The 62,120-nt window shown below is 32.3% G+C and overlaps 3 protein-coding genes and 2 long non-coding RNA genes across 5 annotated transcripts; 3 read left to right on the forward strand and 2 right to left on the reverse strand.

The window, feature by feature from the left end:
• The first annotated feature begins 817 nt into the window (after positions 1-817).
• Positions 818-2,246, forward strand: LOC105770525 (hypothetical protein). The gene is made up of 3 exons (XM_012591760.2): positions 818-1,257; positions 1,336-1,418; positions 1,863-2,246. The coding sequence occupies exons 1-3, from the start codon at positions 915-917 to the stop codon at positions 2,154-2,156; spliced, it is 720 nt and encodes a 239-aa protein (XP_012447214.1). The 5' UTR covers positions 818-914; the 3' UTR covers positions 2,157-2,246.
• Positions 2,247-19,248: 17,002 nt separating this feature from the next.
• On the reverse strand, positions 19,249-23,142 carry LOC105788033 (uncharacterized). The gene is made up of 2 exons (XR_001131791.2): positions 21,829-23,142; positions 19,249-19,996 (listed from the first exon to the last, which is right to left on the reverse strand). It is a non-coding gene; the product is annotated as an uncharacterized LOC105788033 (long non-coding RNA).
• Positions 22,875-23,649, forward strand: LOC128042445 (uncharacterized). Its single transcript, XR_008197937.1, has 2 exons — positions 22,875-23,012; positions 23,136-23,649. It is a non-coding gene; the product is annotated as an uncharacterized LOC128042445 (long non-coding RNA).
• Positions 23,650-32,416: 8,767 nt separating this feature from the next.
• LOC128042572 (uncharacterized) lies at positions 32,417-34,116 on the forward strand. Its single transcript, XM_052633964.1, has 6 exons — positions 32,417-32,581; positions 32,667-32,911; positions 32,993-33,193; positions 33,275-33,367; positions 33,441-33,542; positions 33,700-34,116. The coding sequence occupies exons 1-6, from the start codon at positions 32,443-32,445 to the stop codon at positions 34,114-34,116; spliced, it is 1,197 nt and encodes a 398-aa protein (XP_052489924.1). The 5' UTR covers positions 32,417-32,442.
• A 21,599-nt stretch (positions 34,117-55,715) lies between these two features.
• On the reverse strand, positions 55,716-56,927 carry LOC105788023 (reticulon-like protein B9). Its single transcript, XM_012614697.2, has 5 exons — positions 56,787-56,927; positions 56,463-56,643; positions 56,244-56,385; positions 56,105-56,174; positions 55,716-56,019 (listed from the first exon to the last, which is right to left on the reverse strand). The coding sequence occupies exons 1-5, from the start codon at positions 56,890-56,892 to the stop codon at positions 55,850-55,852; spliced, it is 669 nt and encodes a 222-aa protein (XP_012470151.1). The 5' UTR covers positions 56,893-56,927; the 3' UTR covers positions 55,716-55,849.
• Between the last annotated feature and the right edge of the window lie 5,193 nt (positions 56,928-62,120).

A 62,120-nucleotide genomic window follows, 5' to 3' on the forward strand; every position in this document is an offset into this window, starting at 1 on the left:
ATCCAAAACTGATTTGAACCGAATAAATCCTTAATGATCACCTTTGTCAAATTGAGATACCACATTCAAAAAACTTAAATATCAAATTAATAAAAAGCATTAAAGTAATATATTATATTGTTTTATAAATATTAGTTTAAGCTTTTAATAACATGGAGCAGCGAGGTAGCTTATGCTTGATCTGATTTGAGCTTTAAAATAGTTTTAGATACCCATTCCACTCTCACTAGTTTTATATAACTTTTATATATATTTTCATAAATCATATAATTTGTTTTATCATGCATATGATAACTAAAAATATGGGAAGGAATTTTATTTTATGTCGGATATTGGCCAAGTGGCAATCCATATATACCAAAAACCATTTTTTTTACAAATTAAATTGCTAACAATCAACATTGACATTCCACTTTGAAAATGGATGGCGAGAGACTAGTAAGTAAAGATTTGACATGTGCTACAAAGTACAAACATAGCAGTTGATGTTGTGATTAAGGTGAGAAGGAGCTGTAGGACGATATTTCATTTTTTTTTTCACCCGCCTTCGATAGTGCAAAATATTATGCTATGTAATCAATGTCAGACAACTTAATTTTTTTGTTTATTAGTTGAGTTTTTAAATTTCTAACTTAAAAAGACCAAAGATCAAAATATCACAAACTCTTGCAAACGTGTGAAATTAATTAAATTAATATATAGTTGGCATTTACCCTTAATTTAAGGTCTTATTATCTCCTCGACAATTATATAAATCCAAAATAATTCGCATATTATCTTCCTTCTTCATGTCTTGCACGTCCCAGGAAAATGCCCCCACCCTACTCATACTGCAGATTATTATATATGTTTATATATTTATTATAACACAGATCAGTTTTGCAACCAAAATTTAATTCAAAGAAAGGAGAACAATGGGTCGATCACATTCAACATCACCAACAATGAGTCTTGGCCGGTCAGTGGCTCGAGTTCGTGTCAACTCACCGTCTCTCAGGCGAAAATCAGCCTCTAATTTTATAGAAAACGATCAGGAAGTCGAGTTCTTAGGTAATAAATCAGAGGCTACCAACTTTATGATCAACATCGAGGCTTCCGGAACTGATTACGACGGTGGCGATGGCGGTGGCAATAAAGTCATGGTGGTGGTTGAGTCAACCCTGGAAGCTAAGGGAGCTCTTGACTGGGCATTATCTCACACTATTCAAGCCGAGGACACCATTGTTCTTCTGCATGTCGCCAAACCCAGAAAAAGAGGTCAGTCAGTCATTCATTCGTATATATCTATATATATTCGTTATATTAGGTGCTTGAAATTGAAGTTTTGATTTGCAGAGTCGTCTAAAAGGAAGCGAAATCCAAGAGTTGATGTACTGCTTCACTCAATGAAAAATATGTGTCAAATGAAAAAGCCAGGAGTAAGAACTGCAACTTCGTGTGAAATTAGTTAGGTTTCTATATTTTGAGTTAGATTGTATGTTACAATAAGGTAAATAAGTCTCTATGCATTAAATCTAAGAGAAAATTAGTTTTTTATGTTAAATTTTATCTATTTGTATAATTAAAAACTAGCATGAATGATGAAATAATCAGACAATAACACGTGACGTGCTACGTGTACGTCATGCTAATGTATAAACAATTTTTTAACAGATGGACCAATTTATTCTTTGATTTAACTATAATGACTAATTTGTTATTTTTTAAGTAAAAAGATAAAAATAAAATTTAATTCGGTAAAATTCTTATTGCAACTTCATTTGTTTTTATTGTTTATGGGGACAGCTAAGTTTAATAATTTTTAAAGTATAGGAAATGGTTTTAATACATGGTGATGGTTTGAAATGAATTATTAATTGCAGGTCCAAGTTGAGGTGGCCAAGGTTGAAGGAAAGGGGAAAGGTGCAATAATAGTGGAGGCAGCCAAAGGACATCAAGTGTCGCTTTTGGTGTTGGGACAGAGGAAGAAATCAATAATCTGGCAGTTAATGAGGAGGTTGGTGGCAAAGAGAGGTGGCGCTAACGGCGGTGGGGTTGTGGATTACTGTATTCAAAATGCTTCGTGCATGACAATCGCCGTGAGGAGGAAGAGCAACCAGCTTGGTGGCTACTTGATTACCACAAAGCGTCACAAAAATTTTTGGCTTTTGGCTTGACAATATATTTAACCGTTGTATATTAACCTTTAATTATTTTGGTGTCATGAGTTAACTATATATTAATTCAATTGGATAATGATTAAAATATTATTGTTTTACAAAATAAATTATATTATTTTAAGATTTTTTCTTTTACATTTTTAATATGTTCGATATAAAAATAAAAGACTAAAATCTACCATAGATCTCTACCGTCTTCATAAATTTGATATTCAATTATTATGCTTTTACTTTTAGGAATTTAGTAATTTTACTTTTTAATTTTAAAATTTAGGTTCAATTGTTAATATTATTAAAATTTTCTTTGTTAAATTTGTTGGGGCGACATTTTGAAATTAAAAAAAAATACTCACTTGGTAGCAATGTAACTAAAAAAAATGTGGGAGAAGCCTATGGCGTCCAATCCGTAGAGTGAATTTTGTAATGAACAAGTGATGAGATGTTAGTTTGTCTTGCGTGAGATCTAGGTATGTCTGTGAGTCATCTTCTGATAGAATTTTTGATAGAGTAACCAACTGTTGAATCCGCCTTAGTGATCTGCCATGGCAAAGAACTTGGGACATTCGAAATGTTGGTGGTGAATGTGTTCGACAAGCCTGGAATTTTCATAGGTCCTGCATTAATGTTATCTAGAATTCTATTGCGTGTATTGAAATGTTGTGTTCTTCTAAGCAAGTATGACTATTTGGACTTATTTGAAGATACGATGTAACTGGTGTCCTAGCAATTGGTGAGTCTTTAAGGGAATTTGCCAAGAGTAGTATTTGTTGGGTATCGTTCTAAGAAGCGTATCTAAATACAAACATCAAAGAAATCATGTAACGAGATTCAAAATATGGTGTAAAGCCTAAGATCTGCCAGTTGGGTGAAAGAAGTATGAGATAGTTAAGCGCAGAGATTGACTTATGGTTATCCGCCAACCAAAAATCAAAAACGTATCCGCCAATGTCTGAGAGGGAACTCAAACCCTTAAGTTGAAATAATCTACGTCTCCGTAAAAAAGTAAATATGAGTGAGACTCTCTAAGTTCCTTGGAAACTTATAAGCGTGTTTTGGTTTACAGGTCTGTGAGTTGAACCTATACACTAGGAGGGACCAAGCCAGGAATGCGCCATGGCGGTAAACCAAAGGTAATATTATGCATACAGAGGGACATTATGGAAACATGTTTTTCAAATGATAAATAATAGTCACTACAAATATGTATGCCTATTTAAACAATTTGTTGTAAGGTTTTATTTTACATTTGAAAGTTTTGTCGTAAAATTTAGCTAAGTAAGTAAGTATTGTGACGTCTTATACTTGGATCTGGTAAATCGAGCTAGGTATAGGGCATTACAAGTTAATTGGTATTTGAGATTTCGGTTTAGCCAATCCTCTAGAAGTTAAGTGAGAGTCAGTCATGTATACATAATACGTCGAACATGGCTTAGTCCCTCAATTAAGTTAAAGACACTACACCAGAAAAGGCTTTTAGCGGCATATTTTGTGGCGTTTTGATAACAAACGTCGCTAAAAATCGACCATTAGCGGCGCAAAGAAAAAAACGCCACTAAAGATCTAGCATTAGCGGCGATTCTAACAAAACGCCGCTAAAGAACATCATTAGCGGCGTTTACCACGCAGCACCGCAAAATATCAAGACCAACACGCAACGTTCTGGTCTTGATGTATATTGGCATTAGTGGCGCTTATGAACAAACGCCGGTAATGTATAGTATTAGCGGCGCTTAGCGGAAGCGCCGCAAAAGATGTTAACCAAAACGCAGAGTTTAGTCTTGATGTATATTGCAATTAGTGGCGCTTATAAAGAAAACGCCGCTAATGTATAGTATTAGCGGCGCAGAGCGTTAAACGCCGCAAGATATCTTAATCAAAACGCACCATTTTGGTCTTGATGTATACTATAATTAGTGGCGTTTATGGAAAACGCCAGTAAAGGATAGTTATAGCAGTGTTTTGTGGTAAGCGCCTCCAAATATCTTAACCAAAACGCAGAGTTTGGTCTTGAGGAGTATTAGAATTAGTGGCGCTTGATGAAAAACGCCGCTAAAGTATATCATTAGCGGAGTTTGTGTAACGCGCCGCAAAGTATCTTAACCAAAACACAGCGTTTAGTTCTTGATGTATACTGGAATTAGTGGCGCACATGGGAAAACGCCGCTGAAGCATAGTATTAGCGGCGCTTTTACCGAAACGCCACAAAAAACCAAAGCCAGACGTCATCGTTTCGGAACTTTTTAGTGCTTTAGTGGCGTTTTTCCTTAAAGTGCCACAAAATCATTTTATATGTTTTTTATATTTAATTTGTTTATTTATATTAATTAAAATTCAATTTATTTTTAATTGAATATTTGTTAAAAATGAAAATATTGAAATAGTATTATTTAAAATAATTTTAAAAAATTTTAGGTACATGACTGATTGATTTGTAATTTATATATATTAAATAATTTCATATATAATTAGAAAAGATACGATAGTATTAATTTTAAAATATTTAATTATGTATCATTATAGTTTAGAGTTTAATATATATGCAGTTTAGGGTATACGGTTAATTTAGGATTTAAGGTCGGTTTAAGAGTTACAAATTTAACGTTTATATAGATTATGGAATTATGGATTCTGGTTAATTTAAGGGTTGTAATTTAGGGGTTATAGATTAAGAAGTTAGGGATTTAAGGTTTATGGATTCGGTGTCAGGTTAGGCTTTAGGGTTTAGATTAATTAGTGTGTTTTAATTTTTATAAAATATGGTTTAAGGGTTAGGGGTTAGGGATTCGGGTTACGATTTAGGGTTTTGATTAATTAATATTTTTTAATTTATGTATTAAACAAGGTTTAGGATTAGTACAAGTTAGGGCCAGGGTTTAGGGTTTAAGGGTTAGAAGATAAGAGTTAGTGATTTAGGGTTTAAAAATTCGGGGTCAGGTTAGGCCTATTGGGTTTGCGTTATAGAATATATGATTTAATGTCCATGGTTTAGAGTTTTAGGGATTACAGCCATCGTTTATTATTTTGGGTTAATAGTTTATATGTTACGTTTGTGTTTAGGGTTTAACGATCTTGTTTAAAATTGAAGAACATTTAGATTTTACTAAAGATTCATACAGTTTAATATATGAATATAAAATATATGTTTTGTACAGTAACATTGGCCATGCAATTACCCTAAAATATGGTTTAGGAAAATTACGGTTTGGGACTTTTGGTTTTGACTTTTACTGTTCGGGGTTTTAGGGTTTGGGGTTTGGGGTTTAGGGTTTGGGGTTTGAGGTTTAAGGATTACAAATTATAATTTAAGCAGGTTTAAAACGCGAATTTATTTTTTTTAAATGTATTACTCTCTCATTTTTTATTATTAATTTTTCCATTTTATAACTTTGGTTTTAATTTTGGATCAATTTAACTTCAATCTTGGATGACACTATTTTGACAACTCACGTGCTAGTATATTTGTATTCTATTCTTAGCGTATATATAATTTAAAATAAATTATAAATATTTTTAAATTTTGTAGAAATTTTAAAAAAATTTTTTTGCAATGAAAGCCGCTAGAGGCGTTTATCTCAAAATGCCGGAAAGAGTATTTAACCTTAAGTAAAACTGCGTCATTTCCTGTCACTAGGAAGGGGAACGGTGCCGTTTTGTTCATCTGTATTAGCGGCGCTTTGAAAAACGCCGGCAAGTTGGATTAGGAGTTACTGAAACTGCGCCGTTTTACGTTGCTATTAGTGGCGCTTTCAATGAAACGCCGCAAAATTATAATTATGTTTATTGAAATGTTGTCGTTTTTGTTTATTGTATTAGTGGCGTTTTTCAGAAACGCCACAACATTGGGTAAACTGTTGGGGAAACGGGTTCGTTTTGAGTTATAGTTAGTGGCGCTTTACTTAAAACGCCGCAAAATTGTTCAAACATTTGTTGAAACGTTGCCATTTTGTTAATGTTATTAGTGGCATTTTATCGAAAATGCCACGGGTTTGAGGTAAGTGTTGATGAAGCGACCGCGTTTTGAGTTATAGTTAGTGGCGCTTAGTTTAAAACGCCGCAAATTTTTTACCTATATTTTGTGGCGCTTTGCTTAAAACGCCGCAAAAATGTATTTCAATGTTTGATACGATGCCGTTTATCTATTTTATTAGTGGCGTTTATTGGGAAACGCCACATGTTTCACCTGTTTGTTGATGAAACGACCACGTTTCAATTAAATTTAGTGGCGCTTTGCTCTAAACGCCGCAAATGGATATGTTTTTAGATGAGAACGGCGTCATATTTTCCATCAGTCTGACCAAATATTACACCCAAAATTTGGTAAATATTTTCCCCCCAAATACTCATTCTCCCCCAAATCCCTAAAATTTCCCCTAATCCCTAACAGCCCCCCAAACCCGACCACCTGCTACTCTGCCGTCTCCTGTGCTGCATCACTCCGTCCGTCTGTTTCCGGCGCCGCAACCATCGGTAAGTTCGAGTACTTACCCTTCCTGCGTTAATGTCTCTCTGTTGCTTCTTCTCTGCGCCGCAACCGTCTTTTTCTTCATGCGTTAATGTCTCTCTGTTGCTTCTTCATTGCTGTTGTTTTGACTCCTTCCTCGTAGCAACCCACGCTTTCAATCTTCCAACTTCCCCAGAAGCTCCAAGGCTGAAACCGAGGAGAAGACGCCGCAATTAGTAATTTCGGATTCCATCTGCAGTTTTGGGCAATACCCTTTCCAAGGTATAAAGCTCTCGGTATTAATTTAATTTTTTAAAATTAGTGGCTTTGGGTCCTTAGTTCTGATATGGTTACTTTTATTGGACTCCTTGATGCTCAAAAATCGGTCCTTTATACACGAAATTGGTCGATGCTTCTGATTAGTTCGATAGTGGGTTTAGGGTACGACGTGTTTCTTTTATGTGAAATGCCTTTAGTCTGCTACTCAGAGAGTTATGGCGTGGAAAAGTTATTGGCATTTTACGTTTTATCTAATGAATTTGTTTTAAAAACTTTTCAATGGGAAACTCTTTTGTTAAAGAAAAACCATTCTTCTGTTTGATTATATTGAATATATATAGGCTTCGTTTTATCTTTTCTGATTTGGTTTGATTTTGTTGTAACATGTTATAACCAAACTGAAATCCGAATTGAATTGCTATAGGTGCCTAACTGTTATTTTGCAGTAATGGATTTAGAGTTAAAGTGTTTTATTTTTTTCTTGTTTATTTGGGTGTAATTTACATATGTTTTCCTTTTTTTTTTTGGCAGTATTTACTCCTAATTTAAAATTATTTTCCATGCATTCCAATTTTAGATGAAGTGGTTGTATGTTTGATATCGAAGTCAATATTTACTTTCATATTTCTTTCATGCCATTCCCATAAATCATTTCAGCACTAGGCATGAATTCAAAATTTTTCAGGTATCCTGCAAATGGCATTGTTGATAAGGATGCAAAATTTGTTTTCTGATGTTAATATAGCCTTGATTTTTCTCATGTATAGTTGTTAGTTGTTATGGGTAAATTTTAAATAATTTTATTTAATTTTATAATTATTCGAATATATATTCATAATTATACTGTATTTATAATTATCGATTTGCAATTTTATCGATTTACAATTTATCCGGTTAATTAATAAATGTTTAATAATCTAAGATGATTCAATAAATTGATCGATTAATTGATTGAATGTCAATGAATTATCAATTTTGGTTATCTAATTGATTGAATGTTTTATAAATTCATTATATAATGAATGCCGGTGAATTATCAATTTTGGTTAGTTAATTGATTGAATGTTTAATAAATTCATTATATAATGAATTCTCAACAAATTATTACTTGATTGCATATTTAATATAAATAACTTATTAATATATATATTTTAAAGTTAATATATAATTTCAATATTTAATATATTTTTACAATTTAATTTAACTTATTAATATATATATTTTAAAATTGATATCTTACATTACTTAAATATATATTTTAAGTATATTTTACATGACTTATTAATATATATATTTTAAAATTGATATCTTACATTACTTAAATATATATTTTAAGTATATTTTACATGACTTACATTACTTACTAAAACATATTTTTATGCAACATTAACTTGAATATATTACTTAAATAATTTACTTAAATACATTACTTACTAAAATGTGTTTAAATTTTAAATACATTAGTAAAATATATATTACTTACTAAAATTTAAGTATATATTACATTACTTACATAACTTGTTAAAATATATTATAATTTCAATATTTATTATAAATAAGATACATAAAAGTGACTAACTATTAATATTTACTTACATAATCAAATTTTGTATTTACAAGAACTTACATAACTTATTAATATTCAATAAACTTATATAACTATCACACATACACTTATAAAACTTACATAATACATAACTTACATGTTAACTTACATAATACATGACTTATATAAAATTCTCAAATAAACTTACATAATACCTTAGTTACATAATAACTTATATAAGCTTACATAATACACATTACTTACATAGCATACATAACTTACACAACTTAAATAATACAAAACTTACATAACTTACATAACCTACATAATACATAATAACTTACAACTTACATAACATACATTACTTTGATAACTTACATAACTTACATACTACACAACTTAAATACCTTACTTAATACATAACTTACATAACTTATACACGTACATAACTTACATAATTGACTTAATACATAAATATATATCATATGATATATATTTCAAAAACTCATTTGTAGTTACCATTGAACAACTTACCCTTGTAATTTCTGGTGAAAATCAGACATCAAGAAATAAGAAATGGACCAGTCTTGGATGAATTTGTCAAGGGTAAGCGACGGTTATCGAAATGGAGTACAGACTTTTCTAAATTTTGCATTTCAATATGCAAGCCAGGAGAACATGATTCTTTGCCCGTGTAAGAAGTGTGTCAACATAAACTAGCATTATCGTGAAGTTGTATACGAGCATCTAATTGTTGATGGGTTTGTTCGGGGTTATAAACAATGGTTTTTTCATGGAGAATGCCCGCCTAGTACTTCCTCTTCAAGGATGGATGTATCTTATGACAGTACTACTTACCACCAGTCTGATAGAGGGGATGACATGGAAGGTATGTTGCGAGATGCATTTAATATGCACAATCATGGTGTCCAGTCGTTCCCAGAGAATTTTGTGGCTTCTGATGATTGTAACATTGGGAGAAGTGCTTTTACCGAACCGGGAAGTACTGTACGTCATGAAGAGCCGAACGACGAAGCGGCGAAGTTCTACGCGCTACTTAATGACATGAACGACGAACTGTATGAGGGATCAAAATTTTCAAAAATGTCTTTCTGTGTTCGTCTTTTTCAATTAAAATGTTTGGGAGGGTGGACCAGAAACTCTTTGACAATGCTGTTAGAGTTCTTGAGAGAAATGTTTCCTTTTGCAAAAATCCCTCAGTCATGCAAAGATATGAAGAAATTGATAAAAGATTTAGGCATTGGGTACAACAAAATCCATAGTTGCCCAAATGACTGCATGTTGTATTGGGGCAATCGGAGAAATCAACAGTGCTGTCATGTATGTGGCCACTCCCGTTGGATAAGTAAAAACGCAGAAGGTAGGAACGACGATGAAAATGATGCACAGTCAAGAAAGAAGCCAGTCAAGATTTTACGGTATTTTTCACGATACCGAGGCTTCAAAGGCTTTTCATGTCGTCAAGATCTGCGGAGTGTATGACGTGGCACCATGATGGACGAACCGATGATGGATTATTAAGGCATCCGCAGATTCTTTAGCTTGGAAATCATTTGACAATAAATTTCCGTGCTTTGCAAGCGATCCTAGGAGTGTGAGGCTTGGGCTAGCATCGATTTGATTTAATCCTTTCAAGATCATGAGCACTGCGACAAGATTTGGCAAGAGTGCTTGTTCCTTACAATCTGCCTCCGTGGATTTGCATGAAACAATCTTCCCTTATCTTATCTATGATTATCCCTGGAGGGAAAGGGCCCGGGAATGATATCAACATTTATTTACAGCCACTTATTGAAGAGTTAAAACAATTGTGGGCTGGTGTCGAGACATACGATGTGCTGAGAAAGGAGAACTTTAATTTACGTGCAGCTTTGATGTGGACCGTTAATGACTTTCCCGCTTATGCCAATTTATCCGGTTGGAGTACCAAGGGTCGTTATGCGTGTCCTTGTTGTGCTGCACAAACATGTTCGCAATGGTTGTACAATGGGAAGAAGTTCTCTTACATGGGGCATCGTCGGTGGTTACTGGAAAATCATAGATTTAGATTTCAGAGTTCTGTATTTGATGGTACTGAAGAGTTTAGAGAAGCTCCTTCGCAGACCAGTGGCTCTGAAATCTTGTTCATGTTGGAAGATATGAATTTCATTTATGGGAAGATGAACCAACCGCCAAACACGCAAAGAAATAGAAGATCAAATGATGAAGCTGATGATGACTCTGATGAAGAGGACGATCCTAATGAGGCGGACTTGTGGAAAAAAAAGAAGTATTTTTTTTAGTTGCCTTATTGGGAGCATCACCTTTTACGACACAATCTTGATGTTATACACATTGAGAAAAATGTCTGCGAGAACATTGTGGGTACAATTTTGAATGTCGACGAAAAATCAAAAGACAATCTTCAGAGTCGACTTGATTTACTCCAAATGGGAATCCGACCTGATCTTCATCCCAACCCACTTCCGAATGGGAAATATCGGTTGCCGCATTCTATTTTTTCAATGTCGAAGACGGAAAAAGAAGTGTTCTGCACGATGTTGAAGGATATAAAGGTTCCAGATGCGTATGCATCAAATATATCTCGATGTGTTAGTGTTAAAGATCGAAGATTATATTCGCTAAAATCACATGACTATCACATCTTGATGCAAGATTTACTGTCAGTGGCTCTACGATGTTGTATGTCCAAGAAGGTTACGTCTTGTATAATTGAACTATCCAACATAATGAAAGCCATTTGTGGCAAAGTTTTGGATGTTCAAGAACTTCAGAAGGTACAAGATCGAGCCGCTTTGACTTTATGCAACATGGAGAAAATCTTCCCACCTTCCTTCTTCACCATTATGGTTCACTTGATAATCCATCTCCCGCACGAAGCAATTCTTGGCAGACTTGTTTTCTATCGATGGATGTATCCCATAGAAAGGTGTTAATTAAAATTTTTTAAATTTTCCTTCATTCACCTATATGCCTTTAGTTTCAATAATTAAGAAATGTTGTATATTGTGTTTAGGTTCCTATCCAAATTAAAGTCTTACTGCCGCAACAAGCGATATCCAGAAGGATCAATTGCTGAAGGCTACTTGGTAGAGGAATGTATGACCTTCTGCTCAAGATATTTGGAAGATGTTGAAACAAGATTAAACAGACCAAATAGGAATGCTGGACTCACGGACCATAACTTAGCCGATACTTATTTGTTCCAAAGTTTTGGAGAACCAATCGGCAAATTTGAAATTGCAGAATTAGATCATTTATCGTGGGTACAAGCACATCGATATGTTCTGTTTCACCACGAATCATTGGAACCTTTACGGAAGTAAGTTTTACAAATTTGATAAATATTTATCAAACTAATAACTATTTATCTTCTAACAAGGTGAGCATTTTTTAACATAGTGAGTACAAACAAATATTGAGATCTCGTTCGCGCTCCCGAAGAACACAACATCGAGATATCAATAAGATGTTTACAGAATCTTTTTATGAATGGTTAAGCCAAACGGTATGCAGTTGGAGCTTCCGCTTACAAATAATAATGTTTTCTCATAACATTTTTAATTACTTAGTTTACTTTCCATTCAATAGGTTTGGAGTGGGAAGAACGTAAACGACGAAGTTAAATGGCTCTCCCAAGGTCCAAATCGAGTGGTTAAAAGATATAGTGCGTTCCTCATCAACGGATTCAGAATTCATACAAAATATCGCGAGAGGTTGAGGAGAACGCAAAATTGTGGAATAGTTGTCAATTCTGCAATCACAAGTTATGCTAGTGCTAGGGACAATAATCCTGTCGAGGGAAATGTGGAATATTTCGGACATCTTACTGACATAATTGAGTTGGATTACTACGGCAAATGGAAAGTTGTCTTATTTCGAGGTGATTGGGCCGATGTTAATACAGCTCGTGGAATTAAGCAAGATCAATTTGGTTTTACAATGGTGAATTTTGACCGATTGATTCACACAGGACAACAACTGATAGATGAGCCGTATGTATTCTCATCTCAAGTCAAACAAGTTTTTTACTCAAAAGATCCAACTGATAAGGGTTGGTACTTTGTACTCCGTAACATCCCTAGAGACTTGTTTGACATGGGCAGTGGAAGTAGGTATAACATCGACGACAGATCAGAAACTTTGCCCTTTCCAGAACAAAACTTAAACGACAATATCCCTAGTACTAGTGCACAATTTCAATGGGTTCGTCAGGATACCGATGAAGATATTTACGAATAATGATGTAGTAAGATTTTACGATTCTTTATTTATATGTAATATATTATAATTTAAATCTTGGTCTTATTATATATTTCAACTGCTTTTATATGTCTTGATATTGTTGTAATTAGTTATTAAGTTGTCAACTATTTTATGTGTATTGCGATAAAATGCCTACAAGAAAAATTCTAAGGGGAAGCATTACGAGGAATGATCCTAACTCGACAGAGACAAATAGTCTTGAGCAAGACAGACAAGAATTGGATCTTGAATGTTCGATTACAATTGAGGATCCTCTGAAGTTCAAAGTAATTTTACGTTTAATTTACATGCGTGTTTCGTTATAGTTGATTTATTTTCAAATTCTTATATTATAATATACCATTTGCAATTGAAAATGGTGGGGACGCAGAGGTCGAGGACGACGCTACTTAGAGAGTTATACGAGTTAGATCCAGTCGAGCGTGTCAAAGTTGGACGAAACAGTTTTGGTCAGCCTGTTGGATCAGAAGCTCGACTTTTAGCAGGATACATGGGCATTTTAGCACGAAATGCGAATATGTTGCCTATCAACTACGAGTCATGGCATCAAATGCCCGAAAGTAACAAAAACCAAGCCCTCGATAATATTAAGGTAACAAAATGTTAATGCCATCTGTAATGCTTGGGAAATAGTTTCATTTATATTTACTTTATTAACTTGTGTTTTTTGTTTTTTGTAGGCGAGGTTTGCTTTAGAGGTCTCGGATGCTTACGTAAAGAAAGCATTGGGAAAAAGATGGAGAGACAATAAAAGTACTTTGAAGAAAAAATATTATAAAACAAAAACAACCCTAGATGAGAAATTGCAAAATGTCCCGCCGGGTATGTTGAGGTACCAATGGGAAGATGCGGTTAGATTTTGGCATTCGAAGAAAGGCGAGGCATGACGTACTTCCAAACTATTGTAATTATTTTGGTTTATAGAATTTTCTATTTACGTACTAAAAATTTCATAACGTAGGATCGTGAACAAGTTGGAAAAAAGTGAGTGAACAAAAATTCACCCACGACCAAAGTCGAGAAGTTTTGCATGTGTAGTGAGGCGGAGGTATTTTTAATTTTTTAATATTGTCGAATATGTATAACTTTCATTAAATAATATTGATACTACCATATTGTAGGAATCGTCGTCCGGTCAAAAGTTGGACGCCTTCAACTTTTGAAATTACACATAGGAAGAAAGATGGATCTCCCATGACTCCTAAAGCTGGTGAAATAATGGTACGTTTACTTAATAAGATTTGACTTATTTTAGTTATTTTTAGTGTTTATTTTCTAATTGTTTAATTCATTGCTTGTAATGCAACTATTGTTATGTTGCATATGTTTTTTAATATATAATATTGCGTTCCTAACTATGTGATTTATTTATTAGGAAAAACTAAAGGATAAAAAGGCGGAGTACGAAGCGATTGCTTCTAGTGATAGTTCTGTTCATCTTGAAGACATTGATAACCGGATTATTGCTGAAGTTTTGGGTCCTGAAAGGTATGGTCGGGTTCGATTTCAAGGATCTTTTGTTAGCCCAACCCAATATTTTGGATCCAGCTCCCACCAATACATGGCTTCGGGGAGTCAGGCTCAAGCTGAAGTTCAGAGGTTGAAAGACCAAATGGCTAAGATGCAAGCGACCACAGTTGAGGTTCAAAGGAAATATGAAGAACTCCAGCTACAACTTAAAGCAGAGGCGGCAGCGAGGGAAGTGGAAGCTGCAGCGAGAGAAGCAGAGCAGGCCAAAAAGTACGACGAACTCCAGCAACAGCTTCAGGCTGTGATGAAGATGTTTCAGTCGCAACTTCCGCCTTCATAGTGTATGACATAAATATTTTTATCATTTTAACATTTAACATTTTTGCAAAAATACTATGAATTCACTTTTATTTATTGATATTAATATTATTTTATTCGTTTAATTTGAAATATTATATAAATTTATTGCTTTTGGCTGGTTTAAATCTGGTTCCTTTTGATTTGTTGCTACAGAGGTGAAAAATGAAAATTTAATATAAAAAATCTCAAAAATAGTGGCGTTTTTGTATAAAAGCGCTAATTTTCATGTTCTTTAGCGGCTAGAATAAACGCCGCTAAAGAACATGATCTTTAGCGCGTTTTTTAAGTTACCGCTAAAGAACATGGTCTTTAGCGTTTTTTCTAAGCCGCTAAAGAACATGGTTTTTAGCGGCGTTTTTTCTAACCGCTAAAGAACATGGTCTTTAGCGGTTTTTTTAAGTTACCGCTAAAGAACATGGTCTTTAGCGGCGTTTTTTAGCGCCGCTAAAGAACATGTTCTTTAGCGGCGTTTTTTTCTAAGCGCTGCTAAAGAACATGGTCTTTAGTGGCGTTTTTGTTTGTAAACGCTGCAAACGTTTGCGACGTTTTCGTTAGCGGCCTTTTTTGCGGCGCTTCTGGAAGCGCCGCAAATACCTTTAGTGGCGTTAAAAAGCGCCGCTAAAGACCTGTTTTGGTGTAGTGAGACTTTTGTTGTAACACCCCTTACCCGAGACCGTTGCCGGAATCGAGCACGAGGCATTACTTAGCTTATCTTACTAATTCGGGGCATAAAAATTTGTTTTGAAAATTAATTTCACTGTTTACAGTAATCTGCCCAATTGCGCAGCAGTTACTAAATTGATTATAACTCGAGCTACGGGACTTGAAATTTAATTCCGTAAATTTTCCCTGAGACTAAACTCATATATATTTCTACCATAAAATTTTCAGAATTTTTGGTTTGGCCAATTAGTACGGTTTATTAGTTAAAGTCTCCCATGTTTCTTCACTCGACTGTCTTGACCCCTTGGTATTAAAAATAAATTTTTTCATTATAGGATTTTCATATGATATTACCACTTGTTTCTACAGAAAATAGACTCAATAAGGATTCTATAAATATAAACTACAACTCATAACTATTTTTGTACCATTTTTAGTGATTTTCTAAACTCAGAACAGGGGACTCCAGAAATAGATCTGACCCTGTCTCACTGAAATACACATATCTCAAAATATAAAATTCATTTTGCTAAACCGTTATTTTTCTATAAAAATAGACTCAACAAACTTTCATTTCATATATCATTCACCCTATAATTAATTTTATACTATCCTAGGTGATTTTTCAAAGTCACATTACTGTAGCTCCTTGAAATCTGTTTATTTGCAAACTTTTACTCTTTCATGATTTCCATGCATGATTTATCATCTAAATATACATATTACCAAACATTATCACATACTCACACATCTTCCTTTAGCAATATCATAGATACAAACATTCAAAATGACTAATCCCTATACATCACTTAGGTATATACATTACTTAGGTATGTACATTACTTAAGTACATGCCACATTATCAACAGAAAGGTACATCACTAAAATGTCTCTGAGGTCGGGATTACTTTGGATGCTGGATCGAACACTGGTTTTTTTACTAACCTGCGCACGGAAACAACCGTACGCTGAGTATGGGTATACTCAGTGGTATTACCATAATTCAAATTAATAACATTAATCGATAAATTATATATATATATTTCATTTATGTCTACAATTATTCATTAATTATCTCATACATTAAATCAACTTGATAATTAATAACAATAAGCAATAATTCAAATCTTATATTTAATTGTATTCATACCTTAATTCACTATCTCAATTCCATGGGATTTTTCTTTACATCTCATTCCAATAGTTCATTTCAATTCATATACAATTCATTTCATTTAATTTATATTCAATATCAATTTTATTGCAATTTGTACTCACAAATATCATATAACAAAATTTACTCTTTATCATATTATGAACTTTGGGTTCATATCTTTAAATCTCATATCTCGATTTCCAATTCACATATCAATTCACAATTTCACTTTCTCATTTCTTTCCATATCCCAATCAGTCACACTTATTCAAATTTTCTCATTTCAATTATTTACCCCTATTAACAAGACTCGGACCTTGGCGGATACACGGATCCAACCAAAACACACCAATACGGCACATTGTGCCTAAAACGGTACATATTACCTGATCAGTATACGACACATAAGTGCCTGAAACGACACACGAGGTGCCTGATACGACACGTAAAGTGCCTGAGATACGACACATAAAGTGCCTGGTCGGCAAAGCCGATAAATCCCGTACTCTTCCAAATCCTATGGCATGCCAACTATATCCGACTCAGCCCGACTAGTTAATAGGGTTTCCGAATCACATTTCAATTCAATCACTTTCTCATACTTTCAATTCAAATCATTCTAATTTAGTCACCATTTGTTTCAATACATTTTTCTATTTCAAATTCACTTCCCACTTTCAAATCAATATACAATTCAATACCAATACATATTTCACAAATCATACTTCGATTCTAATCAAACCACTTTTCAATCAGTACTCAATTCGCGTATTCACACTTATTCATAATTTAATTCACTTTTATTCAATTCATATTTTTAATTCATTCAATTAAATATCGATATTCTCCTTATTTTTATTTACTAACATATTAATCAAAATTCAATAATTACTATCAATAAATTCAATATCAATACGTATATATATATATATATATATTTCATTTGATTCAATCATGATACTCACCTCAATTTTCTTATCATGTATATTAATTTAAATTTTTAACAATTAATAATTAAATTCGAATTATGGTAATACTAACCGGAATTTCTCTCGAGTCACTCCTTGTCCACTTTCTCCTTTCCTTTCTCGGACAATGACTCGTACACGACATTAGCAATTGAGCTTGGAACCTTGAAACCTTAAATTTCCCTTTTTCTTTTTCTTTCTTTCCTTCCTTCCTTCTCTGCCCGTTTTGCTCTCTGTTTCTTTCTCTGTTTCTATTCTCTTTTTCTATCCTTTCTTTGTTATATACATATAATAATATAATAATATTTTTTTAACACATAAAAATCTCAGATTTTTATACTTATGCCGCCTCAACTTTGACAATTGGCATAATTGCCTATTTGGTCCTTTTAACTTTTCTTTATTCTATAATTAAACTTTTATCTCTATTGCAATTTAATGCTTTTTCATAATTAACCACAATTTAGACAAATTCACTTAATCAAAACCTAATTAACTACACAACTAGCTTCGTAAATATTTATAATAAATATTTACAATTCTAATTTACCGGAATGAAGTCCCGAGTTTACATTTCTTTTTTTTTTTAAATTCAATCCTTTTTAATCAATTAACCATCGAAACGTTAAAATTTCTTAACGAAACTTTAATACTACCCTATTAACACTTCGTAAATATTTATAAAAATATTTACGGCTCAGTTTATGATATCGAGGTCTCGATACCTCGTTTTTTACCCAATTTACCTAATAATTTCTTTTAAATCACAAAATTCACTCATTTAAAAATATTTCTAAAATCAAGCTGAACTTATAATTATTAATTAATAAATTTTTCTAACGTTTTCATCGGATTTAGTGATCTCAAATCACTATTCTGACACTACTGAAAATTGGGCTGTTACATTTGTATATGGCGAACACTTTGGTATACTATTAATATTGGGGTAAGCGAGACAGTGGAGAAGGAAAATAATAACTTCCTTAATGGGGTAAAAAAATTTGTACAAAAAGGAGTAAATAAATTTAAATACAAGGAAGGCAGAAAAATCCTTAGTGCCCTCCTTCGTCTAGTTGGTCAGTTGGTTCGGTAGGGGTTTCTTTTGTTTGGGGGCGTTCTCTAGGGGCTTCCTCCAAATCCATCGAACCTTCTAAGTCCTCCTCTTCATCCTCTACTTTAGGCTCAGTGAGAATGAATAAGTTGGCTGATTGCTTCCATTCCCTTTGGGATTTTTCCTAATCTTCTTGTAACACCCCTAACTCGTCTCCATTGTCGAATTAGGGTTATAGAGTATTACAAGGCAAAACATGACATTTCACTTCATTTCAAAACAATTAAACAAATAATTTATAAACATATAATAAACAAAATCAATTTATGGTATAAATACACTTACAGGCCTTAAATTGAGCTTACGAGACCCTCAAAATAGTTTGAGAACAATCCATGACTAATTTGAATCAAAACAAAAAAAAATATTCAAAAATTTGAAAATTTTGGAAATAGGGTCACACGGTCTTATGGAATAGTCCAGGCAGTGTGGCTTCCCCACACGTCCGTGTGGCTAGACCGTGTAATTAATTGTGACCGTATGAAAAATCTTGCACCTAAAAATTAATAAGACACATGGCTGTGTGGCCAGCCCGTGTGTGTTACACAGCCATGTGGAATAGCCTAGGTCGTGTGCACCTTAAAAAGCTTTTAAAACAAGGCAAACTTTCATCCAACACCTAGGTTTCAAGCCAAATCAAAACCAATCATTTCCCACCTTTAAAAACACATTTAAACAAGCCTAAAACATGGAAAAACAATAAACCTAAGTGCCTAACCAATGTGTCATCATTGACACCACAATTTAATTATCAACTTCAATTCACTTGACACATCAATTACTTTTCATTCAAATTCATAAGTTCATATATAAAACTCATGCTAAACTTACCATTTCTTCTTAATCATTCACATTCATTCATACCATGGTTCAAAGATTTAAATAAGGTTTATATCACATGACTAGAGGTGATCATGGGCCAGGCCGGGTTTAGGCTGGGCCCAGACAAAATTTTAGGCTGTTTTCTAGGCCCGGGTCAAAATATGGGCCTAAAAATTTGTCCAAGCCCGACTCGAAAGAAAATTGCTAAGCCCAGCCCGGTCCATATTAAATTTTACAACATCAAAATAGCATATTTTAAAAGAAAATAGCATATTAAATTTTAAAAAGTATATTTGATTAAAAATAAAAAATATATATTTAATATATAATTCGGGCCGGGCCCGAGCCAAAAACGTTTTACCCGAGGCCCAGCCCGTTTTCTAAACTAGCCTCATTTTTTTCCCAAACCCATATTTTGGGCCTATATTTTTACCCGAACCCTCCTATTTTTTGGGCAGGCCGTTAGGCTAGGCCAGGTAGTCCAACCCATGATCACCTTTACACATGACCAAAACAATTTTATATGAACATATTCACACCAAGATTAAAGACACACACACAAGTAAGCTTATATCAAGCTTAAAACATAACATTTGTAATAAGTATCTAAACATATACAAAAACACCTATTACATGCCATATAACCCAAAATAAACATAACAAAATCTACCAAAATGTATCTCGATAATGTGATCTTCAAGTTGATTCGATCGCCTGACTCTACAAAACGTTATCTACAAGGAACAAAAAAGAACATGAGTAAACTTCACTAGAGCTTAATAAGTTCAACGGTTAAAATGATAAAGCTTATTGAATTAAATATAACAATTTTAATAACAAGATTAAAAGTCAGAGTCTCCTGTCAACCACAATCCACAACCGGTGAGTTTATACATAAACAAGTACAAGATCATTCACTATCAAGACACAATACTATCAGGAGATTTATGAATAATCGTTCAACAATTCAATAACAAGACATTTAACACAAGAAACATTGCCCAATGAATGATATACGGACATGAGTATATAGTTATCCATCCAAAACACGCTAAATGCTCAAACAAGCCAATCCAACCGATAACACGCCTCAGCACCAAGTGGCTAGCCCGTAAGCTAACATCCCTCCTATAACACGTTCGGCACCAAGTATCAAGTCCGAAGGCTTACATCTGCCACCGGTAACATACTAGAAACACTGTAAATATAACACGATAGTTTGCAACAAATGCTAGTCTTAGGTATATTCAGTGAACAGGAAATAAACAGGAATCATCATCTCATCTCAAACAATTTCTAAACAGTACGCACTATAACCTTTTGGCATGCCAATCGTACCCTATCTTACGTTCATCCGACTTAGGAGTTATTTTTGTAAAACACAGATCTAAACAATTTATTACCTCAATTCATATTAAATTATCAGTAAAACATTCATTTCAACATTCAAAATTAAATACCTCACTCAATTTATATTGCAATTTATATCAAAATAAATCGAACAAACTTACCAAGGCTAAACTGCAGTAACGACAAAGATTCAGGGACTATTTAGCTACTTTTCCTTTTCCTCGGTTATCTACTTGTTCTTGATCTATGATATAATTTATTTCAGTTATTAGCCTCAAGTTCATATACTATTCAATTAATACATATAACTTTCTATTTACAATTTTACACAAGACCCCAAACATTTACATTTTATTCCATTTGGTCCTTAAGACCAAAACAAACTTATTTCACATAATTAAACTTTAAACACACCATTCTAAAACAGCCTTATAATTTTGAATTTATCAAGAAAAATCATGTCTATTTTAATTTATTTTCAATTTAATACCAAATCATGAAAATTACTAAAATAACCTAACAAATTAGATCAAAATTATTATCGGGCTTCATGCTCAAGAACAAACATCAAGAATACTTTAAGAACATCAATGGTAATTTTTCTAAATTTTAACAACTTCACAAATTAATCCCTAAACTAGATAGATATCAATACAACGATTACAAAAATATAAAAATTATAAAAAAACGAGTAGGAACTGAGCTTACATGCATTAAAAAAATAACAAACCAAGCTCCCAAGCCTAAGAGAAATGGTGTATCAGCCAACACTAAAAAAAATCAAGAAGATGACAATTCCCCCACTATTATTTAGCTTTTATTTTATTAATATTATTTTATTCTTATTTTAATTAAAATTATTTACCAAATTTACTTAATGCAGTCCACTACAAATATTAATGTTATATTTACCATTATGCTTCCCCCATTTAACTATTTAACCCTAGTAACTAATAATACTCAATATTAATTGATTTTTACAACATTTACAATTTAGTCCTTTTTTTTAATTAACTATCTAAACATTAAAATTATTGGACCAAAATTTAATACGATACTAATGACATCGCAAATATTACTAACACGTCGAAATTTGAGGTCCCGAAACCACTATTTCGACACTATTAAAAAACGAACTGTTACACTTTTCTTTCATGATTTTAAACATTAAAGTTCAGAGATTCTGTGAAGACTTTTGAAGATAGTTAAAGTTCACCTGACTCAGATTTAGAGGGCTCGTAGAAACTTGGGCATGGAGAACCAGTTTAGACCTCAGTTTGGGCAAGGCCTCTGTTAGATTTTTCCTTATGTCCTCCCGGTACTTTCTTTGAGCTTCCTTGTTTAGTACTGAGGAAGCACGATGTAATCTTTGCATTCCCTTGTGTATGCACCAGGTAGAAGATGTTCAAGCTTGGATGGACGAAAACTCAAGTATCTACTCTATTTATAGTGGCTACAAGTGCCTTATGCTAGGGAATTTACATCATAATAATAACCCAAATAATATCTCGCCCACAGAAAAATCCTTTTACAGAAAGCTATGGCTATTATCTATGCCCCAAAAAGTAAAAATCACAGTGTGGAAATTCTACAACAATTTTGTTCCTACACTTCATAATCTGTGCATAAAGAGGGTTACTACTTATATTACATTCCCAAGATGCAATTCCTATCCAGAAGATGCAGCCCATGCGGTCCATGATTGCCCCTCTATCAGCCTAGTCTGGGACCTGCTGGGTTTTCAAGTGACAGCAGCTCAAAACAACAATTCAATCACGAACTGGTTAGAAATAGAATTCAATAACAGGGGAATTTTAATAATCCAAATTTCAACGACATCGAAAAATTCAATTTTATGATCAATTTATTCAATTAAGTTAATCAAAATTTTGAAACGGATAATTACGTGTTGGACATGTAATGGTATGGTCAAATTGTTAAGTGGAATTAGTTTAGTTAAGTTGCTAATTATAGTATAGGACTAAATCGTCAAATGGGTTAAATAGAAGAAATTGAATGAAAACAATTAAAAGGGGCTTAACGTGTAATTTTATTAAGGACCATAGAGTAATTAAACACTTAATAATTCATACTAATAATAAGTGCAAATTATATATCATTTCCCACTATCTATTATTAAAGTAATTTAATAAAAATGGATTAGTTAGTCAACTAAGTTTAATTAAGTTAAAAAGAAAAAGAAAATTATGTTAATTATGCTTATATATATAAGAAAGAATTGACTGACCTTGCTGCTTAGGACTTTTCTTTTCTAAAGTCTAAAGAGATTTCCCGGTGATAACTCCTTTCTAGTAGCAATTCCGACAAGAGCGGAAATAACTACGGTTATTTCCATTCTTCTTTCTCCTGTTCTTCTTCTATCTACGGACAAGGCGGAAGGTAAGGCCTGTGCTTGCTTCTAGGCTTCTTTCTTCTATCTTCTAGTCGAGGTGAAAGCTTTTTCTCTATCGCATGCTGTCTTTCTTTGACACTCTTACCGGTCCCTCTTCTTCGATTGGTTAGGTTCGCTCTTCCTCTCTAGGATGGGTTCTCTCTCATTTTATGCTTTCTTCTCTCTGGCATGGTACCGTACCTCTTCTTCTTTTCACGGTCTCTCCGCAACGGGAAAGAAAGTGTGCCAAGTCTTGCTCTGGCTTGCCCAAAGCATTGAACATACATAATTAAGGCATTACATTACATACCCAGGCGGAAATGGTACACTATCGATCCAAGCCGGATAGGGTTTACGATACCGATAAGATGGACGAGACACGTGGTGATGGAAATCTTATATATATATATATATATATATATATATATATATATATATATGGGATAGTGGGATGAAAGAGAATGTCCATTTCTCTTCTTCCTCAATCAGTAGCAAAAACCAAAGATAAGAAGTCTTCTCTAAGCTTCACCATTGTCGTTACACCAAAGCATTGGTGAGTTTCTTCTTAGAATTTCATTAGAATTTTGTTAAGGGTAATAGATATTAAAGATCCATTAGTTAATTTAGTGAATTAGTAAGTTATTACATGAATTTCCATTGATGGAAGGCTTAAGAAAAATTAGGGTTAAAGACTCAAATTCATGCAAGTTGATTTTAGTTAATATTATAGTTTAATGTATTAAAGTTGTAGTAAAAAAACTAATCTTGAATCAAACTTAGACTTTATGGTTAAATTATGTGTAATTAAAGATTAACTTGTAAAAGATAAAAATTGTGAGAATTGATAGTGAATAATATTTTATTAAGGTCCCTATATTAAATTTATGAAATCAGATTTAAAATTGATTGGGTAAATCCTAAGTTTCAATCATCTCGAATATTAAGGCAGCTTGTGGAAACTAAAATGAATAAAATACATTCATCTTTATAATTTTGTTATTGGTGTTTGAATTGTGTGATTAATTTATTTTCGTATTTGGATTTAATTTCGTAGTTAAAAACGACCTAAGATCATCTCGAGTAAAAGGAAAATCTAAAATTGACGACAAATAAATACTTTAGTTTGTGCTCTCATAATTCAAGTTCATTAAATAATTATATGTATATGTTTGACTCATTAAATGTTTGAAAATGATAAACTATCAATGTGAAATGTGCGTATATACTTAACCATATGATTTGCGATCATTTGGTAAATTGATAAGTATATGCTTGCTTGAAGATATATGATCTTTAATAATGAAATTTCCCAATTAAAGTTGTCGAATAAAGTCATAGTTGGTATGCCATAGAATTTGATTTGATAAGTAGAAAACTGAGTGTTATGTATGTATTGTTATAGTTCTCTAATTCCCTGAGGTTTGAGAACGTATCACCGGCTCAAATCCCCTAAGGGTACGAGTGTATTCTGGTGTGGTTGGTGAGATTAGTGCGTTTATGCCTGATCAACACTTCGATGTGTATATTAGTGTAATGGTGGATTGATTCGAGTATCTGTCCTTGAGTTTGATTCTGTTAATAAAGATTAAAATATGAAATTATATGCCAAACAAATGTATTATTGAAATATGATAATAATGGCATTATGATATATGAAATTGATATGGTAAAGATAGATACAAATACCTTGAGAGTGCATCGAGGAAATAATAGGAATGGCAAAAGAAGATCGTATTCAAGTTATTCAACTAAAAAAAGAGATTTGGATCTAACTTAAAAATAAAGAATAAGGAGAAAAAAACTAAAATAAGAAATTTAAGAATAAAAAATCCAAAACAATAAATAAATAAATAAATAAGTGAAAGATTTATCGAATAAATCAATGGATATGATGTATAGATGGATAAGTGTCCAATAAACCTTTGAGATATAAACCTCCAACAAATTCAATTAATGACTCCAATCAACTCTCCAAGAAATAATCATTGATAAATTAAAGAATGAAGAATGAATTCTCACAACTTCTTTAAGAAAATCAAGAAGAAAATTGCTTCTAAAAATCACAAGAAAATAATCTTTGCACAAAAGAAACTAAGTCCTGTGGTTTTTATTAAATAAAAACTATTGTGTTTTTAATGAACAATGAAACTCTTAAGTATAATGAAACTCTAATTAATCTAAATAAAATGTACTCTTAAACTAAACTTTCCTATTGACTAAGAAATATAAAATTCCTAAATAAATTAAAATACTTAAAAAACCTTCTAAAATTCAGAATAAATAAATAATAAAATAACAAAACATAATAAATACAATATTATGCTCATATATAATAAAAATTAATCTAAAAATCAAACCCAATATGATTTGAACTCGAATTAAAACTCGAAACTTATAATTTTTCATAATAATCACGGCCGAAAATTTTATTCGCGTAGTCTTTACTAAAACGATCATAACTTGAGCTCTCAAACTCGAAATCAAGTGATTCAAAGTGCGTTTCAAAGATAATAGGTAGATCTTTAAATGTTATGAAAACATCTCAACCCAAAAATGTTTGGATCCTATTTAAAAAGCCATCACAAGTCAACTGATTTTCTAAACTAGAAAATTGACAACTTCGATGAATGGAATTTAATAAATTTCACATCATACGTACATATATCAGGAAATGTGACTTGTAAGCAAGCAAAAAAGTGAATATGAACATGCCCGAATAATAAATGATAATGAATCATCCAAAGGAATAATGATTTATAAGTATATACATATTAATGTTAATAATATTGAAATGGCTAATGCATAATATGTTTAATCTTGACACTTAGTTCGTTTAATTGATATAATGACGTTTATATTTGAATTTAAATTATGTTAGCAACATTAAGTATACATTACTCAGCATACGATAGATCTCGAACGAGAATCGTAATAGATTCGAAGTAAGAAAGCATCCAACTCGAAAACCAGCTACTTGCCTAGTTTGGCATGTCACTTAAGTTAATATTTGGTACTTTTGGATAAATAGAATATTACTTAAGTTAATATTTGGTATTTTTGATATTCTAACCTAAAATAATTTGAGTGATGAGTTTCTTCTTTTGATTTAAAGATTATTATGCATGTTTATAAGTATTTCGTTGCATAATTTGCTTGGCTATACTAGGATGAAATCACTACACTAAAACAGGCTTTTAGCATCGTTTTTCACGGCGTTTGGATAACAAACACCGCTAAAGATCAATCATTAGCGGCGCATTATAAAAAACGCCGCTGAAAATAATCATTCCCGACGTTTTTGAGAAAGCGCTGCAAAAAACCTAGCGCAACGACGCCGTTTCCCCAGCATTCGGTGATTTAGCGACGTTTTTCAGTAAGCGCCGCTAATGCTCAAGGCTTTAGCGGCGTTTCTAGGAAAGCGCCGCAAAAATAACTAAGCCCAACGATGTCGTTTCCCGAGCTTTCAGGGATTTAGCGGCGCTTTATAGAAAGCGTTTCTGGAAAAGCGCCGCTACTTAAAACTGGCGCAACGACGTCGTCTCCCGAGCTTTCAGGGATTTAGCGGCGCTTTTACAGAAAGCGCCGCTAATGCTGAAGTCTTTAGCGGCGTTTTTGTTAAAGCGCCGCAAAAAACCTAAGCCCAACGACGCCGTTTTCTGGCTTTCGGGGATTTTAGCGGCGTTTTTGTTAAAGCGCCGCTAATGTTCAGTCTTTAGCGGCGTTTTTTGAAAGCGCCGCAAAAAAAACTAAGCATAACGTAAATCGTTTTACGTGCTTTTGAGGGATTTAGCGGCGTTTTTAGAAAAGCGCCGCTAATGATCAGGGATTTAAAATAATTTAAAGTATTTCTTAAAAATTGAAAAATTAAAAAACTATTATTTAAAATATTTTTAAAGTTTTTTGGATACATTACTGATTTTTTTAGTTTATATATTAAATAATTTCTTATATAATCATAAAAGAGGTAGTATTAAATTTAAAATATTGAATTAATTATCATTATAGTATATGGTTTAGAGTTTAAGGAGTAGGTCGGGTATGGATTTAGGGTTTAGGGATTAGGTGTTATGCTTTTGGGGTTAGGGGAGTTAAGAGTTAAGATTTAGGGTTTAGGGTTTAGGATTGGGGTTTAGGATTTCGGTTTAGGGTTTGAGCAGTAAGGTTAGAGTTTAAGTTTAGATTAAATAGTTTTATTAATTTTATATCAAATATGTTATTTAAGTTAATAAGAAATTTGGATGAATTTAAATTATGAGTATATAGTTTATATTATTTAAGAGATATATAATAGATAGATGATCAATCACTTTATGCATGTAGATATTGATACATGTATCAAATACTTTTAAATATTACTTAATATTTTTAAATAATATTTATTTACGTAAAATATAAATAGTAAAATTATATAATAAAATTTTTAGGGTTATGGTTTAGGGTTAGAGGAGTTTAGGGTTTATGCTTTAAGGGTTAAAGGGATTTAGGGTTATATATGGGTTAGGAATATGGGAATTAGGGTTATTAATTAATTTTTATATTAAATACTTTTAAATATTACTTAAAATTTTAACAAGTATTTATGTAAAATTTAAATTAAATGTACAAGAGATAAATAAATAAATAACAAAATTTATTCAAATTTTAGCAAATATATCTCGATTGCATTTTTATTTGTATTTTAGAAAAGCGTAAATTATCTTTAAACTCAAAAAGCGTTGTTTCAGTTAATCATTTGTGGCGTTTTTATGAAAACATGGAAAGTTTACTTATGTTTTAATAAAAGCGGCACCGTCGATTACAGTACATGAAATTTTAGTGGCGTTTTCTACTAAAACGCCGCAAATATGAATAATATCCATAAATACTTATAAATAAATATAAATAATTTAGTGGCGTTTTTGTGAAAAACGCCGCAAATAATATTTGAAAAATTGAATAAAACGGAGCTGTTTCATTGACAAGTTCAGTTGACCCTCAAAATTTGTAAGATTTGTGGCGTTTTCTTTAAGCGCCGCTTCACGAAATGAATACTGGCATATCTCCATCAACCCAATTTAACTTAAAAATAGAGCATAAATTTTAAATTGTAATACATTATTTGAATAATATCAATAATTTATAAATTCGAATGTTGATAAAAATTTAATATTTATTCACGTAAAATTTAAATAGTAAAATTATATAATTGGAATGGTTTAGGGGTTATGCTTTAGGGGTTAGGGAGATTTAGGGGTTTATGGTTTATGCTTTAAGGGTTTAGGGGATTTAGGGGTTATGGGTTAGGAATTTGGGAATTAGGGGTTATTAATTTTTATATTAAATACTACTTAAAATTTTAACAATTATTTATGTAAAATTTAAATTAAATATACAAGAGATAAATAAATAAATAATAAAATTTATTCAAATTTTAGCAAATATTTATTGCATTTTTATTTGTGGCGTTTTTAAAACGCCGTAATTAAATTATCTTTAAACTTCAGTTAATCATTTGTATGCGTTTTTATGAAACGCATGAGAAAGTTTACTTATGTTTTAATAAAAGCGGCACCGTCGATTACGTACATGAAATTTTAGTGGCGTTTTCTACTAAAACGCCATAAATATGAATAATATCCATAAATTGAATAAAACGAGCCGTTTCATGAAATGAAATTTGTATGATTTATAAAATTTATTAAATTTTAACATTTAAAATTAATGTATTAAATATGTAACATATTTTTATATAATGTTATTGAAATAATATTAACAAAGTCATAACAATGTACCTGCTGAAAAATAATTTGAAAACTTATAAACTTATTAATATATTTTTAAAAGTGAATAATTAGTGGCGTTTTTGAAAAAGCGCCACACAATCTAAATATTAGTGTCGTTTTGCGAATAAACGCTGCATATCTTTAATATAAATTGAACGAAACAATACCGTTTCATTGTGAATTAAATATTAGTGGCGTTTATTCTCAAAACGCCGTAAATGTTGTAAAATTAGTGGCGTTTGATTGTAAGCTAGTAAAAGTTGGAATCGACAACGGTGTCGTTTTAAACATATTTCAGTTTTCAACTAAATCCCCAAAGACCAAATCCCCAATCTGTCAAATCCCTAATCCTTTTTTCTATCTGCGATTTCTTACATGCGATTCTTCAATTGAAAAGCTTCGGTGTTCCGTTGTTCGGTTTCTTGCAAATTTATAAGGATTATTTACCTTCATTGTTTCTGATTCTTGCTAACTCACATAACCCAGTCAAAGAAGACGGAGAAGGTGGGCGAACATTCGGATTCGTAAATGGGAAACAGTATTTAAGGTAAGATTTCCCGATTCTGCGCATTTAAACATTGGGTTTTCTTGTCTAGCTTAATTTTTTTGTTTGTTATTTGTTGATGACCCTGAAATGTCTTGAAATCGTCTTCTCTGTGTATAGGGTTTTCAATCGTTTCATTTTTCTTCATCGTTGCGAAGGTACACTATAGCTTTCACTTCTTTTATACTGGGAATGCTTTCATTGGTTTGGAGTAAAAGCTGATGAAAATGCAAGTTTAATATCCATTTCTCTCAACTTCTTAATACTTGCCTCAACCTGCTTCAAAACTGTCAATCTCTTTCTTAGTTGCTGAAGTTCCATTTCTAATGCCCGTTTTCCATCTAATTCTTTCTCCATCCGAATTATCCTATTATGGTATTTTTAGTTCAGCCTCTTAGAAAATGAAATAAACTCTAAATATCAACATAATTTTTGCGTTAAGACTAATTATAGAAACAAAATAAATAGAAACAAAATTGTAGCACTTCTCATGTTATCACCTGGGCTGGGAATTTTTTTGTTCAATAGATGTCGCCTCATGTCTTTACTACTTTATTTATGGAAATATCAACATTCTTTTCATAGTGAAAAAGTAATACGGTTTGAACTTTCATCAAAATTTTGTAAATAGTAATAACTGAATTTGTTAAATATTTTCTATTTAGGATTAAATTGATAGAATGTATAAATATTTGAGGGTTAAATTTATTATTAGACTAATAAAAAGTTGACATCAACTTATTGTCACTTATCTAACGCAACTAATGAGAGAATGATCGAAATATTTAATTTTGAAGAGATTAATGAATAAATTTAAAAGAAAGAAGAGAAGAAAATTTAATAATCAAAATAAAACGAAAACAATAGTTCAAGACAATGAGATTGCGTTGAGCGAGAAGAAGGCTAACTCCAAGCTTTAAGGTACAATAAGCTAGAAAACCATAAAATACTTGTCATGCTTTAAAAGGTACAATAAGCTACTGTATGGTTTAATAATTTTTATGTTTGTTTAAGTATACTTATATCGTAAATGGTTAATTTAAGCTCGTTTTAGATTTATCCATATTTTAAAAATATTTTATGGTATTTTAGTTTGATATTTAATAATTGTTTATATTTTTATTTCATTAAAGTTTTAAACATAGATAAATTAACATATTTTCTAACGCTTACATTATAATAAAAATATTATTCTAGTATTAAATTACAAGAAGATAAAATATTGTGATTTCATTAAGCAATATAATTGGAATGGTCAAACATTGTGATTTCATTAAGCAATGTAATTCCACTTTTGCTAGAAGCCTTTATTTAAATTTAAATGTAGGGACTAAATCTTGAATATTGTTGAACTACAGGGATTGATGGCCATATCAATGTAATAGGCAAAAGAATCTTGAGGAGACCTCTTTTTTGTTTGTTTGAAGTTGTCATGAATATTTAATATGATAGAAGAATAAGTATAATGTGATCTTACTATATTTGATCTCCATTTGAATTCTCATGTGTTCGGTTTTCTTTGTTGAAAATCAATTAACTTCGATTGGTAACATTCTTTTAGCTTAGAAAGGATTATGAACATAGAATTTTCCATTTATCATGTTTTTTTCTGCAGCACTTGCAAAAAACGCAATCATATAATTAATTGAAAAGAACTATGAGTTTTTAAAACATAGGACTATGACTTTTGATTTTTATTTCACATATGAAAAGAACTAATGTTATAAACAATGGGGTAATTTTTTGACATTTTGAAGGTTTTATTTCACCAATTGGGGTTATAAATAATTAATTTAATAAAGAGTATACCTTATAATTAATTTTTGTTATCATGTTATCATAAAAGATAAAATAAAATATAAAATATAAAATATATGTTTTCTATTAAAATTGACTATTAAAATAAAATGTTATTATTGGATTATCATACAAGTATGTTAAACTCATTTGAATATTGGCTATTTTGACTTAAGAGAACAAGTGAGATGCTAGATTGAAGCAAATGATATTAGGCAATGAAATATTCTTAATAATAAAATTATATTAAAATTATTATTAAATATTATTAATAATTATATTAGTAATGTTATTAAATTATATATTATTTTATTAAATATTCATCATTTAAAAATTGTTTATAGTCTAACAAACTGAACATTTTTTTAACATAGTGAGTACAAACAAATATTGAGATCTCGCTCGCGCTCCCGAAGAACACAACATCGAGATATCAATAAGTTTACAGAATCTTTTCATGAATGGTTAAGCCAAATGGTATGTAATTGGAGCTTTCACCGACAAATAATAATATTTGTTCAAAACATTTTTAATTACTCAGTTTACTTTCCATTCAATAGGTTTGGAGTGGGAAGAACGTCACCGACGAAGTTAAATGGCTTTCCCAAGGTCCAAATCGGGTGGTTAAAAGATATAGTGCGTCCCTCATAAACGGATTCAGATTTCATACAAAATATCGCGAGAGATTGAGGAGAACATAAAATTGTGGAATAGTTGTTAATTCCTCAATTACAAGTTATGCTAGTGCTAGGGACAATAATCCGTGGAGGAAATGTGGAATATTTTGGACTTCTTACTGACATAATTGAGTTGGATTACTACGGCAAATGGAAAGTTGTCTTATTTCGAGGTGATTGGGCAGATGTTAATACTGCACGTGGAATCAAGCAAGATCAATTTGGTTTCACAATGGTAAACTTCGCTCGATTGATTCACAGGACAACAATTGATTGATGAGCAGTATGTATTTCCTTCTCAAGTCAAACAAGTTTTTTACTCAAAAGATCCAACTGATGAGGGTTGGTACGTTGTACTCCGTAACATCCCTAGAGACTTGTTTGACATGGGCAGTGGAAGTAGAGATGACATTGACGACAGAACACAAACTTTACCATTTCGAGCGAACTTAAACGAAAACATCCCTAGTACTAGTACACAATTTGGATGGGTCCGCCAGGATACGAATGAAGATATTTACGAATTATAATGTAGTAAGCTTTTACGATTATGTATGTATATATTTACGAATGATGATATTTCAACTATTTTATATGTGATATTATTGTTGTAATTGTATACTATGTTTTCAACTAATTTATTTGTATTGCAGATAAAATGCCTAGAAGAAAAGTGCGATCGCACCGCATTGTTCAAGGTACTCCAAACTCGGCGGAAACAAACAGCACTGAACAACAGACTGCTATTGGATCTTCGAATGTTCCGGTTACACCTGAGGAACCTATAGAAGATCAAAGTAATTTAACATTTAATTTACATGTGTGTTGACTTCTTCTTTGTTTTTTTTAAATTTCGTATATTACAATACTTTTATTTTTCAGATGAAACTGGTGGGACTCGGAGAGTTCGCGGACGTACAGTACTGAGCGATTTATACGACCTAGATCCAGTCGAGCGTGTCCAAGTATCCAGTAATAGCTTTGGTCAGCCTGTTGGATCAGAAGCCCGCCTTTTAGCAGGATACATGGGCATTCTAGCACGGAATGCAAATATGTTGCCAATTAACTTCGAGTCATGGCATAAAGTGCTCGAGAGTAACAAGAACCAAGCTCTCGATAACATTAAGGTAACAAAACGTGTATGTCATTTATAATACTTGGGTTTAAGTTTCATTTACATTTACTTTCTTAAATTGTGTTTTTTGTAGGCGAGATTTGCTCTAGAGGTCTCCGATGCTTATGTAAAGAAGGCATTGGGAAAAAGATGGAGAGGCCATAAGAGCACTTTAAAGAAAGAATATTTTAAGACAAAAACAACACTCGACGAGAGATTACAAAATGTCCCGCCGGGAATGCTGAGGTACCAGTGGGAAGAGGTCGTTAGATTTTGGACTTCGAAGAAAGGAGAGGTATGTGTAACTTATAAAATTTTGTAATTATTTTGGTGTATAGTATTTCCTAATTAACGTACTAATAATTTCATAATGTAGGATCGTGAAAAAGTTGGAAAACAAAGTAGGCAGCAACAAAAATTCACTCACACAGCTGGGTCGAAAAGTTTTGCGTGTGTAGCTCATGCAGAGGTATTTTGAATTTTTAATATTGGCAGATATTTAATACTTTCTATCAATTAATATTTTTACTATTGTATTGTAGGAACTGTCGTCCGGTCAAAAAGTTGGACGACTTCAACTTTTTGACATTACACATAGGAAGAAAGATGGTAACCCTATGACTCCTGAAGCTGCAGAAATTATGGTACGTTTGCTTAATACAATTTCACTTGTTTTAATTATTTATAGTGTTTACTTTCTAATTATTTATTTCATTTATTGTAATGCAAATATTGTTAAGTTATGTTGCATTCGGTTTTTTAATATATATTGCGTTCCTAACTATGTGATTTATTTTTTAGGAAAAATTGAAGGATAAAAAGGCAGAGTACGAAGCGATTGCTTCCAGTGATAGTTCTGTTCATATTTACGACATTGATAACCGGATTATCACTGAAGTTTTGGGTCCTGAAAGGTATGGTCGGGTTCGATTTCAAGGATCTTTTGTTAACCAATCCCAATATTTTGGATCTAGCTCGCAACAATATATGCCTTCGGGGAGTCGAGCTGAAGCTGAAGTTCAGAGGTTAAGAGACCAGATGGCTCAGATGCAAGCGACAACAGCTGAGCAAATTACACAACTTAAAGCGGAGGCAACATCGAGAGAAGCTGATGTTCAAAGAAGATATGAAGAACTCCAGCTACAACTTAAAGTGATGCAAAGAATGAGAGAAGTCGAGGTTCAACGAAAGTATGAAGAAGCAATGGCAAGAGCTTAGAGCAGAATCTGGCAAAGAAGAGAAAGAGGCGGCAGCGAGAGAAGTACAGGCTGCTAAGAGGGAAGCAGAGGCTAAAGCGAAGGAAGTAGAGGCTACAGCGAGGGAAGCAGAGCAGCGTCAAAAGTTCGATGAACTCCAGCAGCAGCTCCAGAGTATGATGAAGATGTTTCAAGAATGCATGCAACCGCCATTGTCTTAGACTATCGTGTAAATATACTTCAATTTTACTTTGAATTATCATTTTAACTTTTAACATTTTGTACGAATAATCTGAATTTTATAATATTTATTGATATTTATTATATTATTTGTTTAATATATAGATTTATTACTTTTGGTGGTTTAGATATGATTTCTTGATTTGTTTTTTACTGGAGGGTGAAAATATATAAAATTTATTTTACAAATCGCCAAATTTAGTGGCGTTTAAAAAACGCCACTAAAGGTGTTAGTCTTTAGCGGCGTTTTTGGTATAAGCACCGCTATAGACTACGGTCTTTAGCACATTTTGGTAAGCCGCTATAGATCGTGGTCTTTAGTGGCGTTTGTGACCAAGCACCGCTATAGATCGTGGTCTATTGCGGCGTTTGTGGGAAAAGCGCCGCTAAAGACCCTAATCTATAGCGGCGTTTCGGTCACAAACGCCACTAAAGACCCTGATCTATAGCGGCGCTTTTACCAAAAACGCCGCTAAAGACCCTAGTCTATAGCAGCGCTTATACCAAAAACGCCGCTAAAGGTATTACTCTTCAGCGGCGCTTCTACTAAAGCGCCGCTATAGACTAGGGTCTTTAGCGGCTTTTTTTTTTAAAAACGCCGCTAAAGTTAGCGGCGCAATCTTTAGCGGCTTCTGTTGCGGCGGCCTAAAAAAGCGCCGCTAAAAGCCTGTTTTGGTGTAGTGAATGGATGCTAAGATTTGTTGGTGATTGAATGTGTTTTATATGTTGAATTGATTGTTTTTTATTTGTGTGAAGTTTATGTATAATTTGGTATAGTTTGACTGCTTGAAAATGTGCATCTCGGGTCAATTGTCGTTAAGTTTCAAAACAATAAGAACATGCCTTGAGACTATTAGAACAAAACTTATCATTTCATACGACCAATTGCTTAGTGTCTCGAGCTTGCCAAGCTAGTCTCAAGATACCCTCAATCAAGTTTCAAGACAAAGTGACCTTTTTCTTGAGACAAGAGCACATTGAATCTAAATAAGTTTTACCTTATTCTAGGTCTCGAGACAATAGCCTTTTGTCTTAAAACATTCAAACATTGAAGCTAAAATAAGAAAACAAGGAAATATTGTCTTGAGACCTAATCTCGAACCTTGAAGATCTTTATCTCGAGAGTTGTTGACATAAAAGCAAAAATTTCAAAGTAAAAACGATGTCTGTCTCGATACATGAGGTTCCCCGTCTTAAGATAACAAGTTAAAATTTGATACTTGATTTTGGATTTGGATACTAACTCTAAAATTTATTTATAACCCTGTAACTAGATGTAATTAATTCTTATGTGCTAGGAATGTATGTTTGTGATCATAACAAATGGATTAATTGTTATGAACGATAATTATGAGTTTAACTTTGTAGATTTATGTTAGTTTAATCTGAGTTGCTTTGATAATATAAGGTGGTGTCACACATTTGAATCTGGTAACCGAGTTAGGTATGGATAGTCACTGGAATGATGACTATGAAGTAATGGCAGTCAGCATTTGGGCGGCCTGATTTGCTGAAAACAACTTTATGAACGAAGCAAAGACAACAAGAAGTGAGGATTAACGTACCTCTATTCAGGCGCATTTGTTAAGAGCTTATAGAGTTATCAAGGTCCAAGGTTGCAGTCACCACTTCGAAACTGCCTTCAAGAGTGAACAGAACATATCAGGTACGGGTGTGGTGATTCGGAATCAGGAAGGGTTAGTGATGAAGCATGTACCTACCTCTTTCGCGGTGGAAGCCCTCACTTGCATGCAAGCTTTGAAACTGTTTCTGGATTTTGGTTTTTACTCGATTGAGCTTGAAGGGGACTCCCTCACTGTTCTTAAGAAGATGAAATCTACCAGTCAGGATTTTTCTTTAATTAGTGCCTACATACATATTGCAGCATCTGAATCTCTATCTACTTCCGTTTGGTTGGTTTGGGAGAGAGAACATTTTGATTCATTTTTTTTCTTATTTACTTTTGATTGTTATTTTTGTTTCATAACAGCTAGCGTTGATGTGACTTTTGTTTTGTACCACTTGCTTAGCCGAGTGGGTTTTGTCTGTTTTCTCTCTCCCATTACCTGGATTTCTTTATAAAAAAAATTATTTAATGCATAAACTTAGCTGTAGGGGTGAGCAAAACTCGGTTTGACTCGAAAAAATTAAAAAAAAATTTAATTTCGAGTTAAACGAATCGAGTTATTCGAATCAACTCGAATTTTTTTTTGAATTTCGAGTTCGAATCGAGTTGAGTTTTCGAATTTGAATAACTCGAATAATTTGAATATCAAACTATAATATTTTACATTTTTACCCTAAGAGCACGTTTGGTTCGCTGTATTGGATTAGAGGTGTAATGGAATAGAGGTGTAATAGCAAATCAACTGTTTGGTTGAATGTAATGGAATAGAGGCGTAATAGTAATCTTGTGTTTGGTTGAATGTAATAGAGGTGTAATAGCATAATGGAAAAAAACTAAAATGACTAGAATACCCTTAGCATAAATTTGTTTTGGTAAATGATTATTGTTATTGTTATTTAAATTTTAATAAGATTATTATTATCAATAATAAATAATTTAATCATATTTAAACATAATTATTATTAAATATATTTTAATTAAAATATATAATTTAATAAAATTCTTAATAATTAGCGAAATTTGTTTTGGTAAATTATTTGTTATTGTTATTTAAATTTTAATAAAATTATTAATATCAATAATAAATAATTTAATCATATTTAAACATAATTATTATTAAATATATTATAATTAAATTATATAATTTAATAAAATTCTTAATAATTAATATCCTTACATGAATTTACTCAAATCATAATATATGATCTTGTAAAATATAAATTAACATAATTATTATTAAATATATTATAATTAAAATATATAATTTAATAAAATTCTTAATAATTATTATTCTTATATGAATTTATTCAAATCATAATATATGATATTATAAAAGAAAATTTGAAATAATTAATATTAAATATATTTAAATTAAAATATATGATTTAATAAAATTTAAAATAATTATAACTAATAAATTATATTTTATGAATTTGTATAATTTAAAATAATAAATATTACATATAATTTAATAATAATATATAATTTCATAAAATTCTTAATAATAAATTTTCTTATATGAATTTATACAATTTAAAATAATTAATATTAAATATAATTTAATAATGATATATAATTTCATAAAATTCTTAATAATAAAATGTTCTTATATGAATTTACTAAAATCAATATATAACTTGAGAATTATATTCGCATAAACATAATTAACTTATATTAAGAAAATGTTAGATGAAAATGAAATTCTACATCATAATCCATATGTTATATAGTTTTACAACATCAAAAGTTTGAACATTGATATTTAATGGTGAGAAAGAAATCTTTGACCCATTCCATCGGGCAATGAAGGTAAACTAAAGAAAATGATCATTTGAGTTGGATGATCGAATTTTACTCAAAGCATCATACCGCGATCGTCGGTTAAACATTCAATTGACCATAAGGTGAATATAAATTGGAAGCTTTCTTCCATCTTTGATATTCTTCGACTTCTTTGAACTACCACCCGGAGGCAATACTCCCATCGATTTGATCGCCAACGGCCTGGATTTTTTCCCCCAATAAAGTGGCAGCCTCATCAAATGAAGAATACACATTATCACGAGCATCATATTTCTTCTTTCTCTTGTTTGAAGATGAGGAACCCCCTTGGTCTCTATCTCGTTGCGGCTCCGCAGCAGAAACATCCATGTCATCCAAAGGGATGTCAGCTTCGCAGTCATAGAATGAGTTTCTTTCTTCATCCATACCTGTAGTACGAACATCCTCAGCATTTATTTCTTCAAGAACATCAGCAGCTGTTTGAGCATCTTTCCTAGTTGCTCGATCTCTTGCGTATATGGTAGTAAGCTGGTCGTAATAAGGGAAAGTACGATATTTAAATTGAGCGGCTTCTCTGTGACTCTAAAAAAATGAGGAAATCATATTAGTCATAAGTTTGGTAAAAATAATATAATAAAGACTTGAAATAATCTTACCTTTAAATAGGACTCCCAAACCACATCTTCAAAGAACAACGAGTCATTTATGCTCGTCCAACCAAAACCGCTATTGTTTTGGCCATTAAGCATGTCGTAGACGATTGACCACTCCCTTTTAAGTAACCTAATCATTGATTCAATATTAGGTTTCGCCTTCAACATTGCATTTGGTAAAACTGTTTGTAGCATTCTTTCCAACTCGTTCAAATAACCGGCTTTGAACCCGGTATCAGCATTAAATGTTCCAACATTGTGCAGGTCCACCATGCAGGAAACTAATGCTGCATCTTCCTCGGGAACCTATTTTCTTTTGCTTCCTCGAGAAGCTTGAGAAGAAGCATTTGATTCTGGAACACCTGACATAATGATCTTAAGAACAAAAAAAACAAATTATATTAATTACTATTTTAATATCATGATTCAAAAGGTCAACACTTTATAAAATCAAGGAATTAAGTTGAATATCATGAATCAAAAGCTCCATACCACAAAAAATTTAAAATTATAACACATGCTGAATTAGAAGAAATTATATTATAATTCAACAAGTTTAGTACAATACAAAAATCAATACAAAAGTTTCACAAAAGTTTCACAAACTAATTTCTAGATGCTTGCCATTCATCGAACATTTGGTTGGCTAGTTCCATCCTCTAAGTAGCCCAAGCATCCGATGGATGAATATTTGTGATATTCGGTTCATCGTCATCCACCACATTAATTGTAGGTAATCCTTCTCCCACCTCCGCTTCAATGGGATCAATACTCATATGGGTTCGAATAAAATTATGGAGCAAACAACATGCAATAATAATTCTATTGTGCACCCTTACAGGATAGAACGATGGACTCCTAAGTATTCCCCATCTAAGTTTTAATAAGCCAAAGCATCTTTCAATAACATTACGTGCTGAGGCATGTTTCATATTAAAAAACTCTTGCGGAGAACTTGGCTGATAACCCTGACGCCACTCATTCAAATGATATCGCTGTCCTCTAAATGGTGCAAGAAATCCCTCACAATTTGTGTATCCAGCATCAACTAGATAATAACAACCTATAAAATAATTTTTTAAAATGATTAATTCAGACACAAAGTTTGATCTTAATGAATAATTCAAAGTCCTCTAACTATACACTTTACCATGAGGAACTTTTAATCCATGTCTTCTACTAATGGCATCTCAAGAACCCGTCCATCAAGAATGAACCTTCCCAACCAGGAAGAACATAAACAAATTGCATCTCAGGTGTACAAACACCTAGCATATTTGTTGCTATGTCACCTTTTCGCGTTCGATATCTAGGTTTATCAACTGTTGGAACCCTAATCTTGATGTGGGTTCCATCAAGAGCACCTAAGCAATTCTATATCACATGATATAAAACCTTGAGTTAGAATACTAATTTAAATCTAAATCAAGTAAATGTTGTTGAAGCTATATATAAAACTCAGTCCAATACCTTAAACCATTTCCACCTTGTGTTAGAAGAATCGGCTGTAATTGGCTCCGGCTTTTTAAATAACACATCTTGTAAGCGTATGACAGCATTTAAAACACTATGAAATGCTCTGCTAGCAGTTTCCCCGGACCTTCTAAAGTGATGCTTGATAACTCGATTTTTCAGGTGATGGGAGATGATATGTAAAAACATTGCTACTTGCTCGTCAACAAGCATGAACCTTGTCGACTTCAATCCCCCTATCGATTCTAACATCTCACATAGTTTAAAAAAGGCAGCTCTATTCATCCTAACTTGTTCAATACAGGTCTCGTCACTAGCATATACAAGCCTCTTCACATAATCCCGTTTTGCATAAAAATCTACGGTATAGGACCTAATCCTTGGTCTATGTAGGCTAAGGCTGGCACCCATTCTAAATAAGAACCAAATCGCGATTCTACAGATTTCCAACCATATTGTCACAGCAATACCAATTCTTTTACGCCTCACACTTTGTGCAATTAAAGGCAGACGAGCCATTACTGCAACATTAAATGATATCGTTGCAACTTTAATTTCATTTCTTTATCAATCACCCAAAAACTCATTCTAAAGAGAATATATTTATTTACATTTTAAATATATTAAAATTTAATAAAATACGATAATTGACCTAAAATTTGAAGGTTGGTATTTGTTAGATTATAACGAACTCATTATAATTTAAAATTATAAAGCATGTTCAAAGTTTGAACATTGATTAGTTTGAACATTTCATTTCGTATAAATATATTGATTAGTTAATTAAAGCATGTTCAATGTTTGAACATTGATAGTTTGGACATTTAAATTTAAATTTAAATATAATTTCGTATAATGAAATTTAAGATTTAATAAAGGTGAGTATCAAAGTTTGATCATTGAATAATCTTTCTTAAAAAAAATGTTACCTATTAGTAAAAACATATAACCTATTTGGGAAACAACAGAAGCTGTAATGACCATAATTATGCAAATTGGTGATAAAAAAGAACAATAATTATGCAGCAATAACCATAACCATACAAACAAAAGTTGTAATGAGCAATACAAACATACAAACAAAACCATATTCATTTGGGAAACAACAGAAGCTGCTACAGCAATACAAACATAACCATACAGGGAAAACATACTAATAAACCATGAATACCAATGGAAAACTAAACTGTAATGAGCAAATCGGGGATGACTGCGATGTAGAAGTGTTGGAACAAAGAACCTGTAACCAGTAAAGGGAAATCGATGTTACAAAAATAATCAGTTTATAAAATTGATCATACACTTTACCAAAGCAGCCTCTCATTTAGTAACCAGTCCTTTAGATTATTAAATATACCAACTTGGCAGCTTTGAATATATATGATTCAAAATCAATATTACAGCAAACATTATGAAAACAAGATAAACACAAAGGAAATGGGTGATTCCGCAAAATCTATTCAACTAAACAACAAATAAACTGTTAAAGAGTAATCATTGTAATATCAGAAGAATCTCGAAAACAACATACTGAATTTTGATAAACTTAGAACTGCAATATCTCATTTATACCAAAACATCAACCGGATACAAAATCATCACTTGGCTAAGCAAAGTCAGATTATTAATATTCTCATAATTAAAATTTAACTATATAAGCTGCTAGTCATCATGTTAAATCCATTATTATGCATAGTCTTATAATATCACTAATAATGATTGATGAATTTTTTCGAAACAACCCAGCATAATTTTCAAGTGAACATCCACCCCAACAACACCTTTCAAGTTTCAAGTGGAGGAAGGATAATAATAAATGCAAAGGATATTTTAGAATGTGCTGTGGTACGGGCACATCAACCATATTCCCTTCCTAGTTCCTTCTCCACATATAAATAATAATGGTGTCTTCCCGTAAACACTCACTCAGCAATTCCTATTCCAATTCACCTATTGTGCCACTGTCACCACTTGCTCTCCTCTCCCAAGATCAAGATAGAAACATGGTCAAGTTCTCAAAGCAGTTCGAAGGGCAGCTTGTTCCCGAATGGAAAGAAGCTTTTGTACTCGATTGGCAACTCAAAAAGGACCTCAAGAAAATACGTCTCCTTAATAATAATACTACTACCAATACTCATCAAACCACTTCTTTTCCCCATAATCTCTTGTCTTCAATCAGCACGTTTGGTTTATTTGGCCGACGTAGAGACCGAGGTGTGTAATGGCCTAAATTCAAGGTTATCGGAACAGTGGTTTCGGGACCACAAATCCGATGAGGAAAAATTTATTTTTCTTATATTTTTATGGTCTATGATTTCACGGAATGATTTTGTGAAAATTTCGTTCGAAAATTTCGACGTTTGGGCACTCAATTTAGTCAAAAGGACTAAATTGTAAAAAGTGCAAAAGTTGAGTTCTACATGTTAGAGGTGTCCAATTGTTATGAAACTTTAAATTGGAGGTCCTTATATGGTAGTTATACCATTGGTAACTTGGTAGACAAAATGGACATTAGATAAGTGAAATAGAAAATTTTTAAGTTAGGGCAATTTGGTAATCTAGTAATTAAAATGAATTAAAAGGAAAAAGATGGCAAAAATCATCATCTTCTTCATTAGGACGAAATCAGCAAGGGGGGAAGCCATAGTTAGGGTTTTCAAGCTTCCAAGCTCCATAGTAAGTGATCCCAAGTCCCGCTTTTAATGTTTTTACGTTTTGGAGTCCGGTAGCTTAATTTAGCTTATTCTAGCAATAATTTAACCTAGGGTTTATATTTGGAAAAATACCCATAGGTGAAATGTGTTTATTTTGATGTTTTATGATAGAATATGAAGCTAGAAATTATGTTAAACAACTTTTGTTAGCCGATTTTAAGCAAAAACTAGTAAAACGACATAATCGGTAAAAATACCTAATGTTCATAAGTACATGTTAGAGTGGGAATTTGATGTTGGCATAGAAGAGAAAAATGTTCATCATGTCATAAAACATAAGAATAAGGGATGAAGTTTAATTTCCGAGCCTTGGGTCAAAAATGTAATTATGTAAAAGTTTAGGGGCAAAATTGTAATTTTGAAAAAGTTGGAGTCAATGGCTGTTTTGTTGAATGTGAGTATTAAATAAGTTAAATTTGCTATTTTAGATCAAGAAGAACGAAACTCGAGGTTAGACAAAGGGAAGAATAAAGTTGAAGACTAAGTTGTTGAATTGGACTATATTTGATACCGAGGTAAGTTTACGGTAAATAAATGCAATATTTCAATATTTATTATCAATGCTGTTATTTTCCAGCAACTATGAATTTATTTTATGAATTTATTTGATGATGATCTAAGCATGAAATGATAGAGAATTAAAATTAAAAGTCTCGTTGATACATAAGGATGGTATTGGATACGAATGTCATGACATTTGGGTAAAGAGGTCCCATGTAAGACCATGTCAGGACATGGCATTGGCACCGAGATGAGAGGTCCCATGTAAGACCATGTCGGGACATGGCGTTGGCATCGAGATGAGAGGTCCCAGTAAGACCATGTCTGGGACATGGCATGGGCACTGATATGAGAACATCCCATGTAAGACCATGTCGGGACATGGCTTTGGCATGTTATTATCGGAAGAGACCCGAGTATCCTTATTATTCCAATGTAGCTCAACAGGCTTGTAAACGAATTATGTTCATGAAAGTTCGGTTTAAAGCATAAATGGCAAGCTCTGTAAGTTATAAGAGTTAAGAACTTATTATACTATCAATTGATGTTCAACGATGCAGCAAGAGTTGAGTAAGTTATGTACACAAGTATTCTAAGTAAACAAGCAAGAGAACTAGTATGAGATTAACTAAAGAGTAAACTAGAGATATAGACATTTGAGTTTAATTATTTAAGTTAAATATTGTTATTTATTTGCTAGTAAACTTACTAAGCTTTATGCTTACTTCTTTTATTTCTCTTTCTCTTATAGTATTGCAAAAGCTACTTCAAGGATCCTAAAGAAGTCGGAGATCGTCCACACTATCAACCACAATCGCTTTCGGTATTTTATATCGAATCACGTTTGAGTTATGGCATGTATAGGGATTTAGTTATTTTGTATGTTTGTGATTATGATTTTGCTAAAGAATGGTGTGTAAGTATTTGATGATGTATGGTTATTAAAATGGTTAAGTATGAAGGTATTTGTTGTTATAAGAGTCTAGGTGATAAATTATGTATGGAAATCATGAAAGGATGAAATTTTGCAAAGAAACAGAATTCAGGCAGCAACAGTGACGTGACTTTGAAAAATCACCCAAGATAGTATAAAATTGATTAGAGGGTGAATGATATATGGAATTAAAGCTTGTTGAGTCTATTTTCATGGAAAAATAACGGTGTAGCGAAAGGAATTTTATATTTTAAGATATGTGAATTTTCGTGAGACAGGGTTAGAACAGTTTTTGGTGTCCCCTGTTTTGAGTTTAGAAAATCATTAAAAATTGTACAAAAATGGTTATGAGTTATAGTTTATATGTATAGATTTCTCATTGAGTTTATTTTCTGTAGAAACAAGTAAGAACTTCATATGAAAATCCTACAGTGAGAAAACTTATTTTTAGTGACTAGAGGTCAGGGCAGTCAGGTGGTGAAACAGGGGAGACTTTAACTAATAAACTGTACTAATTGGATGAACCAAAAATTCTAAAAATTTTATGGCGAGTAGATATATGAGTCTAGTTTCAGGGAAAATTTATGGAATTAAATTTTGAGTTCTGTAGCTCAAGTTATAATTAATTTAGTAACTGCTGCGCGATTGGACAGATTTGCTGTAAATAGTGAAATAAAATTTCAAACCTAGTTTTTATGCTCCGAATTGGTAAGATAAGCTAAGTAATGCCTCGTGCTCGACTCTGGAAACGGTCTCGGGTAAGGGGTGTTACAGGGTGTCATTCAAGTACTCTTTGGCTCCCTCTTCTCAAAGTTTATTTACTTTTTAACATTTGTCATGTTGGAACTAATTGATGGGGGGTGTGGACAAGTTCACAAGCGACTGACCGCTTCGGCTAGCAAAGGAGGAGATTTGTTGTATGAGACAGAATTGCTAGAGCAGTTTGCTGATACTGATGCTGCCAAAGAATTTTTTGAATGTTTGGACATGCAACTTAACAAAGTGAACCAGTTTTATAAAACAAAGGAGAAAGAGTTCCTGGAAAGAGGAGAATGTTTGAAGAAATAAATGCAGATTCTGAGTGAGCTCAAAACTATTATCAAGCAACAGCAGCGCCGCAAAGGAGAGGAGGAGGACGCCTCCATTTCCTGCTCTATCTCTTGCGGTATTATTTCTATCTATTTCATGTTTCAACCGACTTCTTGTGTTTATAAGAGAACAACATTTTCCTTTCCTTCCTTCCGTTTTCCATCCACGTCCACAATCATAAAATATTTACTTAACATGTCATTTTTTACCATATCTAAGGTTTGCTAGATTGTAATGTAATGAAAAGAAAAAGAAATAATTATAAAATAACTAAGGAAGGGGGATGAACTATACAGAAAACTATAAAATTCTCAAAGACCTGCAACAAGGGACTGACAACTGGACCACTATTAATATTGAACAAGTCTCTGTTTTTGTTGTATGCAGAGGAGGACTCTGTCAAGGACAGGACAGAGCAAGAACAACAGCAGCAAGACAGCTTTATGGATGAATTGGAGAAAAATGAAGTGCCCTTTTCAGACTAGCACAAAAAAATGAAACAAGCAAAACGAAGAAATAGAACTAGCAGAAAGAAAAAGAGATAACTCGATATTCAAGCGAGTATGTAGCACAAAAAAGAAAAACGAAGAAATAGAACTAGCAGAAACAAGCAAAGGGAAAATTCTGGGAAAAAACCCAACTCATTCAAAAAATGGCTGAAGCTATTATTACGAAAAGAATCACGTAAAATGCTTCAAGAAATTAAATAAAAAGTTTATTCATACCTCAAAAACCAAATGCCGAGACCGAGAGAAGAAACGATGAGGACAGAATCATCAACGAAAGCAGTGGGAAATGGGAGGAGAAATTATGAGAACAGAAGATGAGAGGGTCAGGTAGGGAGGGAGGGTAAAACAGAGAGTTGGGGAGGGAAGCCGGACGTAATGCCTATTACTCGATTTGGGAAGGGATTAGAAAAGCAGGGAATTTGGGGATTAGGTCGGGATTGTATTACGCACGTAATACCTATTACAGCGAACCAAACGCCGGATTAGGGGCGTAATGTAATAGCCGCGTAATCGGTCAGTAATGGATTACCTAATACACTGAACCAAACACAGTGTAAATTTTCAAACCTTTTTTATTTTTCCTTCAAAACTTTTACTCCTTCTCACTTCCTCCAAAACTTTTACTCCCCTCCCCTCCCAACCCCCCAATCTACTCAAAATCTATTTCCCACCAAAATTTTACTCTCCCATTTACTTTTTCTCAAAATTTTATTCCAAACAACCCTCAAAACATTTTATTTTCCCCCAAAATTTTTACTTCCTCCCAGTTTCCCCTAAAACTTTTATTTTCTTCCCATCCCACCTCTCATCTACCCCAAACCCTCCCCCCTCCAATTTTTTTTAATATTTTCCCTTTAAAATTTTACTCCCCCTATTATTTTCCCCCTAAACTTTTACTTCTCACCCTTTACTCTCAAAGAAAAAATCAAAATTATCCAAAAAAATCACTAAGCATAAATAGTAATAATTTTATTTATATCTACTATTTATATTATTAAATTAAATTTCACATTTTATATTATTTATATTATTGAATTGTTTAGTCATAGTGAATATTTATATTAAAATTGAATTATTAATTATGCCATAAAATATTCATGTTAAAATTTTATATTGGTATCAATTTCACATTTTATTTTTAAAATAACTTTTATTAAAAATCATATTTTTACATTTAATATATTTTAATTCCAAAATACATAGTGACAAGAATCAAGATAATTGAAACAACTAAGCAAGCAAAGAAGCTAACCAAGTATATAAAAATTAATAAATAAATTATGAGGTGATGAAAGTTAATAAAAATTTGATTAAGGTGGTCAAATTTTATTACGATGGGTGACAATGGTTACAAGGACCCAAAATTATTTTTAAAATTTAACTCGAACAAATATATTCGATTCGATTCGAATTCCATCTCACTCAACTCGATTCGAGAAAACTTCAAATAAAGTTAGGATGATAAAATGAGATTCGAAAACTCGATTAACTCGAAAATTTTCGATTCGATTCGATTCGATTCGATCGAATGCTCACCCCTACTTAGCTGGGTTTTTTACCTATATATTATAAAATAAATAAAAAATTACTAAAATGGTATGTTTAAAAAATTATTTATTAAAATGATACATTCAAACAGCTGGAGGGTGGTGCATAGGCAACATCATCCTAAAATTTTGACAAAATTTGACTGAAAACAAAAAAAATAAAAAAACTGGTGAAGGCAACTTAATAGGCGACACCTAAAGAAAAATAGGTCAAATAGGACTCGTATACGAAAAAACCTAACCTAAAACCCAACCCACTGTCATTGATGGGACAACACAACTGGGACAGCACAACTGAACAAGGTCATGCCTGTTGAAGAGGCGACACCGCTTGGTCACGCCTAGTGTAGAGACGGCACCCTCGATCACACCATCTCCACAAGCGGCACCGGTTGTCAAGCGATGGGACGAGTCATCTTTGTTGCCAGTGAAGAAGAAGAAGAAGAAGATTAGGTGTTTAAGAGAATATAATTTTTTTGGTTATAAATTAATGTTAATTTGTTTTTGTTGTTATTATTGTTGATTTAATTCGGATTTTATTTTTAATTTTATTTTTGTAAGGTATTATTTAGCTAAAAAGAGCTATTAAGGTATATTTGTATTTATTTTATATTTTCATTCATTCATAATTTATTTTTAATATTTATTAAAGTAAAAAACCTATTTCATTATATATAAAGAATATTTTATTTTTATGTAATTTGTTTGTTATGTGTGTTTTAGGTTGATTAAATTTATTTTTATGTAATTTATTTGGCATGTTATTTTGATTATTTTAATATAATTTTTATTTTTATGTAGGTAAAAGATAAGACCATTGATATGAAATTTGTGAATTGAACTATTGAGTTGGAATTTGTGAGATCAATTAAGAATAATAGTTTATATGTTCTAATTTTTAAGATTTTATAATTGAGAATAAGAGTTTATGTTTTTAAATTTTATTTTATGTTTTTATAAATATTATAAATGATACAAAAAATTATATTTTTCACAATAATTAAATTGGCATGTTATATATATATATATATATATATATATTATATTTTAAACCAATACATTTTACTTATTATCATTTTAAAATAATAATAAAAATATTCGTATTTATTATGTTGAGATAGTTTATGTTATGTTTTTGCTATATATTTTTATTGATATGTTATTTTATTATTTTAATATAAATTTTTATTTTTATGTAGGTAAAAGATTAAACCATTGAGATGTAATTTATGAATGAGACCATTGTGTTGGAGTTTGAGTTAGAATTTATAAGATATATTTATTTTGTTAATGTAGTATAACAAAAAATATGATGTTGACAAAACTATTTGGTATTTTTATAATTAAAAGCAATATATAAAATTTAGGTATTTTAATAAATATTTAAAATGCATCAAACTTTGAAATTAATTACTAAAATTTGTTTTGAAATTGCAGGTATCGCAATAGATTCATTGATTAAGAACGATGTTCACATATCAAACACAGTTAATAATATGGTAATATATTGTTATTTGTTAATCACGAGTTCCCTTAAAAAAAGTTCTACATCATTTACGGAAATAAATTATGTTATTATAATGTGCCACGACATGCGCACATGAATAATGAAGTGTTTGGAACCTTCTGCAATCGCGCCGTCTATTTTAGAAATCAACTCCATAGGACCTAGGTGGTAGGTATACCGGGTCGACGATTGATGGTCTCCGTAACTCAAAACGTTTCAAGACGTCGTGAATATACTTGTACATTCATCGCCCTCGCCATCCGACGGTTTGCAACCATTGCATCCCTGACATTTTCAACAAACACATGTCCCGCCTCCATCTGGTTGACTTGTTGCTGACTCATTCTTGGCATCAAGGTAGTCAACCTATAGAATGTAGCTGAGAAGACAGATGAAATCAGAAGATGTCGTGTTTTCAACAACACAGAATTGATCCCCTCCACCAAGTTTATGGTCATATGACCATAGCAAAAGCCCTCGTTAAAACTTTGAGCCCATTGCCATAGCTCCATGGTACACAACCACTGTTCGAAAAGATGTGTTCATTTGACCTTCCATGTCACTCTCAAGTCGAGTCATTCTTTGGCAAAAAATGTGTGGCTTTAGCTCGTGCGCTATATATGTATTACGAAAAGATAAGTTACAGTATTTCCCTAAAACATTAAAACTTATACTGAAAAAGATAAGGTTATCATTTACCCATTCTCACAACTCTTCTCCGCCAGTCTGCATTCTTATAATCTCAATGGAAGTTAGCTGTGATGTGTCGAATGCAGTAAATGGATCTTCAGGTGATGGTCACTAAACTAACTATAAATACGACTAAGGCAAGCGCACCTATTAAACAATAGTATAGTTGTGGTGAGAAGGGAATATCGTATCCACGAGGACTAAAAGTACTAGTAATTACTGTTTTTCTATTATTTAGCCGAAAAATTGTAGTGATTGTTTTTAATTTAAAATTACTAAACTAATCTAACTAAGAACATAACAGGGAACGAAATAGGAAAATAATCGAAGATAACTAATGAAATAGACAATACCCAGGGAAGAATCCACCTAGACTTCACTTATTATTATGAATCTGAATTAAACGATTTATTCACTTGTGTCTTGATCCGTAGAGATCCCTAAATTATGTTAATACCTCTTTCGAGAGTAAGAACAACTGTCACTGACTCTAAGTTGATTAATTGAAATCTCTTTCTAATTGATGGATTCCTATATTAGATTTGACTCTAATCTGGTAGATTTATATCGTCCTATTTCTAGGATTGCATACAACTCCATTCAATTATACTAGATTTACTCTTAATTAGGGACTTTTGCTCTAGTGAAATAAGCACATTAAATATGAATTAATATCTTGAAAATATTAAAACACAAAATAAGCATACATAATTGAAAACAAGAATCAAGTATTTATCATGTAAATCAGAAATCAAATAATAAGATTCATCATAGGTTTCAACTTCTCTAGATATCTAGGGAGTTTAGTTCATAATCTGGAATGAAAACATCTCAAAATTAGGATAACAACAAGACATAAAGAAACTCAATAAAACTTCGAAGGAAATTAAATAGAGATCTTCAATCTTGAAGGAGATCCACTTTCGAGTTGATTCCAATGGTGTTCTTCGAGTCTTTTCTTCAACCTTCTCTGTGTGCCCCCTTAAGTCTTTTTCTAATTGGTATTTATAGACTTTAGAATGCTCAGAAAGCCTAAAAATTAGGTTTTTCCACATATTTAGGAAGCAGGGTGCGATATAGACACGGACTGGCACATAGGAGTGTGGCCAGCCCGTGTGGAAATGCCCAGGCCGTGTGGATCCTGGAAATAACTCTATTTATCCGATTTTGGCTCATTTCACTCTCAAATGCTCTCTTAAGTATAGAAACATGAATTTAAAGGATTAGGAGAATCAAATTCACTAATTTACATAATTAATCATCCAAAAACGCATTAAGAATGAGATTAAAATATGTTACTTTTACAGCTTATAACCAGGGCACACCAGAACGCCTAATGGCAGCAATTAATCATTTCCCTCTATCGAAGATGATGCAAATATTATCGTTTCTAATAATACTTTCACGGGTTGGTAAGAAAGAATTCCCACGATTCTATGTTCTTCTTATTTACGATGGCAAATGTTATCGGGAGCATGTTCTTGTTCCCATCTTGAGCAACCGTAAGAAGTAAGATCTGTGTATATTTTCCGTATAGTCAGGTCCCATCTACTTGCATAAACGGCTTGCCGTGGGGAAATGCATGCACACATGGATCAAACGTCCAGAACATCTAATGGAAAAAATTCTTTTTCCCGTTTGTTGTTGGTCATCCGGACCGTAATAAGGTTGTATTTGTAATTTAATGATAGTTTCCGGTACATACTCTAGCATAGCGGCTATCCATCCCTGTAGCTCATTGTACGGCGTATCAAAATCCCAATACAATTGCTCTATTGCCATCTATTTAGCTATCCACGCCTTTCGGTATGATACTCGATACTGGAATCGTACCTGCATTTCGGTAATCAGTACCGAAACTTTAATGGTTGGCATGTCCTTCACCATTGGCATGATACATGTACAGATAGTTTTGAAATCAAGTTTTCGATAATCTTCTGTCATACGTGTTGATGTGCATGTGTGAGGCCCAACAAATTTTCGTATCTCCCACATCTGTGGCTTTTGAATAAATGCAGCTCATACTCGCCAATTGCAGCACTTCGCCAACTTTTAACACTCCCCAATATATAATGTCGGTTTAGACACTACGACTTTGTAGTCCACTAATATATTCATGGTATACCGCTTAATAGCAAATACGCATTCTTCCTTACTTTCGAATCTCTGGCCTACTAACAACTCCTCAGGATCAGAATCTACAGCCAGCCCGTGAGCAGGTAGTATTTCAGGGTATTCCGGGAACTCGGCTACATGCTCCGCGTTGGGGTTTATGAGTGACATGTGTGGCCCAAGATTATTGTGTATCACAATACGTCGAATCTGGTTCCCGACTGAAGACGCTTTAATATTTCCATCGTCATTCACGTCTTCGTCATCAGTATCATCAGGGACCTCGTCCACTTCGGGATCACTATCACTATCGACTTTTTGATCACAAAGATCACTACTATCGTATCCATCATCACCAACCATATCAATATCGGGTGCAACATTATGATTGATATCGATCCCGCATATAGTTGATTCACTATCAATGTACGATGTTGTAGCCACCATACATGGTTCTGGAGCTCTATGTTCTTCACCAAATGCAATGAGATCTTCAGTTGACTCCACACTAGCTAACTCAGCAAATAATTGAATCGGTACATTTTGGTCACTCTGATTCCTACAATAAAGAGCGATCATTGTCTCCACGTCTTCATCGTCTACAAGTTCCATTTCGATGAATTTGATGAAATCTATCGAAATTAGAAACTTGTAGAAAAGTTTCGAGATTCTTCTCCCACAACGTCTAACAATTTTTGCGCTAATCCTTTCCTTCATATCATCGAACGAGACATTTCTATTAAATCACATTGCTATTTGTTGTTGATATTCAAATATACATCCAACGGTTGTTGTCAAGATGATTCCATCGAAATAAATGCATACGAAAAACTGATTATCCATCTTCAATACTCAATTTGTTAAAAAATAAACAAAAATTCTCAAAACAATTTCGAACAGCATAAAAATACTTACATATAAAATTTAATGAATAAAAATAGACAATTTCTAACAATATCAAATTTATTGTCATTTCTAACAATATCTATGATGAAATATTTTCAGTATTTATCTATTTTTTACATTGTTATCACTAACTAACAATTTCTTTATAATAATTACTAACATAAAAACTTTCAAATATATTAAAAAATTTAAAACGTAACATTCATAACCTAACAAGTCAAAATAAACCTTAAAAAATAATTAATCTAAACACAAAACTTATTAACAAATCACAATAAACAAAATAAGTTTAAAACAAAACATAAAAATAACACTAACCAAACTATATAATACTAACAAAATATTTTTTTCTTATCATAATTTATTATATTTAAAAATAATAATAAAAATAATAATACATTTTCTTTCTTCTCTTCTCTCCTTTTCTTTTTCTGCTATTTTTTATAACTGATACTAAAATTGAGCCTGATGGGAGAGCCAGGGGGAATGCTATTGGTGCCGCCTATCAGATAGACACCATACCCCTTCGTTATAAAATACCGCGTATATACCATTCTGGACAAGTGGTGCCGCCTATCACTTTGACACCACCATTAAAATATTATTTTTTTAACTGAAATGTGTCAAAATTCTAGGGTGGTGCCGCCTATGCACCACCCTCCACCTCTTTGGATGTATCATTTTTGCACATAATCTTTTTAAAGGACCATATCAATATTATTTTTAATCTTATAATATATAGGTAAAAAAATCCACTTAGCGGAGACGGAGTCCATGAATTATAAAATATTTTCAATGTTTTTATATTTTTTGGAATTATAAGAAGAGAATAAATCATAACAGCATTGCGATTATGACGAATGTTCAATATTTTCTTTTAACATACATTTCAGCATTATATTTATCATTTCGAATCTTGCTTGGTAAAACATAAAACTAAAAAATAGAGAAGAAAGAAAAATAGATTTGTGGATTGCCAAAGAAAGAGAACCCATTACAATTTAAATTTTCATTTAAACAACATTGTCATTTTATATTAAAATACATGAAAATTTAAATAATTATAAAAAATAACATTTCAACCCAATCTTTTATTATTCTATAGTGTACCCAAGCAATTATTTGACCTCTTTTAGTGTTTTCTTTTCTTTTCACTAAAACAAACATAATCTCTTCTGATATTTATCGAGATACTTGTAGTTAAACTTTATTCAAGTAACGCCTAAATCGCTATAGACATGTAATTAAATATTATCCAAAACACAAATAAAGGTTGTCACTAAATTTTAATAAAAATATCAATGTTATTTAAATCTTTTCATTCTCATTACCAGGTAGTATATTCACATTGGTCACCTCCTAAAGAGGGTTATGTTAAACTTAATATTGATGAAGTTGTGTTTTCTTCAAGGGCTTGTGCTTCTATTGGAGGTGTTCTCAAAGATGCTAATGGGTTGTGATTATGTGGTTTTTCAATATCGATTGGAGAAGGTATAATATTTCAGGTTGAAGCAAGGGCGATGCTTGAAGGACTTCACTTAGCTTGGAATAAGGGATTTTGGAAGTTGGAATTAGAGTGTGATAATGCTTTGTTGGTTGAGATTATTCTAGCTGGTGGCACTGCGGATAGTAGTTGATGGAGCTTCGACTGATACAGAAAATGTTTATTCGGTCTTAAGAGATTCGTGTCAAATATATCCCACGGGCGTAGAATACAATGGCGGATCTTGTGGCCAAAATTGAAGTTCCGGAGTTACTACGATTCCATCTATTGGAGGGACCTTCGTCTATTGTTAAGGAGCTACTTATGACAGATTATAATACTTCTTTATTGAATTAGGGTGTTCATTTTGTTTCGCTTATGCTGCTTATTTTTACTAAAAATTAAAAAGTTAATTCATATACAAGTTATTTATTGATATTTATTGATATCTCTACACTTAAAAATTTTATTGATGTCTCTACACTTAAAATTTTTATTGATATTTTGATAATTTTTTATTAAATGAAGGTTAATCACATGTTTTTTATTGACATTTGTTTTAGGCCTTGCTTCCATAAAAGATAAAAAAATTAATGTTTTTCATTAAAATAACATTATCACTTTTTCATGTTTTATTAAAAAATTGAGAACTCTAATTGTTGACACCGTTAACTTTTTTATTAAATTCATTGGAATGACATTTTAATTTATTTTAAAAATACGTAAAGTTAATAGATAATTTTAATATTGTTAACAACTCTTAAAAATTACATCATCATTTTAATCAAAATAAAGCATTTAAGCTAATCAATGACATTGTAAAAGTTAAGGCACCAAATTATGTCAAGAAGTTGAAGTATAAAATTAAATCTTAAATTTGAGCATAATATAAGGACCAAAATTGAAACTTGACCATTTTATATAATCTATAGAAAATATGGTGGCATACCAGCCACGTTCAATTTTTTTTTTTTTTGCTAGTAGTTTATAAGTAGTTGAAAAAAATCACCTTTAACCTTTCAATTATAAATAATTTTTTATTCTTGGACATTTGTTAGAATATAAATGATATGATAGTAAACTGATAAGATAACTAACACAAATAAGTATGTGAATTATTTGGACTAATTAAGACCTTTGTAAAAGGAAAGAACCAAATTATATAAATTAAAATATAAAGATTAAATATCAAATGTAAGCATAGTAGAAAAATCAAAACTGCGATTTTACCATTATCTTATAATGACTAAAATAGGGGAAAATCATGTCATTAGTTAGTCCAAATTATTAGTGCGATTAATAATTTTTATAGCTCATGTGGATTTAAAAAAAAGAAGACTTATTCAAGCCATCATGTCAAAATATTTTTTTAGAATAGTATTATGTTTAAAAAATTCACATAAAAATTTTGTCGAGTAATCAATACAATATTAACTATTTGGACTAAACATTACAAAAAGAATAGGACTAAATTATTGTAGAAATTGAAGTATAAAGATTAAATCTTAATATTAAGCCTAGTAAAGGGACCAGTGATATTTGTCCAATTTCTTGTAAAATGGAAAAAATTAATAAAAGAAAAGAGAAGAGAAAGAATGAACGTATGTAAAGTAGAGGGACCAAAAGTGATATTTGATCAATATTGTATAAAATGCAAAAGGAAAAAAGAAGAAGAAAAGGGAAAAACACGTGTGAAGTAGGACTATAGTTTCAATTAGATAAAAAGAACTTTATAGGGGAGATTGAGAAGTATGTATTGTGAAATTTAATTTAGTGATGATATGTCAACGATGGTTTGGTATTATTGGTAAAAAAATAGAAATAAATTGTGAATGTAAATACCCATCAACCTCATTAAATTAAAATGTAAATGTTGTTGGATTATATCATCTTTAGCTTACGGATGTTGTATACATGGATTTTGTAGTGTTTATATGGAAATCTTCATCTGCATAAAATTCCAATATGTTGATGATTTTAACTTGATATTACGTGCGCTTCTTCTCTTTAACCGGTCCTCTAGGTATCTTGTTAAGAACTCTAGAATCAAACCTTTTGTACATTTTGCTGGCCTTTTTGGTCATTTGGCCAGCATGATACTCAACTTCCTTCTCATACCTAGCATACAGATACGGCAACGTTTCCATGCATAGAAAGCCTTGATCCAATACAAAGAAAAAGACAAATTACTCTTAGCTTTATGGTAAGTTAGTAAGGCACATGAGATGATAATTAAATCTTACCAACGAACAGGAGATCCAAGAAGTTGAAAATTGATCCTATCACTGATATTATGTACAGAGAAGTAAGTACCTGTAGATATATAAATTAATAAGAGGATAATTTGATAAGTAAATCAAATTTTAGTTGTCAAGATGATACCGAAAAGAAGTATAGTGGGTCATTTCCACCAGCAATGTGAAGGAATTTTCGCAATAATTCATTCAACCTCCTGTGGAAGGTGGAAACTACTTCTCTGAAGGCATCTTCGTTGGATATCAACTCAGGGATCTTCGGAGGATTCCTAGAGAGATGAATGATATGATTCAAAAAGGAGGAGGTTTTACTTGAAAACTATATATATACACACACACACCATACCATCCAAAATATTCAGCAGTGATGCTCCGGATGAAGACGATAAGCATTGTGGTGATGCAGATGTGACAGAAGAGGGTGACGAAATTGTATTCAACCACCTCGAAAAGATACCATATCGCTGTTACTCCAAATAATAATGTGGCTGCTAATTTTTGGTTCCTCCACAGTAACACATCCGCAACTGAAATTTTCATCAATTCCTTAATGTTCACATTGACACAGCATATATCAGGAGCCATTTTGGAAATGACCCTTCATTTTCAACACCTATACCTATATATCGAACCCAAATCTAAAATCTACAGAGAGAGAGAGAGAGAGAACCTTTTCCTCCTCCAAGAATAGCATGCACAGGCCTTTCACGTCCAAAGAAATTTACCCGTGGTGTGGTGGTCTCATCGTCGGACTCATAGGATTTGTTTATCGGCATGGTTTAATATACTTAGTTTTTGTTGTTGATGACAAAAATAATGTTCCAATCACCATTTTGCATTAATTGAACCAAACTTATATACTAAAAATGGGCCCGGGGGGGGGGGGTTCTAGGCTTGGAAAGAAAGTAAATCACAATAAAGAAGGAAGGAATGCCTTGGGATGTTTCCTTTTGGCGAAGTTTATTGCTTCGCATGCCCGCCACTAATAAAAGTAGTGAATCATTAAACATTGCTGAGGACTTAATGTCAACTTTAATTGCACCCTTATTATGTCAAACATCTCGTGTGACAGCAATAAAGTTATAAGTAGCTTCTCTTTATAATTAATACTAACTTTTCTTTTCTTTTTTTCATTTGCTTTACTTTGTGTCGTACTAAATATATGTAAATCTTGATTTAAAATGTTTGTCCACTTTTGATAATAGCAAAACTAACAACCTCTTAAACCAGTGTGGAAAGGATGACAGGTACGAACGGTACTTTCTCTTTTTCGTCGGGAACCAACAATGGTGGCAAAGCCATGAAAAAGGTATGGCTGCGGGAGGACGATCCGCTTGATGATCCAGGGGACACTATGGAGTCAAACCCGACTAGGGGGTCTAGGTCTTTCAAAGAACAGCTAATGGAAAATGGCCAAGAGTCGAAAGGGAATGGGATGGCTGTTGGCAAAGATGATATCGTACTCACTGAAGGTGATTTTACGATAAGTGAGATCGATGGGGTTCCTTCAATCAAGTTTTTTGAAAGGGTCGATAAGCTATAAGAGTTGAGTATGGCGCTGACGGTGGTCGTCAAGTTGTTAGGGTGAAGGATTGGTCTTAATACCTTGTATAACCGCGTCTATGCCTTGGGGAAGCCAGAACAACCTATTCATCTCATGGATATTGATAATGATTATGTTAAGATCAATAATCACCAAGAGGGGGATAAATTGTTTTTTTTTTTTTATTAAAGCAAAGATGACAAATAATAAAGATTCAAAGATTTACAGTAGTTTAGTCTCAAACAGCTTACCTCCACTATCTTAACTTATCACAACTAAGGATTTATCAAATGATCACTAAATTTGAACATTTTACATACAATGTTTAACATTTACAATCTCTATCTTTTCAATAAGCAAGATAGAGTCACTTCCCATTAAGGTTTTCTACCCAACACCTTAAGTAAATCATTACAAAAATGAGAAATAAAGTTTGGAAAGGATTATCACCTCTAAAAGGTTGATATATAACAATTAAGCAATCTCACAAAATAATAGAACATTTGAAAGAATGAATACCAGCTAAACTCACAAGTATGTACAAGAGAAAATGAGAATAATAATGAGAATTGATTGGAATTAAGCTCTTGATCTTTGTATACTTGTTTCTTGTCTTCATATGAGTGTTCTTGAATAATATTTATACCTTCTTATTGAATTATGGACCTTTAGAGCCATTGGAGGGAGATTCTAGCTATTGGAGGGAGTTTTTTAGCCGTTGAGAGCATTGATTTCACACATTTAATGTAGCCTACAGCAGTATGCATGATCTGTCGTAATTTGATACGTCAAATTAGGCTTCTTAATATACTTGAGGAGTTTATTCTCAAGCAATTTAAGTGTCTTTTATATATTTTTATCGATTTTTAGTTTTGAAGTTAATAAATTGTTTTTATTAGTTTTTAAGCCATTTTGAGATCCAATTTGGCCAATCATGCCATAGGGAACCTAACAAGTTGATTGAATGGTGTAGGGAGTCAATGGTGGCCTAATCGTGAAGAAAATATCACTCAGAAGGGGGTATCGCGATATCAAAACTTGGAAGTCGTGATACCCCTGGCAGTGTTGAAATAAAGAGAATTGAAGCCAACTATAATGATATCGCGATACTGAGTAATGGGTATTGCGATATCGAGACATACTAGGGCCACCCATTTCAACACTGTTGTGGGTATCGCGATACCACTACGTGACAAGTGAAAAACCTTTAGGGGCAATTTTATGTCCAAACAAACTTAAGTCTATTTTTCATTTAAGGGCATAATGATCAATGTTAGGTTAAGTGATAATAGGCTATAAATACAATTTTATAAACCTTTTTCTTCAGATTTGGTTGGTTGAACATCTCTCCTTAGGTTTTCATAGTTTTAGGTAAGGTTTCCTTTCTTTCTTTCTTTTTTTCATTTTTAGATTAGGTTTTCTTTTTTTCTTTTTAGAATAGATTCTCTTTTTGTTGTTTTCTTTCTTCTTTCTTATTAAAGACTCTTGTAAATGAAGATGGATGAAACTTTTGTGTGTCATTGGTTCCACATATAAATGAATTCTTATCCTTATCTTTATATTGTGCTTATTAACTATTCGATGAAATGTCTATTTTGGTGTTAAGCTTTATTATGTGCTAAATTGTTGGATGATTAGTTGATTGATTGTTTGTTAGCTTAAGTTAATGTTTATTCTTGATTGATTGGTTGTTCGATTATATTGAAATATTTAATACGTTAGAATTGACACCTTTAGCAGAAAGCCTAGATAAACAAGACCGAAAGAAGAGTTTATCCCTAGATAATTCGATATAATCGTGCCGAGTAGTGAGACCGAGAGGTAATCTATTTGCCTAGGTGAGACCGATAAGTAATCTTAGGTGGTATCTTTTAGTCTATAATGAGACCGAGAGAAGATTCCTAACTAAGAATGGCAAACAATATAATCGGTATAGGTTCACTAGTTTAATTAGAACTCAACTAATCAATCTATCATCATTTAATCATTCATATTATCTAAAACATTAGGAAGAAAGTTTAGCTTAGTTAATTTAATTAATAGTTTAGTTTTAGTTTATAAACAATTTTAAATTTGAATTCACACTAATAATTTCTGACTCAATTATATTAGTAATTGCTCATATTGTAATTGACTTGATAAATACATTTATTCACTTGGCAATTCTTTGGGTTCAACCATTGGGAATACTTCGTGTTCCATCGGAACTATAAATATTACAACTAACAGTGTACACTTGCAGTCAAAACCGCACTTTTAAATTGATTTATAAAACTGTTTGTTTTTCTGCGCACAAGTGCGTGCGGGTCAATGTCTCGAGACAAGAAGAAAAGATATATGATTGTTGGAGCCTGAGGTCTGAAGACACAATAGGCTAGTCTTGAGAAAAATTGTTATATGTCTCAAGACAATTGTTCCATTGTATTGTCTCGAGACAAGGCTCTCTTGAAGCAAACCATAGTTTCAATGTTTTGTTGTCTTGAGACAAAAGAAAAAGCTTTTGTCTTGAGACAGAGTTCCCCTATAGCTTACTTTAGCGTCAATATTTGTTGGTCTCGAGACAAATGAGCTTTTGTCTCGAGCTAGGGCACCCCTGAAGCAATTTTGACTTCGATATTGGTATGTCTTGAGACAAGGCTGGAAACTTTGAAAAATATGGCTTAGAAACATTTTAAAGGACTTAGGGGTACAAAAAGAAATTTGTAAAAATTTTAAGTCATTTAGAAACTTTATTTTTTGAGTTTGTAACACATGAAGAATATTTGAGTGTGATTGAAATAATTTATGCAAATTGGATTAAGGGAAATTATAAATAAGTTTGTTATATCAAATCATTAGAAAATCAAAGCTAACAATCTCCCTTTTTATATAACAAAATTTTTAAAAAATTTACTTTGCAAAACTCTCCCTCAATCAAATTTTAGTTTTAAGATATACTCCTTTTTAGAACACTCTATGAACACATTATTTTTGACAAAATGTTTAAAATTTCATAATAAAAACATTTAGAAAAAACCTTTGTAAATCAATATTCAAAGAATGAATACTAATTCTTTTTAAATTGAAGATTATATTTTCCCATTGATTTAAGTAATTGTGCAAATTTTACTATATTTCTTCCCTTGTTGGTATATAAAAAGATTGAGAAAAATTGAAGTACAATATACCAAGAGAGAAGCATTTGAAAATTAAAGCTGATGGGAAGAAAAGACAAAAAATAGAAACAAGAGAAATCACAAGAATAAAAAATGCAAAAGTATGCATAAACAATATATAGATTAATGAGAAAGCATCCTCTAGATAAAACATCAAGCCATAGAAAATCATCCTTAACGTCCCAAAAGAAACATAAACATTCTAAACAATATTTACCAACCAAAGCAAACATAAGCTAAACAAATCCAAAAAGAGCCATAAACACCCAAAATAAAATAAAAACACCTATCAAAGATCCGATGGGGTGAAGGCAAAAATTGGGATAAGAGCATCGCTATTTGCTCCTCTAATTCGGTAAAGTGGACGTCTACTTGACGTGACAACTCATTAAGCTAAGCATTTAAGTGCCCGATAAATGTGTTGACATGATCGAAGACGCCATTTATAGTGGTGAGAAGCGCAAGAGTGTGAGGACATAATGGCAAAGCTAAGGCCAGAGCATCTACAGGACCGCCTTGGGCCTCGGGAGCATGCTCTTCGCCATGTGGGTGGTCGTGATCGCCTTCTTCATGACTGTCACCTTGTGAATTTTAAGCGTAGCAGTCAACCCCTTGCTTGACCTATTGGTCATCCTTGAACTCATAACCACAATTAGAGAGTGTCTCCTTGCCAATAGAACTCAAAATACAAACACCAAGATCTATGGTGACATCTATATTAAGCTTCGCAAAAATGAAACTAAAGTACATTTCGAAGCGAACCGGGAGTTAAGAGGTGGGCAATTTGCCTATAATTAATGTTATATCATTAAAAAAGAATGTGGTCAAGGTGAGGACGAACATTGTGACGAGCACAAGCAAGCCACCAACTGTTAATGGTACGAAGATGAACATGGTTATTGATGGGCCGCCACATCCAAGCAAAAATGAAGTGAAGTAAATGGTCATGAAAGGGTAGGTGTGTGCCAAGCTTATAAACTGCAAAAGCTATGTAATTGGCTCGACCGCCCTTATAGATATTGCCATCATCAGGAACGTAAAGAAATTAGGCAAACAGAGATTGTAAAAGGTTAATTTGTTTGCCCATGAGATAAGAGATAATCTCGATGATCATGTCGGTGTGTTGGTCACAAATAAAAGTGGCATTGGAGTACAAAACACGGACCAAGTTTGGACGAACGGGGTAATTTATGGTGAGAAAATTTAACCAACCCTAACAAGCAAATGTTTGTAGATGAGAGAATCCGAGTTCTCTCAAGAACTCTACATCGATAAGGCGATCATGAATTAGGGATCGGTTAGCAAA

Source organism: Gossypium raimondii, chromosome 7 (genome assembly GCF_025698545.1).
Source record: "Gossypium raimondii isolate GPD5lz chromosome 7, ASM2569854v1, whole genome shotgun sequence".
Classification (NCBI taxonomy): Eukaryota; Viridiplantae; Streptophyta; class Magnoliopsida; order Malvales; family Malvaceae; genus Gossypium; species Gossypium raimondii.

Excerpts from the sequence above, each read along its gene's own strand:
- LOC105788023 (XM_012614697.2), bottom strand. The coding sequence starts at position 56,892 with ATGCCGATAAACAAATCCTATGAGTCCGACGATGAGACCACCACACCA. Across the intron at positions 56,644-56,786 it reads TATTCTTGGAGGAGGAAAAG|TTGCGGATGTGTTACTGTGG; the intron begins GTTCTCTCTCTC and ends TGAAAATTTCAG. Across the intron at positions 56,175-56,243 it reads ACCCACTATACTTCTTTTCG|GTACTTACTTCTCTGTACAT; the intron begins GTATCATCTTGA and ends ATATATCTACAG.
- LOC128042572 (XM_052633964.1), top strand. The coding sequence starts at position 32,443 with ATGCCTAGAAGAAAAGTGCGATCGCACCGCATTGTTCAAGGTACTCCA. Across the intron at positions 32,912-32,992 it reads AAGCTCTCGATAACATTAAG|GCGAGATTTGCTCTAGAGGT; the intron begins GTAACAAAACGT and ends TGTTTTTTGTAG. Across the intron at positions 33,368-33,440 it reads CGTGTGTAGCTCATGCAGAG|GAACTGTCGTCCGGTCAAAA; the intron begins GTATTTTGAATT and ends ATTGTATTGTAG.
- LOC105770525 (XM_012591760.2), top strand. The coding sequence starts at position 915 with ATGGGTCGATCACATTCAACATCACCAACAATGAGTCTTGGCCGGTCA. Across the intron at positions 1,258-1,335 it reads CGCCAAACCCAGAAAAAGAG|AGTCGTCTAAAAGGAAGCGA; the intron begins GTCAGTCAGTCA and ends TTTGATTTGCAG. Across the intron at positions 1,419-1,862 it reads GTCAAATGAAAAAGCCAGGA|GTCCAAGTTGAGGTGGCCAA; the intron begins GTAAGAACTGCA and ends TATTAATTGCAG.